General features: G+C 40.8%; 1 protein-coding gene across 3 annotated transcripts; it reads right to left on the reverse strand.

Moving 5' to 3' along the window:
* Window positions 1-6622: 6622 nt before the first annotated feature.
* CHD1L (chromodomain helicase DNA binding protein 1 like) lies at window positions 6623-57519 on the reverse strand. 3 transcript variants are annotated; one of them, XM_022583904.2, is made up of 23 exons: window positions 57342-57510; window positions 50264-50376; window positions 47326-47432; window positions 46651-46765; window positions 45981-46012; window positions 42301-42382; window positions 38424-38586; window positions 36728-36883; window positions 35861-35953; window positions 33538-33634; window positions 31325-31398; window positions 30943-31053; window positions 28026-28140; window positions 27012-27165; window positions 23383-23548; window positions 19184-19332; window positions 18196-18359; window positions 17441-17646; window positions 16271-16369; window positions 9326-9396; window positions 9107-9221; window positions 7914-8022; window positions 6623-6975 (listed from the first exon to the last, which is right to left on the reverse strand). In XM_022583904.2, exons 1-23 carry the CDS (start codon window positions 57466-57468, stop codon window positions 6897-6899), a joined length of 2697 nt encoding a protein of 898 aa, XP_022439612.1. In that variant the 5' UTR covers window positions 57469-57510; the 3' UTR covers window positions 6623-6896. The 3 variants fall into 3 exon arrangements, 1 of the variants encoding a protein (XP_022439612.1); XR_016394176.1 differs by lacking the exons at window positions 6623-6975; window positions 7914-8022; window positions 9107-9221 and adding an exon at window positions 13354-15930 and having other exon boundaries at window positions 57342-57519; XR_016394179.1 differs by lacking the exons at window positions 6623-6975; window positions 7914-8022; window positions 9107-9221 and adding an exon at window positions 13354-14131 and having other exon boundaries at window positions 9328-9396; window positions 57342-57516.
* Between the last annotated feature and the right edge of the window lie 14570 nt (window positions 57520-72089).

Genomic DNA, 72089 nt, shown 5'->3' on the forward strand with positions numbered 1-72089 from the left:
AGGAGGGCTGGACTCTGCAAGTTCTCTCTCGTGGCCACTTCAGCACTCACCTAATTCTTGCTCAACAGTAGCAAGAGGAGTCCAGGAAGTCTCACTGGCTCTGCTTGTTCCACAGTTTGTATGGAGGTATGTCTGTCTGCTACTGGCTGAACTGGTGGGCAGGATTCCCCTTGGATCCCTTGGGGAAAGGTACAAGATCTGGAAACCCTCATAGAGGCGACCTTGTTCATTATGGATGTACAATTTGTTGATTAACGAGGGGGATTAAAAAGGAGGAATATCTTAGGCTGCCACATGCTGATGTCCCTTTCCAACTTATAATCTAAATAAGTAGAGAGTTTCTCTTTAGTAACTGGTGTGGAAGTTTTTCAGTGTTAACCAGTAGTGCTCTTGTACCTTGAATATTAGCTGAGAATCAGCACCTTTGCTCCCACCTGTTATATGCCAGAAATGTCAGATAAACTGATAAAATGTGTAGAAAATTTTGGTGTCTTTGGAAAGATTTACTAAAGATGAGTCACCAAAAAATTGATGTCAAATTACATTTGGACAAGATAATTGTAAAAGGTTGAGGAAAAAATCATTTAAAAATATGTAGGACAATGCACTCAGTTGGCAGATAAGTCTTAAGTTCTTGTACTTGCTAAGTTATGAGAATAGATTTTTAATACTGATCTGTTAAATACAAAGTCAGTTTAACCAAATTAGTTCATACACGTTGCTAGATTTGATTTGTTTTTATGTTATTTAGAATTTTTGTACTTATGTTCATAAGTAAGAATAGCCTATCATTTTCCTTGCTTTTATTGGCTTTGTTTTATTAAGATTATACTGGCCACATGAAATGAATCAGGGATACCACCTCTTTATCTATCTTCTATACAAAAGGGAGTATATACAAAAAGGGAATGACCTTCTGGGTTATTTAGTAGAACTTTTCTGTAAAGTATTTTGGGCCTGGTGTTGCAATATTCATTTGCCTGAAAATATCTATTTTGCTTTAATTCTTAAGTGATATTTTAACCAAGTAAACAATTCTAGGTTATTTCGTTTCAGCAATTTGAAGAAATTAATCTACTATTTTTTTAAACATCTTTATTGGGGTATAATTGCTTTACAATGGTGTGTTAGTTTCTGCTTTATAACAAAGTGAATCAGTTATACATATACATATGTTCCCATATCTCTTCCCTCTTGTGTCTCCCTCCCTCCCACCCTCCCTATCCCACCCCTCCAGGCGGTCACAAAGCACCGAGCTGACCTCCCTGTGCTATGCGGCTGCTTCCCACTAGCTATCTACCTTACGTTTGGTAGTGTATATATGTCCATGCCTCTCTCTCGCTTTGTCACAGCTCACCCTTCCCCCTCCCCATATCCTCAAGTCCGTTCTCTAGTAGGTCTGTGTCTTTATTCCTATCTTACCCCTAGGTTCTTCATGACATTTTTGTTTTCTTAAATTCCAAATATATGTGTTAGCATATGGTATTTTTCTCTTTCTGACTTACTTCACTCTGCATGACAGACTCTAGGTCTATCCACCTCATTACAAATAGCTCAATTTCGTTTCTTTTTATGGCTGAGTAATATTCCATTGTATATATGTGCCACATCTTCTTTATCCATTCATCTGTTGATGGACATTTAGGTTGTTTCCATGTCTTGGTTATTGTGAATAGTGCTCCTATGAACATAGTGGTGCATGTGTCTTTTTAAATTATAGTTTTGTCTGGGTATATGCCCAGGAGTTGGATTCCTGGATCATATGGTAATTTCTATTTTTAGTTTTCTGAGGAACCTCCATACTGTTTTCCATAGTGGCTGCACCAACTTTCATTCCCACCAAAAGTGTAGGAGGGTTCCCTTTTCTCCACACCCTCTCCAGCATTTGTTATTTGTAGACTTTTTAATAATGGTCATTCTGACCAGTGTGAGGTGGTACCTCATTTTAGTTTTGATTTGTATTTCTCTGCTAATTAGTGATGTTGAGCATCTTTTCATGTGCCTATTGGCCATCTGTATTTCTTCTTTGGAGAAATGTCTTTTTAGGTCTTCTGCCCATTTTTCGATTGGGTTTTTTGTTTTTATTGTTGTTGAGTTGTATAAACTGTATATTTTGGAGATTAAGCCCTTGTTGGTTGCATCATTTGCGAATATTTTCTCCCATTCTGTAGTTTGCCTTTTGTTTTGATTGTGGTTTCCTTTGCTGTGTAAAGGCTTGTAAGTTTGATTAGGTCCCATTTGCTTATTTTTATTTATTTATTTATTTTGCGGTACACGGGCCTCTCACTGTTGTGGCCTCTTCTGTTGCGGAGCACAGGCTCCGGATGCGCAGGCTCAGTGGCCATGGCTCACGGGCCTAGCTGCTCCGCGGCATGTGGGATCTTCCCAGACCGGGGCATGAACCCGTGTCCCTTGCATCGGCAGGCGGACTCCCAACCACTGCGCCACCAGGGAAGCCCCCATTTGTTTATTTTTGTTTTTATTTCTATTGCCTTGGGAGACTGAGCTAAGAAAATATTGATACAATTTACGTCAGAGAATGTTTTGCCTATGTTCTTCTAGGAGTTTTATGATGTCACATCTTATAGTTATGTCTTTAAGTCATTTTGAGTTTATTTTTGTGTATGGTGAGAGGGAGTGTTCTAACGTCATTGATTTACATGTGGCTGTCCAACTTTCCAACACTGCTTGCTGAAGAGACTTTTTGCCATTGTATATTCTTGCCTCCTTTGTCAAAGATTAATTGTCCATAGGTGTGTGGGTTTATTTCTGGGCTCTCTATTCTGTTCCATTGATCCATATGTCTGTTTCTGTGCCCAAACCATACTGTTTTGATTACTGTCAGTTTGTAGTATAGTTTGAAGTCTTGGAGGGTTATGCCTCCTGCTTTGTTCTTTTTCTTCAGGATTGTTTTCACAATTCAGTGTCTTTTGTGGTGAGGAACTCCAACATTTAATGGCTGGGTGTTTGGGGCTGAATTGTGTCTTCCAAAATTCATGTGTTGAAGCCTTAATCCCCAGTACCTCTGAATGTGACTATATTTGTAGATAGTGCCTTTAGAGAGGCATTAAGTTAAAGTCAGGCCATTAGGATGGGGCCTAATTCAACCTGACTGGTGTCCTTGTAAGAGGAAATTTGGAAATACAGATACCAGGGTATGCACGCACAGAGGAAACAACTTGTGAGGATACAACAAGAGGGTGGCCATCTGCAAGCCAAGGGGAGGGGTCTCAGAAAAAGCCAACCCTTCTGACATCTTGATTTTGGACTTCAAGCTTCCTGAACTGTGAGAAAATACATTTATTGTTGTCACCCAGTCTGTGGTATTTTGTAATGGCAGCCTTAACAAACTAATACACTAGGTAAAAAGAAGACCATGGGAGAAAACTGTGCAAAGATGATAAAAGATAAGTTCCTGGATTATTGTGTCACAGAAGAGTATCTTGTCGCAGAAGCCAAGGCAATAGTGTTTCAAAAAGAGGGAAGCAGTGAACAGTGTTGAACTCTACTCAGAGGTCAAGATGAGAACTGAAAAATGTTCTTTGGATTTAGCGACTTGGAGGTCATTGGTATTCTTAACACAGACTCTCTTGGTGGAGTGAAAGTGCAGAAAGTCAGAATGGTGTGGGTTAGAGTCAGTGGGAGGTGAAGAAACAAAAGCAGTGTAGGTGGGACAACTCTTTGGAGGTTGGGCTGTGACGGGGGAGGGAATGAGGATTTAGGGAGTTCTTTAAAAAAAATTTTTTTTTATTACGTAAAAAAATTTTTGGCTGCGTCAGGTCTGAGTTGTGGCACATGGGATCTTTTGTTGCGGTGTGCGGGCTTCTCTCTAGCTGTGGCGTGCAGACTTCTCTCTAGCTGTGGTGCGCGGGCTCCAGAGCGCGTGGGATCAGTTGTTGTGGCCTGTGAGCTTAGTTGCCCTGTGGCATGTGGGGTCTTAGTTCCCCGACCAGGGATTGAACCAGCGTTCCCTGCATTGCAAAACGGATTCTTAACCACTGGACTACTAGGGGAGTCCCTAGGGAGTTCTTTTTAATGAGAGTGACTTGACCTTGTTTATAAGTCAATGGAAAGATTCTAATTTAAAGAACAAACTGAATATATAAGAGAAAGTAATTGGTAGAATAACATTCTTGAGAAGGCTGGAGGGGACAGAGTTCACAGCAGACATGGGGGAAGGGGGCAGTTGACCTTTTTGTTAACATAAGGGAAGAAAAGGATAGAAGGATTGTTGTTCATTTTCTGGCTGGTGAAGGTCCTAGGTTTTTAAGCAATCTTTGCTTCCTAAAATAAAATCTCAGTTCAACTTTGCCTTATAACTAGTGTCATTTCCTCTCATGTTCTGGCATTTAGTTGGTTGGTTGTCTTATTTTCAGTGTGGTTGTGAGTCTTCACCTTAATGCCACTGGTGTTTGAGTGAGAAGTTGGGAGAAGCTTCAAAGGCCAGTTGCTAGTCAAGACACCATAAAAATGACAAGTTTGTATATTCTCAAGTTTTACATTTACGTACTTATGCCATCTGGCATTTATGATATATTCAGGAAGTCTAATACTTTTCCCAACTTGCTAGCCAGTTATCCACATACCATTTTAAATTCAGTATTTGAGTACCTATTAATTGATTTGTGTGATAGGGAAAATAAATGAGAAATCACCTTTCTCAAAGGCCTTAGTATTTAGGCAGTAATTAAATAAATATACCAATGAGTATAATATGTCAACAAATTAAGTGCCATAAACCCAATTATCATTTGTAGTTCAACCACAGAGAGGTTAGATTTTTCTGGATTCTTAAAGAATCAGATTTGATAGGGGACAATAGCGGGCTGGAGATACGGGAGGGGATTTAGAGGGTGCAGGGTGTCCAGGGAGGGACCAGAATGAGCAAAGCCTCAAGCAAGAAACTGTAGGATGTCTTTGGGAAATTAGGTTAAATTATGGTGGAAGACAAGTAATGCTCGAGTGAGTTTATTCTTCACTTAGCAGACAGCAAAAGAAAACACATTGGCCTAGAGATGGTTCAGGGCTCTAAAATGGGTGATTCAAGCTATACTTGAAGAGGATTAATTAACTTAGAATGTAGTTTAGATTGATGGGACAAAAAATTAAACAACAGGCATGTTACAAAGTGAAGGAAAGTTTATTAAAAGTCAAGAAAATATGTAAGATTGTACATAATGAAAATTTCAAGTTTAAGTTCCTCACTGTCTCAATAAGCAGGGCTTTTTAAAATTGATGTTTATGGTACAAACTTCTCCACAAAAGCTCATCCGTGAACAAAATCTTATATTGTCCTCTTGGCCCTATCTTGGCCTCCTCAGAGGGGAGGGCCAGATGGCATCAAAGATGCTGTGGAAGAAAGGGGACAGAACCCTTGGGATAAACAAAGTAGGTAGCTTCTCTCATTCTTCCTTCTCAGACAGTGACACCCTTTGATGGGAAGAGTGAAGGGGTTATGAGACAGGAAAGACATACGGAGATAAAGCAGAGCAGCATTTTTGACTAATGAGCTAGGAGAGGTCAGAAAGGAAAACAGGGGGCTGCCACTAACAGGTGACCTCACGTTTAAGGGAGAAAGTGCTACATGAGTTTTCTGATCTCTTTCCGTGTTGTTTTGCCCAGTTTACCAGGGGGCAGACAGTCATGGCCCAGGGCCTTCATCCAGAGAAAAGGCCCATATGGTTGGAGCAAGTGGGACAGAATAGGGTGAAAAGGAGCCCCTTTCTTTTCAAAAAAAATACCTGTGCCCCTAAAAATGTCAGTTATGCTCCCTTTGGGGGTGAGTTCCCCCTTCTGATGCCCCTCTCAGATGTTCAGAAACATCTACAGCTAGCCCTATGCACTCTGATATCCAAAGAAGTACAGCTTTTCAGAAGGGTAGACAGCTTGTGGACGATCAAGTTTTCCTTGCATCTGCTTATACTTCGCCTGTTTGGACTCTGGCTGCTTTTGAAGGGCCGGCAGCTTACTTATGCATTGGCTTAGATTTCTCTACATTCTCCCTTTTCGGAGTTCCAATTCTGCTTCTAAGACTTAAGATGCCAGACAAGAGGTTAAAGTTATTATAATCACCCATGTGTCAAGCGCTGGTGGTTAAGAGTAATAGATAGGAGGCAATAAAAATGAAAGTAAAAAAGAAATTTTAGGAAAAACAAATTAAGGAATCGTGAATTTAGGGTCTAATAGGTCTTCAAAACAGATGCTAAATTGTTGAAGGGTGAAGGAGCCCAGAGGGAGTCAAATAGAACAGTACAACCCAGGTGCCAACAGCACTACTCTCCTTAGTGGGAGGGGGAGTGATCTTCTGGTTTCTCTGAAGTCACATTTGACAGGCCTCTGGGCCAACATGTGTTCTTCTAGCTCTGAATGCTGAGCAGGATGGAGAGAAGGGCAGGAGGGGCTCCACACATCTGGATCAGGAATCTCATTTCTCAGCCTTTCCCCTCGGAGACCTATCTTTCCAAAGCACGAACTGGCTGAAGGTGCTTCCTTCCCCTAGAGCCACCCTGTTCTCCTATTACCTTTCCTTTCTCCTTAATCCACTCACCTTTCTCACTTTAGAGAAATCAGTCTGATGGAGGGGACGAAAACTAGACTGAGGGGAAAGAAAGCAAAGAAACCATTAGAGATAGAAAATGTATTTATTATTATGCAAATAGCTGTGCAAACTGGGGCCCTGGCAAGCTGCCAAAGGATTTTCCCAAATATCTCGTGCATCCCTGTATTACACGCACCACATCAGTACCACACCCAAGAGAACAAAATTCGAATTCAGAAAACAGAGTACCTCAGAGGACCACCAGATCCTGATTCCTTTTTGAAATATTCTATTACAGTAGCTTTGAGCAAACATCTTAGCTGGTTGCTGAAGGCTGGATCTGATGCTGAGCCGATTGTTAAGGCACCGGCTGTCCTAAGGAGGAAGATGAGGCCTGTGGATGAAGGATGGCAGCCTTGCTTCTAGGAAAGTAGTAGCTGATAAGGATGGTCAAGGAATATATATTTCATCACTTTAGAAAACTTTAAAACTTTTTAAAATCAACTTTACTAAAACTACTAGTTCTTTAGTAATTATTGAAATAACCACTCCAGAAGTAGCATGCCTTAAGTTTCTTTTTACCATATCATAAATCTTTCCAATATTGTTAGTACTTATTACTGTAGAATTATTATCTGATATACTAAAACTCTTTTGATACTGCTTGAATTGTGCAAGTGTATAAAACATAACTTCTCTGCTAAGTTTTTACATTGGTTTAAATAAACCACCACTGAGTGAATTCATTTCAGTAAGTATCTAAGTAAAAAGATGAAGTTTCTGTATAATTATAGCACTTGGGGGCCAATTCAGCTTCTTCTAGTAATTCTGGACTCAGTACAGTTCAAACAATGCTAACTTACACAGCAAGCAGGTCATCAGAAGAAAATACTAGTCCAGCAAATCTACATTATATCCTCATGGTCAAAATGAATTTCACACTGCTCCTTAAGAATACATTGAATGGGTTCAGAAATAAAACAGTTCACTTGTTTGTTTGTTTCTTGTTTGTTTATTTTAGTGAACAGAGTGAAGTTCTTAGAATCAGGCCTTGGTCTATGGGCCTGAAGGATCTCCAGAGAACTGATGTGAAAAAGATTCAGTATGTTAGCAAATGGCAATTCTTCAATTAATTCCCCTCTTCGTATATCTTTTAATTTAGCTGTTGGCACCCAGAAACGCTTGGGTATATTTACCTCCTTGGATATATACAAGTTAGAAAATGCTCCTTAGTTTTTTCTCATTGAAGAGGGGTAGACTGAAAAACATGGCAGAAGAAGACTTGGCCTTGGATTAAATAATGACACCAGAAAAATGCAAGACATTTTCCCCTTCTGAGCTGGAAGTGCACACCATCAGGATAACAAAAGGATACATGTAAGTTGGGATGCCTCTTGAGGCCAAGTGTTTCCGAATAAGTCGCTCAGTACCATACCAGTTAAAACCTTCCGTGGCATGTCCAATGCGTGGAAGATGGACACTTGCTGTTAAAAAAAAAAAAAGAATCATGATGTCTTCATTCATCAAATTGATTAATGTGTATAAAATATACATAGGAGATAATAACATATTCTGAGTCACTTTTGTGGTTCCCAATGAACAAAATGTATATAATCTTGGTGTGTCCCACTCAAAGCATATGATTATAATGTCAAAAATATTCTGGGGAGGGGTTGTAATAGGGGAAAATTAAATTAATTCTATTGAACACAAGGACCTACAGGCTCTGGAAATAAGTAGGTACTATGGAAATAAAATACGATCAATGATCAAGATGTAATCAAAATAAGGAAAGATTCTTTAACAAGTCAAGGGGACTTCCCTGGTGGCGCAGTGGTTAAGAATCCGCCTGCCAGTGCAGGGGACGTGGGTTTGATACCTGGTTTGGGAAGATCCCACATGGTGCAGAGCAACTAAGCCTGTGTGCCACAACTACTGAGGCTGCGTTCTAGAGCCCTCGAGCCACAACTACTGAGCCCCCGCGCCTAGAGCCTGTGCTCCGCAACAAGAGAAGCCGCTGCAATGAGACGCCCGTGCACCGCAACGAAGGCGTAGCCCCCACTCGCTGCAACTAGAGAAAGCCCGTGCACAGCAATGAAAACCCAATGCAGCCAAAAATAATAAAATAAATTTATTTAAAAAAAGTCAATCAGTTCAAGAAACTGTGAGACAGCACACTGGGCTTAGAAACAAAATTGAACTCGGGTTTTTGGCAGAGAACTGTCTGCTAATGCAGACTGGGACTCTCCAAGAGGCGTTTCACAACTGCATTATGACCAGTTTACTTCATCTCTGGTCCTTTACTTCCTCATCTGTAAAATGATACAAATACCCAAGTGGATGCAGGCAGTCCACAGAGATAATGGATACAAAAGTGATGCAGAAAGGAAAAGGGCTTTGCAAATACAAGATGCGGAGGTTGTTACTTCTGTGATCTCTCATACTGGGGCTTACCTTTACCATGTATGCTGAATGGGGTCTTGACATTTCTTACCTCCCTTTAAAAATCACATCATATGCTTGGGAGCAGAAATTTATCTATCCCTGAGCACAAGTGGAAGAGCTTACCTTTCTTTTTCTTTGCTGCTAAAAATATCTTCTTCAGGCCCTCGTCTAGGGCTGCCATCTTAATGCCAGACAGGACATTGGCACGATCACGGTGCTGGGCCACAATCAAGGCCAACTAGGAGGAATGATCGTTAGCTGGGTGGGAGCAGGAGTAGTTTCAAGGGGAGGTGATGGGAGTCAAAGTTCAGCTCTGATAAACTGATGTGGTTGTTTACTTACCAAATCTTGCCCTTTGTTTCTTGACTCTTTATCATCAATAGGAAATAAAAGGACACCTCCCAAACACAAATCTGAGGTAAAACAAAAGGGAGCAACAGAAAGAACACAAAGTTCACTACAGAATGAGATCCCTGAGGAAGGACTACTCTGAATCCTCCTTATGTCTTGCCTTTTCCAAATCCACTCAGGTATGGGTAAGAGTGGCACCCCGTCTTGTTCCTGGTATTAGAGGAAAAGCTTTCAATTCTTGTGGAATATAATGTTAGCTGTGGGTTTGCTGTATATGGCCTTTTATATTATACTGAAGTATGTTCCTTCTATACCCAATCTGCAGAGGGTATGTTATCGAAAGGATGTTGTATTTTGTCAAATGATTTCTCTGCATCTATTGAGATGATCACTTGTATCTTTCATTCTATTAACGTGGTGTATAACATTTATTGATTTGTGTATGTGAACCATCCCTACATCCCAGGGAAAATTCCTGCTAGGTCATGGAATGTAATCCTTTTAATGAGTTCCTGAATTACGTTTGCTAATATTTCCCTGAGAATTTTTGCATCAATGTTTACCAGAGATATTGGTCTATAGTGTTGTTTTCTTGTAGTGTCCTTATCTGGCTTTGATATTGGTAATACTGGCCTCACAGAATGAGTTTGGAAGCGTTCCCTCCTCTTCAATTTTCTGGAAGAGTTTGAGAAGGACTGATGTTAATTCTCCTTTGAATGTTTGGTAGAATTTGCCAGTGAAGCCATCTGGTCCTGGAGTTTCCTGTGTTGGGAGGTTTTTAATTACTGAGTCAATCTCTTTACTCATCATTGATTTGCTCAGACTTTCTGGTTCTTACTGGCTCAGTCTTGGTAGGTTGTAGATTCTATGAACTCATCCATTTCTTCTAGGTTATATAATTTGTTGGTGTACAATTATTCATAGTAGTCTCTTATGATTCTATGTATTTCTGTAGGGTCAGTTATAATTTCTTTTCTGGTTTTATTTGAGTCTTTCCTCTTTTTCTTAGTCTTGCTAAAGGTTTATCAATTTTGTTTATCTTTTTGAAAAACTAGCTCTTAGTTTCATTGACCTTTTGTTTTTCTGGTCTCTATTTCATTTATTTCTGCTCTGAATTTTACGTCCTTTATTCTGCTAACTTTGGGCTTAATTTACTCCTCTTTTCTAATTCCTTGAGGGGTAAAGTTAGGTTGACTATTTGTGATCTTTCTAATTTCTTAACATTTGCATTTATTACTGTAAGCTTCCCTCTCAGAACTGTTTTTGCAGCACCCCATAGGTTTTGGTATGTTGCATTTCTATTTTCACTTTTTTGAAATATTCTTTGATTTTCCTGTTGGTTTTTTCTTTGACCCATTGGTTGTTCGGGAGTGTGTTGTTTAGTTTGCACACACTTGCAGATTTTCCAGCTTTCCTCGTTTTATTTCTAGTTTCATACCACTGTGAACACAAAAGATACTTGGTATGATTTCAATTGTCTTATTTTGCTAAGACTTGTTTTTTGCTCTATCATATGATGTCTCCTTGAAAATGTTCCACGTGCACTTAAGAATGTGTATTCTGCTGCTGTTGGATGGAATGTTCTATAGATGCCTGTTAGGTCCACTGGGTCAAATGTTTGGTTCAAGCCCATCATTTCCTTGTTGATTTTGTCTGGATGATTTACGTATCACTGACAGTGGAGTATTGAAGTCCCCTATTATTATTGTATTGTAGTCTATTTCTCCCTTCGTATCTATTAATATTTGCTTAATGTATTTAGGTACACAGGTGTTACGTGCATATATGTTTACAACTGTTATATCTTCTTGATGAATTGATCCCTGTATCATTATATAATGACCCCTTTGTTTATTACCATTTTTGGCTTAGAGTCTATTTCGTGTGATATAAATATAGCTACTTCCACTTTCTTTTAGTTTCCACTTGCATGGAATGTATTTTTCCATCTCTTCACTTTGAGTCTACATGTGTCTTTAAGGCCCAAGTGGGTCTCTTATAGGCAGTATATAGTTGGGTCTTGTTATTTTTATCCATCTAGCCACTCTGTGCCTTTTGATTGATGAATTCAATCCATTTATATTTTATTTATTTATTTTTGGCTGTGCTGGGTCTTCATTGCTGCACATGGGCTTTCTCTAGTTGTGGCTAGTGGGGGCTACTCTTCACTGTGGTGCGTGGGCTTCTCATTGCGGTGGCTTCTCTTGTTGTGAAGCACAGGCTCTAGGCACGCAGGCTCAGTAGTTGTGGCACAGGGGCTTAGTTGCTCCGCAGCATGTGGGATCTTCCCGGACCAGGGCTCGAACCCGTGTCCCCTGAATTGGCAGGCGGATTCTTAACCACTGCGCCACCAGGGAAGTCCCCAATCCATTTACATTTAAAGTAATTATATGTAAGGACTTACTAATGTCATCTTGTGCTTTCCAGTGGTTTTGTATTTCCATTGTTTCTCTTTCCCTCTGTTTTCTGCCTACCTTTGTAAATTGGTTATTTTTTGCGGTGGTATACTCTGGTTCCCCTTTCTCTGCCTTTTGTGGATCTGCTCTGGGTTTTTGCTTTGTGGTTACTATGGCGCTTACATGAAACATCTTATAGACAGAACAGTGTTCAAGTGCCTATAAAAGCTCCACCCTTTTACTCCTCCCTTTTATACTATACATGTAACAATTTACCTCTTTTTATGTTTTTATATTATTCATTAGCAATTTATAGTAGCTATAGTTATTTTTACTACTCTTTTCCTTTAACCTTTACATTACAGTTGAGTGGTTAACACACCATCCTAACACTGAGTTAGTTTTCTAAATCTGACTCTATATATTTTACCTTTACCAGTGTGTTGTGTACTTTCACATGTGTTCATGTCACTGATTAGTGTCTTTTCATTTTGGCTTGAAGAACTCCTTTCAGCATTTCTTGCAAGGCAGGTCTAGTGGTGGTGAATTCCCTCAGCTTTTGTTTGCCTAGGAAAGCCTTTATTTCTCCTTCATACCCAATAGATAACTTTGCTGGTAAAGTATTCTTGGCTGGAAATTTTGATCTTTCGACACTTTGAATATGTCATTCCACTCTCACGACCTGTAGAGTTTCTGCTAGGAAATCTGCTGAGAGCCTAATAGGGGTTCCTTTGTAGGTTACATTCTTGTTTTCCCTGGCTGCTTTTAAGATTCTTTATCATTGATTTTTGACAGTTTCATTATAATGTGTCTTGGAGAACGTCTTTTTTGCATTGAGATTATAGGGTGATCTATTAGCTTCATGGACATGTATGTCCAAGACTTTCCCTGGGTTTGGAAAGTTCTCAGCTATTATTTCTTAAACTCTTTGTCCCCTTCTCCTTCTAGAAGCCCAATTATTCTGATATTTGTGCTTTCTTGTTTCAATCTCATAACTCACATAAGCTTGCTTTGCTCTTTTAAAATTTCTGTTCTTTCATCTCTTCTGTGTTATTTCAAAATTCCTTTCTCCCGAAGTCACTTATTCTTTCTTCCATATGGTCTCCCCTGCTATAGCTGCTCTCTATTGCATTCTTCATCTCATCCACTGACTTCTTCAGCTCTACGATTTGTTTTGTTTTTTAAAATTTCAATCTCTTTGAAAAGAAGTCATTATGTTAACATATTTTATTCCTGATTTTACTGAGTTGCCTGAGTCTTCTTGTAAAATTCATTGAGTTTCTTTATAACTGCTATTCTGAATTCTTTGTCAGTCAGATCATAATATTCTGTGCCTTTGAGCACGGTTGCTAGAGAACTGTCATTTTCTTTTTGTGATGCCATATTTCCTTGATTTTCCATATTCCTGGTACATGCTGGTGCTTTTGAATCTGAAGTAGCGGATACGTCCTAAACTCTGTGCTCATTACCGTCAGCAGATGGGGTATTATGTTCTATGGTTTTGATATTATCTCGGTTTTTCCTATGTGTTTGTGCTCCACTCTTCTTGCTGTGTCTTGTAGCCAAATTTTTAAGCTTTTGTGTCTTCTCTGATTCTTACAATTCACCAGGTTGGCTGCACACCTTTTTTCCCCAGAAGGTGGAAACCAAGTTTGTGGTTTCTTCCCTGCCCATCAACAGGACCTGTTTTGAGTGGGCTCCTGGTCTAGCAGAGCTCGCTCTCATGGACACACTGCGGAGCAAGCACAGGGAGCCAGCATCAGAGTTGGGGGGAGGTGTGGGTTTAACACTTGGTGCATTGGGAGTGCCCACACACCTAGTAGGGAGATCCCCAGCATGGTACCCCCCCCCCCAGGGGTCCCTGAGTGAACTTCCTACTGAGCACGTCTTTGACACCATTTGAAATTCTTATCTGCCTCTTTCCCAATATCCTTCCTTCCCACAGTCGTGGAGCTCCCACCTTAGTACCCCAGATGCTGGCGGAGAGAAACAGGTTTTTCCAGCTGTGTTCCACCTGGTGAGGGTAGCTGGGTGCCTCTGCCAGAAAAATCAGCCCCTCGAAGTGTTTCCTTGCGGGGAGGGTTGATGTTGGGAAAGTCTCTTACCACCTCGGCTGCAAGCAAACTCGTATTTTTCTTTTTCTCCAACGGTGTGCCAGAGTCTCCCTTCGGGAAGGCTGGACTTCTGCAAGTTCTGTGTGTGAGTAACTGCCCAGGGCAGCACTCACCTGATTTTTGCCCTACAGCAGTGAGAGGGGTATAGGCAGTTTTGCTGGCTCTATTGGTTCCTTGCCTATACGGAGGTGTGTCTGTCTCTTACCAGTTGCAGTGGTGGGTGAGTCTTCTCTTGGGTCTCCCAAAAGACCCACCAAAGCACCTTTGTTCATGTTTAGATGTCTAAACTGTCGGTTAAAAAGGGAGATTAAAGAAGGAATGCCTTATGCAACCATGTCACCCCCTTCACGCCTGAATTTTTATGATCTAATTCAGTGCCTCTCAAACGCTGCCTACAAAGTACTCCTGTAGGCACTGGAGAGTGAATGCAAAACCCAGAGGCATCCAGGCTGGGAGGGGGTGGGGCACTATGAACGTAAAATTCCTTCAGAAGAGTCTTACGTTTGTCTTAAACTATTCAAATATTGTATTCTACCATACTTACATATTTGTATTTGTATATTTTCCTACCTCACCCAAATCAAACCAAATTCTCTAGAGAAACGAGCTAATTTAATTCTATGGCTTTGCATACTCCAATTTTTTTTTTTTTTTGGCCTACTCCAGTTTGAACCTTTTGTCCTCTCAATCCATCCTGCATACCCCAATTGTTCAGGTCATTCTAAAATATTTGCTCTGCTATGCCATTCTTCTACTCAAATCTCCCATATCTAGCCACTAGCCATTGGATAGGGTACTGCCTAGAATGGCATCTCCCTGGACAAGTCATGTACGGTCTTCTATAATGTGGCCCAAATCTCTCTTTAAAATCTAACTCTCCTCTATTCCTCAGCCTAAACCCTCTATTCCAGCCTGTCTGACCTACACAACATTCCCCAAAAACATTCACTGTGTAGCTGCAGGGATCATTCAATACCCCATACTGGGAACGGTGGAGTTACAGGGATACCAAAAAGAATGAGACATGGTTATGGACTCTCCTGCCCTTTCTCTCCACCTATTTAAATTCAACCCAACCTACCCTTCCAGGACTAAGAGAACGTTCACCACTTTCCATGAAGCCCTCCCTGATAACTCAAGCCCACTTTTCATCTACCCTGCTCTACCTTATTTCAGTCCTTCTTCAGAAAACAGTGCACACCCCCATCTCTGTTTCCTTACTGACCACTTACGCCTTAACTCTGTGCAACCAGGTTTTACTTTTCACACTCTCTCCAAGTGCTCCAAGGTCATGTGACTGCCCTTGGGGCAAATCCAATGGCCTTTTCCCAATGCTCATCCTCACTTCAGTGTCTGACACTACAGACCGCTTCTTGACATCTCTCTTCCCTTGTACCTCAAAACACTCCATTCTCAAGGTTCTCTTATTTTTCTGACAATTCCTTCTTTCTCCCCTTCTTGCCTCTGCTCCTAAATGGAGGTGTTTTCCATGCTCTATTCTCTGCCCTCCCATTCCTCACTCAAATGGGAACTTCTCAGCCAGCATCTCTAACTCCGACCTCCTCCTGAATTCTCTCCTTTTCCAGCTGCCCAATCAATATCTAGATCTGGGTTAATTATTTCACACGTATTAAGCCCTGTAATATGTAATCTGTTTTAGTAGAAAGAGGATTCACTCTACGTCCTTACATCCCCTTCTACCCTGGAGAAGTGAGCAGAAGAATTAGGAAAAAAACAATCTCTAAGAAATGTGAAGAGCCCTCCTCCACTGGACGAGATCCTTTATTTCCTACGGAACTTGAGAGGCTAATCACAATAATCACTTTACTCCTCTTGCCACTTTGTGATCTCCACACATAACAGGAGGTGCCCTGGCCCCTCCCTATGCCAAGGGGGAATAGTGTTCACCTTCCAAGTTCCCCTGCCCCGCACAGCTCTACTTCTGCCTCCAGGGAGTGTTACTTCATAATACAACCTCCTTCCCTTCAGCACCAAGGTCTTGTTAGCACTTCAGTGGTATGTCTCAGTTCTCTCCCACAGGAGTCTGACACTTTCAGGAGATATTCCCTCAAGAAGATGGAGTCAACTGGGTAAACAATGAAATGATCTTCAAGCCAACACTTTAACATGCTTGCGGGGATTGACATTTATCAAAGTACTTGCACATTCATTCATTATCCTCATTAGAGTCCCATGTGGTGGGTGGAATAAGTATTATTCACAAATTACAAATGAGAAAACAGACATAGGGAGGGGAAGGGATTGCCTCAAAGTCACATATCAACCAGCTGACTGATGACAGAACGCGGCCCCAACTGGCTCGTCCCGCTCCTCATCTAGTGCTTTTTAACGCACCTAATACTTGTCCTAAGCGTCCTCTCCCCTCTTCTCCCATCCCTAGCCCTTCTCTCTGCTTTGCTTCTTACCTTTCATTTTCCCAGCCAGCTCATATATTTTTCTTGGCTCAGCAGATCTTTTTTCCAGAGCTGTGAATAAACCACCTCTGCCCCAGCGGCCGGAGTCATCTGATAGAAGAAACAGAAAGTTTTCTTCTATAGGAGGCAAAATCCAGTCCACAATTTAAAAAAACAAAGGTACACCGAAGAGACCTGTAGAAGAATGATTTTTCAAAGAGCAGAAGAAACTAATCTCCTGCACATATTATACACTGGACTTCTCAAATATGTTTAGGTTTTCTGGAATATACTTGGCCATCATAACAGAAAAGCATCAAAAAAATTAGTGTTCTGAAAGAGCAGAATCTCTGCGGTACTTCTGTAATTCCTGGGAGATGGCTGAGGAAAGATGCAGAGCAGATGTAATACAACAGCACACAACTCCCATTTTACAGGTAAGAAAATGGAAAGGTTAAATGACTTATTCAAGTCGGTACTAACACAGCTAGTTAGTACCTGGTATTTACAGTCATTCATTCATTCAATCATACTATAAATATTTGTTAGTATTACATATCAAGAACTGTTTTAGGCACTAGGGTTACAGCAGTGGACAAAAAGAAATCCCTGCTCCCATGAAGCTATTTTCTAGTTCAATGAAACAAATAAGCAAATACACAGGCAATACGTCAGGTGGTGATGTATCATCAAGTAAAATAAGGTAAGAAAGTGGCTAGAGAAGAATAGAGGGGTGAGGATGGGGTCTGGGCAATCAAGAGAGACCTCTCTGAGATGCAGACATTTGAACAATGCTTGATGTGGCGAAGTGGGGAAAGAGGGCTCCAGACAAAGGAAGTAAAAAGTACAAAGGTCATGAGGGAAGAACATGCTTGGAGTTTGGAGAGGATTCGTTTGTCTTACAGATGCTACCTCCTTGTACTCTCTTAAAAAACCTTGTGCAGAGAACAGGGCAGATCTTATACCATTATACAGATAAGGAAGTTGGGGCCCAGAGAGGCTGGGCTGCTCAACCGGATAAACAAGAGGGACAAGAGTCAAATCCCAGTCTCCTGGTTCTAAAATTCACTCTTTTTGACCACACAAGACTACACTGGGCCCATTAATCACCCCTAAATCAGGGTTCTGCCTCATCTTCCCCAGACCTTGGTACCATAAAGACTCAGGCCCCATTTCTCCTACCTACGCAGTGCACGATGACAGCATCCTCCGCCCCAGCCTGTGGGTGGGTGACATCACCGCTTACATACTTGATGGAGGTCGAGTCCGGGTCCTCACAATCCAGTTGGGCAGAGCGTTCATCTTCCCAGTCCTCCAGGTCCTCTGGTTCGCTCTCGTCGGAAGGCAGGCAGAAGGACTGGTAATCGTTGGACTCCCACCAGGCCATCCTTCAACAGGCCAGAGAGGAAAGGAAATTAACTGGGCTTATCACAGTTTCCCTTGGAGCACAGCTTGTACTGCTATTCACAAACAGTAAGTGCCAAGTGGAGATGCAATTGGAAACTCACCCTGTTTTCTGCCTATTTGTAAATAAACAAGAAGCCTTACTGATTAGCCTAACTGCCTCCTGACTACACTTCAAAAATGAGCAGCCACCGGATGTCACTGTTTTTAAGAACATGTGACTAAAAGGGAATGTTCAAGTAAACTACTCTCCTTAGGCAGCTGAAATAAAATCCTAAAGTTTTCTAGCTTCAACTGAATGCATCTTCTCTGCCTTAGGCACTCAGGGCTGTTCTCTTAAGTAGACTAACTGTTAAGGTTAAAGTTTAACCTTTAAAAATGTATTCTAGTACCAGCAGGAACTACCAGCTTTACAGACATTTTCTGCAATTGTAAAGTGATGTTCAACTGTGGACTCACTATGCAATAGTGATTCCCTTACCAACTGGGACCCTCAGCTTTATTAATAATACAATCGAGTAACACATACATACTTTTTCTTATGTTCTGCTTCTTCCTTTCTCCTCTTCTTCTCCTCTAATAGTTTCTTTCTCTTGGCTGCTGCTTCTTGTCTTTTCTTCCTCCTGTCCTCCAGCTCTTCTGGGCTCAGAATCCGCTTCCTTTTGGTAGACCCCTCCACAAGGCCTGGGATGAGAACCTGTAGGAAGAACAAGCTCCATAACCAGGAAAGTTGGGGGCTACCTGTTCCTTCACGAGTTTCATTCATCCCTAAAACACACTCTGAACAGAAGCAACGTGCTTAATATTTCACAAGACATTGCATCTCCACGTCACCTTGGGTGGTGGGAAGTGGTAGCAAGACACTTCAATTGAGACATTTTATAGGCATGGTAACCAGGATACTGTGCTCTAAACTCAGCCAAAGCACTGCCATGGTTAGTACAGCAATACATCATTTTGATTAATTTCATTAGGAATAAGGTACTTCAGAAAATAACTTTTTTAAAAAATTGAAGGCATACCCTGCAGGACGCTATTTTAGGTTTAACCATGTTTAATGGAAATCTTCCTCAATGTATTATATCATTCTGCCTTAAACAGAATATTTCAACATCATGATTATCTTAATGACAACTAGCATTTAATGAGCACAGATTAAGTGCCAAATACTGTGGACACTACATACAACACTTATGATTGCCATCCTCTCTTAATGACATAGGGTCATGACTGTCAGCAGCAGGGTATGGTATTTTGGTGTAATACAGTGATCCCTTCAGGGGTGGCTTAGACAGACAAGGCTGCTATCACCTGCATTAAACGGTAAAATATACGCTCCTTGTTATTATTTTTATGCCAACTTCTTACATAGTTTTTATACTAGGGTACAATCAATGATACTTGTATTTCAACAAACACTTACACACTTATTTCTTAACCAATCACTCCCAGCATCATTTTTTGTTCTCTTAGGATGAACATCTGAAAGAATTTATCCTTACACAAATTAATAGTTCTTACACTGCCTTTATGTCGGAGTAACCGGCCCTCTTGACTAGTCTTCTCCAAAAGGGTTTTGTGAAGATTCACCAGTTGCTCAAATGATTTTCTGTCTTCTTTACTAGGCTCCTTAGAATAATCTTTACCTTCAAATAAGTACATGTGGTTTTCTAAAAACATAAAACACAAAGAGAAAAATGTTAGATACTAAAGAAAAATACATTGATTCTAGTCAAAGCATAACCAGGGTGGACAAAAGAGCAGCCCGTGTTCTAAATGGGCTAAGACTAGCTTGTGATGAAGGTACTGGATTTCTGGTCTCACTAATGCTGATGGGTTTGGGATCCACATGGGGATCTCGTGTATTTACTTTTCAAAGGAGAGAGCATGGTAAAGCCCTTTTGGTCCATCTCTAGATGGTCTGTGAGTCTCTGCTGGATGCCTCCACCCTGCTGAGTTCCGGAACACTCATCACGCATCCATTCCACACAACTCCCCAGCATAAATCTCACTGACATTAAGATTATCTAATAAAGGTAACCAAGAGCATATTTTTTAAATTCTAAACACACCTTTAACACTCAACTTTTTCCCTCCTTTGCTGTAAAATAAAAAGGAACAAGTAGAAAATCTAGGAGGGAATAAAGAAGCACAAAAACAATCCCTTAGATTTACAATATTCTTTGTAGATCTCATGAAGCATCTTCATGAGCCTCACCACAGTTCTGATATAACTAACTCCACTTAAGAAAGGGAAAACTGAGGCTCAGACAGTGATCAGGAGACTCCCCAGTTCTCATTGCTAATAAGTGAAGAAGGCAGGATTTCCTGACTCTAAGGCCAATGCGCTCTTTTCAGTACATTACTGTTCTCTATAGAAGGATGGAAAGGTAACAGGCCAGCAAATAACAATTACAGTAACAACAATAATGGTGACAGTGTAAACTTGAACAGCATTTTATGCTATGTGTTTTGCAACTGTGTAAAAGAGTAAAGCAGGTACTGATAGCACCGTTTTACAGAGGAGGACCCAAAGGCTCAAAGAGGTTGGGTGATGTGCCAAGATCATGAATCACATGATAAAGAGAAGTCATAACAAGCCAAGACTAGCAACCAGAGAGAGGTGAGACAATGATTCTAAAGTGAAACATATTTAATAGCACATGTTACCAAAAATGTATTTTCACAGCATTATAAAATCAGCTGTAGGTATGCTTTTCCCAGAGAGTTCGAAAGCAAAACATTTTCATTCTCAAGAGATCAACTGCTTCACACTTGTACCCAAATCCAGCCAGCTGTAATTCTAATTGGCATTTGCTAATTAAATCAGCAGGGGGGCTTTCAATGAGGTGCTCTAGCAACAAGTGGAAAAAAAAAATAAAGAGTCGAGAAGTGTAAAATATCAACATATGTATCTTCATGCAATTCTCAACTTACGAAGGTGATTTAAAAAAAAAAAGCCCGGCATTCAAGATAAAGCCACCCTGTTTTCTATTTAATTTTGATAGGGGATGCTGTAATTACTAGTCTTTCATATTTATTTGTATTCTTTTAACCATGCTATCTGTCTTCAGTCTGCAGCCCAGAGAAGTTTAGAGACCACAGGCTTAGACACTTATCTATAGCCTGTCAATGGAATCATCTACCACAGAGTGAACTCTATACTCACTGATCAAAGACAAAATTCAAAATTTTAATACAACTGGGAAATCTTTTCTGGCAGCTGGACTGCCTGAAAAAAAAATATATTTCTCAGTCCAACTGCCAAAAAATTGTAATTATCTTTCTGGAAAACAGTGAAATTTTATTTTATTCTATTAAACGTTAGGAAAATAGGCTGAAATTAATCTAGATGAGTGCAGAAATGGGTGCAAGCTTCAGTACTTAATGTAATCAAAATGCAACTTAAAAATAGGACCACATACATCTATTTCTTCTCCCACCTAAAATAACTACATGGCAGTAAAGGGATTTTAAAAAGATATATGAGACTACAGTGGATGAAAAGGTCAATAACTCTTTAGAAAATAGAAGTGGCTGGAGGGATGATAACAGAGTGAAAAGAACAATGGAAGCAAAACACAGTGCCTAGTCAGGGGGTGATTATAAGAACACAGACCCTTTCAATCCCCCAAAAGCTTAGAACTTACCATGGATGAGGAACTGAGGGGTGGGGGAACTGAGAGAAAATCTGCACACCAAATACAGGAGTGCCCTGAACCCCTTTACTCACGTTGTCTCCTCAATCTGAGCAAACAGGTTATTCCGACCCTTACCCACCTCTTCCAAGAAAGATATTAAAGGATTCGTCTCTGGAGAAACGGAGTTGCCCAGAGAAAAGACTTCGAATACAGACATCTGGGAAGGTCCCCTTCAGTGTGAAAGACAGCTCACCAACCAGTGATGCTGGAATAAGCCCCGGGAGCCCAGATACCTGCTCAGGCCGGAGCTGCCCATCAGCTTTGGCATTTCACCAGCACACGTGAACAGCCAGCCAGAGCACACCAGGTATTTCAGGAAAACTACCAACAAGGACAAGACAAATTTTTTAAAAAGAGGGAGAAGCAATCGGAGAAAAGAGAGACAACACAGCGAGTAGAGGAATACTTTGTTAAAAGATACAATAAATATTCTCCCTGGAATACTTTTTTAAAAGCTATAATAAATGTCTTCAGAGAGGATGTTATATCCCTGGAATGAGAACAAGATACATTTAAAACAACAAGCAGAGAATAAGAAAAAGTTCTTGAAGAATAAAAATGGGATGCTAATATTAAAAAATTTAAAAGCTAAACTACGAGGAAAGTCAAAGAGCACTGTCTTGTAGAATCACGCCAGCTGCTGACGTTCCAATCTCCCCAAACATCCTATAAAAACCATACAGAACAACGATACCAAAACCACCCTGAACCCACGCCTACTTAAAAACTAGGAGGCAGAGAGTACTACAAACTTCAATTTGCAGGTAGGTAGAGAAATGAACATCTCAAACCAGCTGAGTTGGCTCCCAAGCCCACGCTGGAGTAGAGTCAGGCAGACACCGCAAAGAGGCAGCGGGGTTCTAGCAACGTCAGACACAGATCAAATTTATCCCACTCGAGAAGGACACACCCCAAATGTGAAAATAATGAAGAAAGGTCTGAGACCTGGCAGATCAGAGCAGCGGCTACTAAGGAATTGAAAGGAAGGAACTAGAAAGTAGTTGCAGCTTACAATTTGGGAAGGCACTGCTTCTGGGGGAAAGAGACAACTTAGAAGGGGAAGACGTGCTTTGACAGTTTGGTGGCAAAGGTAAAGAAGGAAGCAAGTGATGGAAATTCAGGGTCCTACAGAAACAAATGAGAATCACAAAACCGGAAGTCATGCCAGCCCACTCTCCACCCAATAAAAGGAAGCAGCGTCGGGTAAAGAAACTGCCCTTCTCTGTATGAATGGAATAAGGTACTCCTGAATTAAGAAGCCTAGTAAGACTATCAGACCTCTCACCCCAGTCTGCACTGAATCTCTGTTGCCACTGGTATGGGAAAATAAAGTCATTTCAAAATAACCCTAAGACGACAGGGAACATCCTTACAAAGCTACTATGTGAAAAAAAAAATTTCAAATAAGAAATTAAAATACTATAGAAATAGAAATGGACAAAAGACAAATGTTGACCCAAATCAGAAAGAAAAAGACAAGATCATCTCATGATCATATATACTGCTTCACTAAAAAAATTAAAATTAATGGTACCTCACTTCACAGAGCGGTGAAATGAAAACACAGGTATAAGGCATGTAAGTTCACACTTAATGCTCAACTGGTGTTAACTATAATTTAAAAAATAACTCATTCTACTATTCAGAAAAGGGATCACTATGTGCAGCATCATACTAAGGACTGAAGGATTTACTAATAAACAAAGGAGAAGATGCTTGCAATCAAGGGAGGAAAAAACACAAATTAAAATCCTTGAGATTGATACTACCATAAGCATTAGCATCATCAATTTGGTTCAAAGTTCAGATACAAGGGAACAGCCAGACAATTTCCAATCAGCCTAGGAAGAGTTCTTGAACCATGTTAAGTCTTAAACAGTGTGCCCAGGATGAGAATAGGGCTGGACAGGAAAAGGATGTCCCAGGAGCAGTATCCAGGACTTTCCCTGGGGACCCATCTCACTCATGTTCTAGCCTGGGGTGGCCGTGCCATTGGCTCTGCTCTCACCCCCCACTTACTTCCTTCCTCTTGTTCTCTGCTTCTTTCTTCTGCTGTCGGCAGGGCACCAGAGATCCACTGGCCATCTTTTGTTTCTCCCAGGATAGACTCCAGGTCTATTTCATCCATGGTGCTCCCCTCAGAGGACAGCAGTTTATCCAAACCGAATTTGAGTATCTCACTCAACTTGAATGAAGAAAACAAAAAGTGCAGTTGGCCCTCATGAAAACAAACATTGGATATCAGTGATTTGCAAAGTGGCTTAACGACACCAGGCACACTCCTCCTCTGATGGTCAGCCTTCTTTCTCTCCCCATGACGGATGACACCAATGGGGCTGTTTTGTAGTTGGATGATGGGTAAGCAGAGAGTGATAAATGACAGTCAGAGATGCTGACTTTAACAATTCTCAATAAACAAAAAATCTGAGCCTCTAAGTTTTCTTTTTTTGAATAACAGCCATTTCCTGCATTATCTTAGCACTTCTCATGGAGTCTTTTTCACAGGCAATCCCAGCAGCCACGTGAGAAGTCACAGACCCCGTTAGCTACTCTCCCATCCCTTCCACTGCCAAACTTCTTGGAACGAGAGGGCTACATGGGGTACTTCTTAAGTGACTTCTTTCCTTTGGCAGTTTTGTTCCTGCCGCAGTGCTCTATGGAAACCGCCTTCACAAAGACCAGTAACAACTCCCAACCACTAGACCTGAAAGCCCTTTCTCAATTCTAATGTTCCTGGACATTCCTCTAGCATTGCACTACCCTGCTTCTCTTTCCTTCTCTCTAATGTACCCTCAGCCTATCCCTAGGGCTGCAGGAACCACCTAAAAAGTTCAGATCATCTTTCCTGGCTTTAGCTTCCTACTTCCAACTCTGTACTTCCCTAAGTGATAACTCTGAGACCCTGAACCAAGCTGCATTCACATCTTGGCTCATTTGCATCTTGTCTCTTTAGACTGGGTCAGTTATCTCCAGATGGTGTATTTTGTGAGTAACTTGGAAATCTTAATGTATTCTGTATTAGCTTGAAAAAAATTTAGACAGCTCACCTAAGCATCAAACAAACCTGGATACACTGATCTTTAACCTGGATATATATAACAAGGCGACTGGTACCAAAAATAGAAGAAAGCCAACAATTTATGAAAAGGACTGGTCCGTCCTGGGACACTCCCTTCAGTCTACCTTATATTTATGCTTTCACTTGTGAGGTGTCTCAGTCACCAAGGGACTACATGTGTTTTTAGAGAAGCAATATATTACAGTAATTAACGGCATGTGCTTGGAAGTTAGAGAGTACTTGGATTGTCATCCTAATAAATGAGTGTCCTAGGGCAAATTATTTAAAATAGGAATAAAGAGAGTGCCTACCGCATTCTCTTGTTATTCATATTCACGGAAACAATCGGAGAGAAGCACTTCATATGATACTTAGCACACAGTAAGCGTTCAATAAATGTTCACTACATCTGCATCTGCCTCTCTCTGTTTCTATTACGTTCCTCCTGCAGGATAACAAACCTTCCTTCCTTGAGGACTTCAGGATCCTATACTTCTTAAATTTACTAAACAACAGTTACATCTTTTACTATTGGATTCTTTTTATTTTACAAACAAACCCTGCTTTCTTCTGAGACAAGGGCATTGGGTTGTTACCTTTGCTTTTGGCAACCAAAGAGATAACTTGCAGAGTCTTGGCAGGGAAGAGAGAAATCAGACATTAGAGCCAGAACGTAACCTTCTGATAACCACCTTCCAAGCTAGGCAAGATTCCGACAGAGCCCCTCTCAAATAGCCAGAGGTCTATGTTCCCACTAGTATTTGGCCCACAGCACAGAGGCATGTCTACTCAATCACATGGACATGCCCAGCAGCTCGCATCACAAGGACACCCCGACTGAATCCCCTGAGCCCCTCCTGCACTGGGAGAGAGTTCCAACTTCTCACTGACAACCCCTCCTCCTCCCACACCCAGAATGTGGGCACTCCAAGGCTCTGCCATCTATTCCCACCACCAGACCCAACGCTGAACTTGTCACTCTCAAGGTTCTTTGGGAGAACTCGTGCATGAAGAACTATATTTAAGAGTCTCTGCAGTCTGTCCCTACCTCTCGCTCAAGCTTTCATCTTACATTTGTAATTGCCTTTTGGATAATGTGAAAAAAATACGTACAGCCGGCCCTGCCACCAGCATGGATAAGTGTGCACACATCAATTGGGAACCAAAGGAAGAACAGAGAAAGAAAAAAACACACTTTGCACCTTGAGATAAACAAAAATCAAACAAGTAAATGCATAAAACCCAGGGATACTTTCTAGTTCTAGACCTAAAATAAAAGAAACCTTGAGCCTTTCCTGTAAGTTACCTACTCACTAACAAAACCAATGTGAGCCCTGTCTTTTGCAAAGCTGATGTGTAAAGATATGCACTGGTCTTTGTGGATATGATAGCCATGTGAGAAAATGTTTTTTTAACCAGGCTAACTGTAAACTGGGTAATTCTGCTTATAATAGTGTTTAACTTTTTTTTCCTTTAAATACTTGTTGTATTGATATTTTCTGTTTGATAAACTAGTCCCTTTAAAGCCTACTCTCTTACAAACTTTTGCAAATGAAATTTTTGTCTCTGGGTTTTCCTCTAATAATAGTTTTGTTTATATTTTATTTTTTACTGCAAACTCTGTTGAATAAAGCATAAATTATCTTCCCTTCCTAAAACTCTGCCTACCTTCTATCTTCCTAATTTCTATCCTCATCATCCAGGGTTAAGACCTTACAGACATCTTTGAATTTTCCATCTCCCTAGCTTCCCACCTCTAAGCAGCCGACTCCTGTCATTTCTTCTTTTGTAATGTTGCTCACTCCAGACCCTCCCACTGCTACTGCCCCATCAGAGGTCTATTACTCACTTCACACCTGGATCTTTCCAGTATCCTAGGAGTTGGTCTCTCCACTTCCAGCCCCTCATCCCTGGGTCAAAATGGGAGAACCTGGGATATATCATAATATGGGTTCTAATTTTAACCCAAGGGCTGCTACAGAATATCTCTAAGCCCTCTTCCAGAAGACAGCTTTTTCTAAAGTCTTCCAGGCCAGCACTCGCTTCCTATCCTGCGTCCCCTTCTTCAAGCAATTAACTCTAGTTCTTTCGTCTATTTTTCCTATGGCATAATTTTGAATTCCTGATCTTGTCCACCTTCCTCTGAGTATGAAGAAGGTGATGTAGAGTGCTGATCAAAGGGTCTGGGGTTAAGATGGAGGTATGAGATTAATCATTATTTATTATGCTGAGCTGTTTATCTAATTCTCTGAAGGCCCCCTGAGGTAACTTGTGGTATCCTCACTTTTAGAAAAACAAAGGTTAAGAGATCTGCTCAAAGCCACTCAGCCAATAAGTGGCAAGGCTTGGATTTGAATCCAAGCAGAGGGATCCAAAGCCCATCCTCATTCTGCATTTTTCTGCCTTTATATATCAGATTCATTTTAGCTCCCACAGCAGCTTGCACACAGTAGACACGATGGCCGGTAGGAATTTGGCCAGAGAACAAATGTGTGGTTGGGGAGAGTGGGTGGTTAATTCATTTACTTTCTCATCCACAGGAGCACTGACTAAAACCAGGACATATTCTAAAGTGAAGAATATGTTTTACCTGGAGGTCAGCATGCGCAGCAGGTTTCTGGGCTCCCAGAGTAAAATGGCCCCCTTCTATGATGGTGTTGGTGAGCTGCAGCTTGGAGGCTGCTTTCCTACAGACTATTTCTTCCACAGTGTCTCGGCCAATCAGCCGAATGACTTTAACGGACCTGTACAGAAGTCAAAGGAAAGCAACACGCTAACATAGAAGGGTCTGCAAAGAAGGGCACAAGCATGCAAGGTCAATACACCTAAAAGAAAACAAACCCAAAATGCCATGTTCAGGGTACAACTAAAGGGAAGTGGTTGTATGTGAACCTGAGCATTTGTTAGACAGATCCGGCCTCTAATTCTCACTGAACCTTTCCAAAAAAGTCAAGGGAGGGATGATGAGATGGCCATAACTGGGGTTCCTTATCTGTGGTGGATGAAAACTTTTGGGAGATCTAAATCATCCTCAGGCCAAAGGGTAAGACTTATCTTTTTAGCTTAGCACCATAAAGCCATAACTTCATTTTTTAACTGAATTAGACCTTAACTCAGGAAGGATGAGATAAATAACTTCTAAAGCTTCCTTCTAGTCCTTTCACAATTTGACTTTGCTCTTTTTTTTTTTTTTTTTTTTTTGCGGTACGCGGACCTCTCACTGTTGTGGCCTCTCCCGTTGCGGAGCACAGGCTCCGGACGCGCAGGCTCAGCGGCCATGGCTCACGGGCCCAGCCGCTCCGCGGCATGTGGGATCCTCCCAGGCCGGAGCCCGAACCCATGTCCCCTGCATCGGCAGGCGGACTCTCAACCACTGCGCCACCAGGGAAGCCCGACTTTGCTCTTTTTAACAAAGCAAGTATGGAATGATAACATGCCCATCCCAGTACTACTCGTGAGTGAGCAACAGAGCTGGGCTAAAACCTAGCAGTCTCTCGCCCTCCAGTCTAGGACTGTCACCAGCCCAAACTCTTCACCTTCCTCCCCAACCCAGAACTGCTCAGGAGCCAAGGAAGTGGGACCGTGCTATGCTTAAATCTCTCACTTGTTCTGGCCAATTCGGTGGGCCCTGGCAGCTGCTTGCAAGTCATTCTGCGGATTGAAATCACTATCAACAAAAATCACGGTATCTGCTGCCGTTAAGTTCATGCCAACTCCACCTGAAAACAATGCAGAAAAGAATGTTATCAGTAGCACATGGGCTAGGGACCAGACAATAAAGACGCAGGGCTACAGTGGCCAGATTGATAAATTGAGAGCAGCCAAAACAATTGGCTTCATCCTTCAAACTGACACCCCCATCCCCAACTCCAGACAGAGCCTTGGAGTGGTTAAAAGTCCTACCTGGGCTCCTATCACCTGACTTGGGAAAGTTTAACGACTGAAGGGAACAGAATGAGGGCAGCAGGGGCAAGGAGCAAAAGTGGGTACTTAAGTTCATGCCCTGAAGCCGTCTTAAATCTCTTCTGTTTAAAAATCTTCATTGCAATTTGTTTAGAATCGTCTATAGAAAAGGCCACATGCTCTTTCAGAACCAGTTTTAAGTATGAGTGAGGTCTGCTGTGGGCAACATTAAGAGAAGAGCTCTTAACGTCCACTGCAAGGTACAACTAAGCAGTAAGACCCCCGATACAAGTTAATGAGAAGAGGGGATATGCCATTTATTACACGCCCAAGAGGAGCGGGGAAGCTACCTCCCTCTGACTGGAGAAAACTTCAGTTAAGTCTCTTCTGTACGTGTTTCCACATTAATCAAAGACAAGGTAACAAAACCAACCAAAGGACAAGAACACTCCCTGGGACAACTTTCCGGTCTTTCTTCAGCGCTGTAAGAAAAGGGCTGGGGAGGCTCCTTGGACTACAGGAATTAATTAAGAGAACCATGAAGGCAAATTACAGCCTTCTTTTTGATTAATGTGGAAACAAGTACAAAACTGACTCCCTCTTTGCAGGGTCGTTACAGCTCGTTGCTGAAACAAGCAAGCCTGAAACGGCTTGTTCCAAGAGCCAAAATTAAGGACTAACTTTTGAGACAGGCTACTGTCTCTATGCTGGATCTCAAGACAAGCCAGGCAGGAATATTCTAATTAAACCCTTCATATAAAATTAAAGTTGGAATAAAGAGATAATAAAGACTGATTACTGCGAGATGCTAAATTATACTTAGTAATAATGATGGCTACCCGGGTGCTGTGCTTTACTCCTTGCCAGGCACTGTTTCAATAAGCACTTTACATATATTAACTCCTTTAATCCTCGCAACAATCCTATTAGCAGTTACTGTTATTATGCTCATTTTATAGATGTTGAAATGGAAGCACAGAGAGGTTAAGGGATTTACTGGAAGTTGCACAGCTGGAAAGAGAAAGTACCAGATTCAGTGCCACATGGTCTGGCTCCAGAGCCTATGCTTTTTACCCACTATTCCATAATACCTCCCAGGCACTTCTTTCATTAAAGTGTGCTCCCTAAAAATTTTCTTCTTCTTGGGTTAACGTTGCCTAAGTTCAACTCTTCTTCATGAAGGGGTGATACTTTATAAATAAGTTGTAGCCAGACTTCTTTGGGACATATTCATGAGCTATCACTGCCACCTGGTGGCGATATGACTCAATCAGAAATATTTGAAAGTTGGAGGGAAACTGCTGAATAAATGATAATGATGCAAATCTACAGCTAAAAAGCAAGAGCAAACAGGACAGTGTTTGGAAAAGACTCATGTCCAGAACTGCTTTGGCTTCTAAAAGATCACTGTGTCTCAACTAATTCTGAGTACTCCAAGGAGATTAGCTGAAAAGCAGAGATCTCTTTCTTCCTAATTTTAGACGTTTCAAACAATGCTGCTCTCTGAATATGAAGATGATGAAATCAGTAAAGCATAACTAGGGCTGTTTTCCCAACAGTGATGATGTTTGCCCTGATCCTTTCGGTCTCTCCTAAGTCTACCCCTGAGACAACTAATGACAGGAACAAATGGCTGAGATCCAGGGTGCAGTCGATGATCTTGGAAGTGAGTGGGGTCAAATGAATCTGACCAGATCTTCACAATACAGAGGTGAGACGTACACAGGCAGAACAATCTCCTTGTGGTCAAGGAGTATATCTAACACTTCTTTTTTATACCCTATAGTACTAGGCGCTTAATAAATGCTTACTAAGTAAGCCTGAACTCTCTTCTCATAAAGATATTGATCTCCCTTTATTTATAGAGGACACATATCCCTTCAGAGCTCCTGCATCTATTCCATCAAGATTTAGGTCTACAAAAAATAAAATAATGAAACTTAAGATTCTATGAGTTTAAAACTAACTTAAGGTCTGCTTGTTCCATGACATGAGAATAATTTCATCTCCAAGAGCTGATGTCGTATTATTTAAAGAAATGAAAACATTCTGTAACTGGTAAAACACTATAAATGTCATGTATAATATTTTTAACAAGTTTATACAGACAATGTTATAAATAATTCTAACAAGCTGGCAATTCCATTATCACATTTTTTAATACTAGATTTTTATTAAGCTTTTACAACACTATTCAAGAGCTACTTGTAGGAAGGACAACTAGTAGACAGGTTGCTATCTCATTTCATGGCTGGGAAGGTAAGCTGTCTCTATCAAATGTGACTAAAATTTTGCAGAAAATCATAGGAATCTTTCAGGATAATCCCAGGTCAATAGTCAAAGCAGATTAGAATTACTTTCCAATGACTCCAGGTTTTAGCCTTACTTCCTTGATGAGATGAAAGCTTAGATCGGTTGGATAGAAAAGAACACCACGCTAAATAAAAGTCCAGCACCTGGATAAACTGATGTCGTCTGCCTCAGTTCCCCCTTTTTTACACTCCTCAGTAATAACCTCACCTTTCAGAGAATTAAGGAAAAACATACTAATGGTTAGGATGTAAAGGTACCGTGTCACCCCTTATTTGTCTGCTTTGGTCAGTGTCTATGCGGCCTACCTGCCCTGGTACTCAGGAGAAAAATAAAGATGGGCTGCTGTCCAAAGTTCTTGATGGCCAGGTGTCTCTCTTCTCCTCTCACGGAGCCATCCACACGCTCATAGCTGTAGCCTTCACACAGAGGGAGAAAACAGAGAAACATTAACCATTTCCAAGTATTCTCTGTGGAATTAAACACTGTCAGCTCAAAACCAAATGCTAATTTGTCCCTTCTCATATACAGGCATGCCCCTACTGTAAGCAATCTTCCTTTGGTTCTGAATACTGTTCTTACACTGCTTTCCTCTGTAACAGCCCCACACCCCAGGTAACTCTTCAGGGGCCTATCTGGACTGTTAAAAGTCTAGAAGTCTTGAGCAATGTAGTGGTCAAGGGATGTCACCTCGATAATCCATGTAGTCTTGGAGAATATCCAACATCTGGGTCATTTGAGAGAAAAGTAAAACTCGATGGCCCCTGGCAAGAAAAAGAAAAGGAAAACTGCCAATTCTGATAGTATTTAAGGTGGGTTTCGCTCAGGTGACACTTACCAAAGAATGCAAGTTTATAAACAAATGAAATACTGAAGCAGAAATATAAATGTCATAATCATTTACAGAGACTTCTTCAGTAATGCAAAATGCTTTATGTAAGGATATAACTGCACATGTAGCTGTATCCTTAGAGCAGTTCTCAAACTAGAGTGGGGATATTCCCAGGAGCATGTGTCAATGCACCAGAGGGTGTAGGAAGACTGGATAACCAAGACACCTCTTTCTAGGATGTCAAATACTAAATGGAAAGAAATATACACTTTTAACAGCAAAATAAAAAAGATTTGTGAAGAGAAAAATGCAAAATTCAAATGTACAAAAAACAAAACAAAAATTGATAACCCTAAAGAGCTTGTGGTTGGGAATCTATAGCTCTTCTCTACTTGGGGGTGAAAGTTACTATCCTTTCAATGTATAGCATTATTGGTTAAAAATTCTGAGAAACATCACTTTAGAGAAGCAAGGGGCAGGTGGCATCTCATATCCCATGTGATACATGAGAAAATTTATGTAGGGAGAGGAGAGAGGAAAGGAGGAGGTAAAATGGATTAAGTCAAGAACAAATTCAAGGGAATTCCCTGGCGGTCCAGTGGTTAGGACCCTGTGCTTTCACTGCTGGTTGAGGAGCTAAGATCCCACAAGCTGCGCAGTATGACCAAAACAAACAAACAAAAAACAAAGTCAAGCTTAGAGCCCCATGCTATCAGCCATTATCTGACCATCATAGAGAGTGAAGTAAGTCAAAACGAGAAAAACAAGTATCGTATATTAACAAATATATGTGGAATCTAGAAAAATGGTATAGATGATCTTATTGGCAAAGCAGAAATAGAGACACAGACGTAGAGAACAAACATATGGACACCAAGTGGGGAAAGGGAGGGGTGGGATGAATTGGAAGATTGGGATTGACATATATACACTATTGATACTATGTATAAAGTAGATAACTAATGAAAAAGAAAAAAAGTTTGTGTAAACAAAGAAGCACAGCACTGTCAAAACAACATTCTCATTAGGGAAGCTAATTTAATCTGATTTTGCAATGGGTGTAGATGAACAATTATGAACAACTCCTTCAAGACTCTAGCCCCAGATTGGTAGAAATCGCACTGAACTTAAAATTGAGGACCTCAGTTCTAATCCCATCTCTGTCATTTGCTAGCTGTGGTGGCCTCAGACAAGCCACACAACTTCTCTGGGCCTGTTTCATCACCTGTGAAAGGAAAAGGTTGGAGAGAAGATATTTACAGGTCCTTCTCCAACACTAAGACACTTAGAGTAGATACACCATAGCCAATAAAATATAGTAAGATGTGCAGTTATTTGACTTGCACATTCCTAATGCTGGACAGTTTTGCCAAATCTGAGGTTTTAGGTTGGTTCAGGCCTACTTGGGTCAGTTGTCCCTAAGGGATAACTTTGAAATCCTTGGGAAACTAGGATTTTTCTAGACTCCTCTGTCCCTCTGGGGATCAGAAAGATCAGATACAGGCTGGACACCAGGCCACTGAACACTTAGCAGAACCTGTAGAGGCTCCAGAAGTGACTTGGTCATCCGATGCCCGACCCATGTCTCAGGGAAAGAGTCCCCAAGTTCTCCCTGGGTTCAAACCAAGCCCCACAGTTAACAGAAGTAAATATTTACTAAGCACTGATTATGTGCCAATTCAATGCAAGGTACCAGCAGGAAATGAAACAAGAAATGCTTGATGTTATCTCTGTCCCTGTGGAACGAAACAATATAGCTGGAGTGAGATGGTTAATATACAGCAATTAACCAGACAGCAGATTAAGGCAGCACATTGCCAAGCACTGGATTAGGATCCTAAGTGCTGTATGAAATCAGGAAAGGAAAGGATGATTATGGAGGGGATGGTGTGGGATGGGATGGGATGGAATGGAATGGGGGGGGCGGTTGCAGTTGCAGAGAAGATGGAACCTGAATCAGGGTCTTGAAAAAAGGAGAATTGGGATTAGTCTCAAGAAACCAGTGAGTTGTTCCTTATTCTGGTTTTAACAGTCACCAGCTCAGAGCAGAAAATATGAAACTACCACCTACTTGGAATACAGGAATGCCAGGAGCTTATCCAGAAGGTGAAGTTTTCCACTGGCCTCAATCAGGTGACCTCCAATTTCAAAAGGCTCTGGTTCCACACCTGGAAAAGAAAGAACGCACTCCCCGTAAATGTGTCCCCAGTCAGGGCAGACTGAACAGAAAAGCCAATAGCCGAGGCTACAGAGAGGCCAAGCTCCTTCTAACTGATAAAGGGCCCAAGTCTCATATCTCTTTGAGGCATTTCATAATTATTTTTTACATGATGATCTCAGCACTGCCTAACATCAATCACAGAGCCTGGCACACCCAATATGCCTAAGAAATGTTTACCCAAGGAAGAAACCCACTCTTTAGGAAGCTGATGCTAAAGACCAAAGAGACCCAAAATTGAAATCTTCAGGCTCTCACTCTAGAAAACAAATCAAGAAATAGGCTTAGATGTATAAATGAGTCATTCTCAAGGTGGGGATAGTAGAATAACCTGGAGGGCTTCCTTCAAAATCGACATGTTCCCAATGCACCATCTCTTAAAAAAAAAAAAAAAAAAAAAAAAGCTCTGATATGCACCTAATTAAGATTCTGTGACATTTTAAAACAATTCATACTGCTACTTGGCAAAGACTTCCTTAAGGTGACTTGGCAAACCCTCCACACTGATCCTATCAATAACAGAGCCCTCAGAGCCACAAAAAGTCTGGAATGGTCCCAAAGGCTACCAATCAGAGTGAATTTAAAAAAAAAATTTTTTTTGAATGAACATGAAAACACTACATATCAAAATGTATAGAATGCAACTAAAGTAGCACTTAAGAGGGAAATTTACAGACATCCATAAGATGAAAGGGAAGCAGCAAAGGAGGCTGAGAAGGAGCAGATGTAAGGCAGGTGGAAAAGCGAGAGAAAGTATTGTCCCAGAAGCCAAAGGATAAAGTTGTCTCAAGACGCAATCAATTACGTCAAGGTTTTGAGAGATTAATTAAAATGTGAACTGACAACTATTGGTTGAGCCACTCGGAGACCACTGGTGAACTAGGAATGGTAGTGATAAAAGGCTCAACAAGTGGGTTCAAGACCAAGGGGCATCCAATCATAAAGAAATGATCAGATAATGATTCACTTTGTTATAGAGCAGAAACTAACACAACGCTGTAAAGCAATTATACTCCGATAAAGATGTTAAAAAAAAAAGAAATGATCAGATAAATTCAGATTATGAGACATCCCATAAAACAACCTGCCCTGATTCTTCAAAACTATAAGTGAATTAAATTTTTAAAAAATGACAAAAAGGGCTTCCCTGGTGGCACAGTGGTTGAGAGTCCACCTGCCGATGCAGGGGACACGGGTTTGTGCCCCAGTCCGGGAAGATCCCACATGCCGCGGAGCGGCTGGGCCTGTGAGCCAGGGCCGCTGAGCCCACACATCCGAAGCCTGTGCTCCGCAACAGGAGAGACCACAACAGTGAGAGGCCCGCGTACCGCAAAAAAAAAAAAAAAAAAAAAAAAAAAAAAAGACAAATGCAATGCATGATCTATGACTAGATCTTGAATTTAAAAAAAAGACAGACACGAGACAGATTCACAGGAGAGAAGTACACACATTATTTCCCATAAGTTTTTACATGACACAGGGAGCTCTCCTAAGGAAATGAAGAAAGACCCAGAAAAGTGGCAAAATTTAAACGCTTTTCTATTGTGCTGAACAAAGAGAGGCAATTGTGAAAAAGGAACCACACTATGTGGGAAAGGCTAAGGAGAATGAGAATTGTGTTTAACGAGGCCTATTTGTACAGAATAGAGAATTTGTACAGAGAATGAGAGCATTCTCCAATTTCTGCCCTTGAGTATAACCATGTCACTCTCCTCCCAACAAAGGGAGGAGGTCTTCATGGTGGGAGGGGATGGGGGATGGATATGTTATCCTTTCTGCACCTGCTGTTTTGGGGGTTGGATTGTTTGTTTCATTTTTGCTGTTGTTTCTTTTTTAAGTGTCCGTAGCTCAAAACAATAAAAAAATGTAAATCAGATAATGTCACTCCTCTGATTAAAATTCTCCTGTGTTTTCCCATTGTATCTAAAATAAAAATAAAATTACTTTAAAAAAAGAAAAGAAAAAAGAAAACAAAGTCATAAGGGATGTTTAGGAGACAACTGAAGAAATCTGAATATGAACAATACATAAGATAACATCAACATAAAAAATTAACAGGAGAAAATGGGGGAAAATAGACAGTAAGTATAGGCAAATCTTTTGAAGAATTCTGCTGTGAAGTTGGCCACAGAAATGACAACAAAAAGTAATGTGGGAAAAAAGGGCACTGCCTCACCATCAAATAAATATGGGTGATCCACACACTTTCGAAGCTGGGACAAGACATTCTGAAGTTTAACTTTCTTTGCCATCTCATTTTCAAACGCGTCTGAAATTTTAAAGAGAGAGAGAGAGAGAAATGGACTACTGGAAAACAACAGAAAAAACCCTGTAAGTTTCCACACATAACCTTACTCATTTCAATAATATATCTTTCAAACCTATATTAACTTCCCAAATTTCACTGGATCACATTAAGAATTAATAGCACATCGATATAACGTTTTCTTAACCATCACCTTGTTTCAAGAAAGAAGCCTAACTATAAAACAAACTCGGGGGTACTTTGTTACTCTTTTGCAGAATTCTAAATTTCCTTCTTCAACTGCTATTCTGGAGCCAAGGGACAAAACAGTGCAAATGGAGAGATCTGTCTATCCCTATCTCTCCCTTCCCAGTCCCGATTCCTTCCAGATAGTACTGGGCTGGCCAAAAAGTTCATACGGGTAACGTCTTACAGAAAAACCCAAATGAACTTTCTAGCCAACCCAATATGATTTAACCGAAACGTTTTGCAATGTGTTAAATATGTGTCAGGATAGGAAAATGAAAGGCATGACTGGGACACCTAGAAGAGTTTGCTTAACTAAAGGCAATAAGGAAAACCAGGAGCAGGGGGATGGGGAGGAAATTTCACAAATGCACCAACCAATAAAGTCTGAGTTATATTAGAGATACTCTGCAGCTGACCCGAATATTATTCAGAATACAAAATTCCATCCCATAGTCTTGCTATACAAAGTGAGTGTGATTATAAAATATTTCCTTGCATGCAAATCACATCCTCATTTAGTTTCTAAATGGACAAGTGCCCTCTGATTACCTAGGTCTTTCATCAAAATGGCCTTGTAGTATTTTTTCTGCAGTGCTGACATGCCATGGTATATCACTACTTCCGTCTTCTTGGGAAGCTCTGTGGCTACCTCAGCTTTCACTCGCCTCAGCAGAAATGGCTGCAAGAGTTTGTATAGTTCACTTGCTGTATGAGGGAAACACACACACACACAAGTAGTGTGGGACAAAAGCAAGACCAAGGCAATGAATTACTAGAGAACATACAACAGTTTTTTTTTTTGTTTTTTTTTTCGGTACGCGGGCCTCTCACTGTTGTGGCCTCTCCCATTGCGGAGCACAGGCTCCGGACGCGCAGGCTCAGCGGCCATGGCTCACGGGCCCAGCCGCTCTGCGGCATGTGGGATCTTCCCGGTCCGGGGCACGAACCCGTGTCCCCTGCATCGGCAGGCGGACTCTCAACCACTGCGCCACCAGGGAAGCCCACAACAGTTTATTTTTGTTTCTCATTTTCATGCCAATTCTGGGTTCTAGGCCAGCACGGTAATTTTTCATAGTGTTTCTTCCTTATTGGGTTCTTCTTTCCAGCTCCTTCTGATTCTTACTAATAATTTCATTTGCATAGAGCTAGTCTGTTTCCAGGATACTTTTGCATTTGATCAGCATAACAGCTCAGAAATGTAGGGCAATAGGTAATATTGTCTCTATCTGTATAACTAAGTTAAGTGAAGCTCAGAGGAATTAAACCCCTTATCCAAAGTCACATAGCTGGCTCTAATGTTGTTAGCACTCAAACTTAGTTCTTTGACTTCAACGCCCTTGTTCCTTCCCCAGCTGTCGTGAACTTCGAAAACTAGCCTAAATTGGAATTCCACTGCATGTAGGATTGCCAGATATGGCAAATAAAAATACAAGTGCCCAGTTAAATTTGAATTTGATAAACAAATAATTTTTTTTAATATCAGTATGTCCTGTGTAATATTTGACTGGGTGTCATATATTTTATCTAGCAACCCTAAACATGGGAACAATCAGAGCAGGTTCCCCAGGTAAATTTCAGCCTGTGGTGTGGGGATCTCTGCTGTGAGGAGCCTTTCCAACTCACACTCACCTAGTACATACATACCCACTAGTTGGCATGCCTACCACTTGCTTTGAATAATCATCCTGGGATAATATCACAGAGATAGACAAGACAATCCTATGAGGCAGGGGGGCAAAGGTGCAAGAGGAAGACTACAAATGGTGACTGTACAAACAAGGAAGGCTTCCCCCTGTACTTCCACCACCATCCATCCCAGACTTTTGGTTTTGGTGCAGCGTTAAAAGAAACACCAGTGCTGTGGAAAGCTGAATGACAGTTTCAGACTATAGCACCCACGTACTTTTCTGCCTCAGGGAGTAGCGTGAGAAGTTAACAATGTCCTTATAGAGATTACATGTTGGAAAAAAAAGGTCTGCAAATCAGCAGATATTATTTCTTCTGAAAATGACCCAAATAAGCGCGACTATAGAATCATGTAACAAACGAGTAAGAGAGTCATGAATAGCAGGAGTTGGGAACAGCAGAAGGGCTCTGACATCACCTTACCTTTGTGCGGCTCTGTATCTCCCTGGAAGGTGTCCTCTGTTTATCGATTCTCTTTCTTTTCTGTCTATAACCCTTATGCACTAGGGAAGTCTCTGGGCCAGACCTCTTGGGCATGATTTGTAAGAAGGGAACTTACCTGACTCAGACTCTTTCTCAATATCCTGGTAACGCTGAATGAAATCTTCCACCTGCTCCTTGGAAAAGAGATCAGGCGCCACAAAACTGAGGAGAGAGTAGAGCTCTCGAAGGCTGTTCTGGATGGGAGTTCCGGTCAACAGGAGACTGAAGACGACTGAAAACTCAAATATATAAATAAAGAAAGTGAAAAATCCACAACCCTGGAAAGCAAGACTGAGTTACCCATCACAGCCTTTACAAAGAGGCATGATTTAATGAAATGCCTAAAGGGACATGAAATCAGAAGGCTCAGGTTCAAAATGTATATAACTGTTTGATGTAGGAAATAATACCTCTTCAGTTTCGACTGTAAGAAAGGGTAATAATCCTGTGAAGGAGATACCATTATAAGGTAAGTAAAATCACATTTTGAACGCTAAAGTACTGCATGAGTATTGAATATGGGTACTGTTATTCAATCTATGTGGGAATTCAAACACACAGCATATACCCAAGCAGTTTGAGAAGCCCAAAGCAATAGCAGCAGGACCCACCACTATAAGCAAGAAGCAAAAATATCTCTTTTAAAAGAATGTCCTATTGTAAAACTTTACAGGTGCAGCCAATGCAAGGCATCAAGACTTCTGGACATTTCTGGACCATATAGAGTCCAAAATGGAAAAAAACTCTTTAAATTTTGAGCAAAAGATGGGAACACCAAGAATAATAGACTAATGAAGTAAAAGGTTAGGAAAAACAATAACAACAGATATTAGGTAAAGCAAAGGACAACCTCTGAACTAACATTAACAAGAACTTAGACCACTTGAGTTAAATAATACAGCACAAAGAGAAAGCCATATCCTATGTATACATGTTAAACATCAAAATACATTATGTATGAGTGTATGTATCTATATAGATACACATATACACTGCACTTTGATATTTAAAGTAATATATTTTTATTTTTTAAACAATATATATGCATATTTATGTTTGGGTATACATAGCACTGCAAAGGATGTGGCAGCATATACACCAAATGTTAACACATGCAGTGGAGTAGGATTTTTGGTAGCATTCACTTTTCTTCTTGTGTTTCTATATTTTGATTTGGGAGGGGGTCATAAGAAGATACTGCTTTTGGGAATTCCCCAGCAGTCCAGTGGTTAGGACTCCGTGCTTTCACTGCCAAGGGTGCAGGTTTAATCCCTGGTCAGGGAACTAAGATCCCACAAGCCACACAGTGCGGCCAAAAAATTTAAAAATTAAATTAAATTAAAAAAAGGAGACAATGCTTTTGAAATAAGAAAAGGTGATAAATGAAACGACACAATCAATTAAAATTGATTTCAAAATCTTTTTTGGGGGAGCACTCTCCCTTTTTTCGTTTCTTTTTAAATTGTCTAATCAATGTCCATTCATGCCTGCTCTGCTTGCAGGACAGTGTTTTCATAGTAGTTCAACAATAAAGGTTTCCAATAACCAAATCACATTTTTAAAATATGTGCTCACCAAGCAAAGAACTAAAGTGACTAAAATAATGAGGTCAACAAAGATAATCAAGGTTGTCAGTCACTAAAATCAACTTACACTATCACATGAGTTAACATTTTTATTCAAAGCAGTGTCCATTTTGGCATCAAAACTTATACTCGGGGAAAAAAAAAAAAAGAAGTCCAGAGGTGGGGCTTCCCTGGTGGCATAGTGGTTAAGAATCTGCCTGCCAATGCAGGGGACATGGGTTCAAGCCCTGGTCCAGGAAGATCCCACATGCCTCAGAGCAACTAAGCCCGCGTGCCACAACTACTGAAGCCCACACACCTAGAGCCCTTGCTCCGCAACAAGAGAAGCCACTGCAGTGAGAAGCCCGTGCAATGCAACAAAGAGTAACCCTCCCTTCGCAGCAACTAGAGAAAGCCCGCGCACAGCAACGAAGACCCAACGTAGCCAAATACAAATAAATAAATAAATTTATAAAAAAAAAAAAAAGTCCGGAGACAATTTGTTTGTGTACAATATTTTGTAAACATTTTTGTATAAAATATTTTGCAAATATTTTGCAAATATTTTCTACATTATTAAATATTCTTCTGCATAATTTTTCATGGCAGCCTTACTTTGTAAGTGTACTGTATGCATAAATTGTATAACCAATTCCTTATATTCACATTTAGGTTGCTTCCAACTTTTACAAACAAGCTCAAAACACCATTAGGAAGGAGGAAAAGGCAGTACCCTTCTCCCCACCAATCAATAAATGTGAGTAATCAGATATAGAGAGCAGACTTGTGGTTGCCAAGGGGAAGGGGGGTGGGGGAGGGATAGATTGGGAGTTTGGAATTAGCAGATACAAACTATTACACATAGAATCGATAAACAACAAGTTCCTACTGCATAAAACAGGGAACTCTATTCAATATCCTGTAATAAACCATAATGGAAGAGAAAAAAATTAAAATTATTAAAATGAGTGTTTTTTTCTGACCAACTAGTTGTCTGCAATTCAAACCTCACCTAAAAAGGAATACTTAGATGATGCAGAACAATTTCCTCACTTAGCCCCTCTGAGCCTTAGTTTCCTTATGAGTAAGAAGAAGAGGCTCTGGAACCGGCAACAGACTTTAGCTTCCCCCAGTCCAAGCTCAGGGTCCTTTTACTACACCTGCTTCTCTTCTCCCATAGTAAATCAGTAAACTGGCATGGTAGTTTATGAAGCAGTCTCTTATAAGGTTAGGTGCCAGGATATGACAACCTCTTGGGAAAGAGATACTGTTATGAGTCCCTAAAAAGAACGTAAAGGACACTACAGAGCAGAGGGGCCCCCACTAATGGACAGCAATCTTTGAGACTGTGCTAATAATAGACAGTGGCCATATCTGCATTAACACGAAAAACTGCAACTTTTAGCCAATAAATATACAATTAAAATCTAAGACTTTCTCCAGAAGACCTCTAAATTTATTAATTCATCTATTTTAGGATAGGGACCAAAATTCAGTGACAGTCCCAGACATTCACACGTGGGGGTCTCATGAACGAATAAGCCTTTACTAGGTCAACAAGGAGAAGGGCACTTCATACTCACAAGCTGTTCCACTGGCTCCTCAGAAAAGAGGGCATATCTAGGGCTACAATGACATTTCTCATCTATTTTGCCGGAATGGTGCCAGAGATTAAGAGAATGAAATAAGATCAAGGGTGTCATACTCAAAAGTATGACAAAGACAGGAGAGATTGGAGGGACTATTCAACGGTGTGAAATCAGTCTCTTCACGACTCCGTAAACTGTCAAATTTTTTAAACAGGTAAATGGGGGAGGGGTACAATATGTCAGATATGTTTGTTACTGCAGACAGAAAAACTACAGTAAGATTATTTTTAAAGAAATTGCCTCTTTGAAGAAGATCAAAAAGACAGTTGAGGGCTTCCCTGGTGGCGCAATGGTTGAGAGTCCGCCTGCCGATGCAGAGGACATGGGTTCATGCCCCGGTCTGGGAAGATCCCACATGCTGCAGAGCGGCTGGGCCCGTGAGCCATGGCCGCTGAGCCTGCGCATCCAGAGCCTGTGCTCCGCAACGGGAGAGGCCACAACAGGGAGAGGCCCGCATACCGCAAAAAAAAAAAAAAAGACAAGTTGAAACATTTCCAAAAATACAATATATTTTCCTGGGGTAGACTCTTACTCATTTGATAACCAGATTTTAGTAAACATCACAAGAGGAAGAAGTTAAGCCATATTAAGTACTACTTCTGTCACCATAAATGTTCACTGAGCCCTGCAGAAATCTCACTGAAAAAAAATATTTCAACTGAATTGGCTTTATACAGGACTAAACTAATATTTTTTAAAAGGGAGTTATATAAAAGCTAAGAGTATCCTGGGAGTTTACCTCTGAAAGTGTCTTATGCAGCAAGGAGCTTTGGTTTTTCAACCTGTGAGCTTCATCCACAACAAGAACACTCCAAGGGAAGCTGTGAGGGAAAAATCCAAGCTTTCAGTTTTATGTAACTCAAACATATATCTCACAACCAAAAGTCTTACTACAAAACCGTGACTCTTGCTAGGAAGACTAATAGCAAGTCCATTCTATTAGAAACACACCCAAATTGCCTTCTTATCTGAGAGCTAACCATGTACATAAGACAATCTGGATAAGGTAGTAAAATTAAGGAAATTTATGGGAAAGATCTATGCATTGAAGGCAGAAAGAAAGAAATTGGAGACATAAAGCAAAAGAAAACACTTATGACCACCTACTATGTGCCAGACACTCAGCTTGGGGCTTGAGGTATGTTATTTAAACCAAAAATATAAAGTGAGCAGACATTATTGCGCCCATTTTACCAACACAGAGACTAAAGCTCAGAAAGATAGATGACTTGGTCACGGTCATAAAGCTAGTATGAGGCAGAACTGAGCTTCAGACCCAGAAGAAAAGCCAAGAGACACTGGTGTCACAGTAACTAAAAGAGTATGATTTTAAGATGGGGACGTGACGAACAAGATCAAATGTTACACAGTAGGATACATCATCGTCTCTGTTAATGTGGCAGTCGTTGGTAGCTGTGCCAGAGCACTTCTGCAGCATAATAGTTACGACCACAAACTCTCAAGAGGTTGTAGTCATAAAAGCACATCCTCTGCATATACTCCTGGGAAGCTGTTTTTCCCACCAAAAAAATTCAAAATATGGAAAAATATGTATGTATGAATATGTTCCAAGCTCCATTATTTAAAACAGCAAAAACATTGAAAATAATCATAATAGGTCCAATAATGGGTGACGAAATACAGCATTTTAAATGATAAATATGATTATGTTATAATATACAGGCCTCTATAACTAAAAAAGGTATTATATATCTTTTTCACAAATGTGAAAAACATGCAAAAGATAATAAAGTAGAAGTTAAAAGGTTTTTAACTTTTTATTTCATTTGTAAACATTCTATACTGCCATTACATTATTTTTATACTTAAAAAACTAAATGTATATACAAGTAAAGCAGAATATTGGGAAGACAGTAGGTATGGAAATAAAAATCCCTCAAAGAGGAAGATATTGAGCAGAGGTTGGCCTTACGAGGGGGAAGCCTTCTTCCTCTGAGGCCACAAAGAAAATCCAAAAAACGGGTAAAAATCCAGCAGGAATTGGGATCATTCCTGCTGGGTAGCAAGACCAGGGGCTGCACTGAAGGATAACAAAGAATAAGAGTGCAACTGATGTTGGACACTGGTCACAAGATAAGGTGTGAAAGCAGGTGCAGTACAGTGCCTGGCTCCTGTTTGAATTACCATTCAAAATAAATTAGGTATTAACCTATTAAGATTATTATGCCATTATTAAGGTACTAAGAACTAGATATTCAGGTTTTTACACACCGCAAAGCATCCAATAAAAAGTGTATTCAATGAAACAGACTTCAGGGAGGTGGATCTGGGCTCAGTGAAAGAAGGAGGTCAAGTCACTCATCAAAGGACATGCCAAGGGATGTTCCCTGGAGAGGATGAGGCAGAGGGAATTCCAGCACTGAACAGAAAGTAGGACAAAGTAACTTCTAGTCCCCTTGATCCAAAGATTTTGTAAGTCTGCTGTCAAAAAATTTTCTGATTTTTCATATTGTTACATGCACAGCCTCAGCTCTCTCTGATAAGCCTCTTTAGGGCAAAGATTACATTACACTCCCTGGCTGTTCTCAGAGTGTGCAGTACAGTAATACGAAGTATAACTTTGCCAAATACATGAACCTAGTTGCAGGGCAGGAATAAAGAGGCAGACATAGAGAATGGACTTGAGGACACGGGGTGGGAGGGGGAAGCTGGGGCGAAGTGAGAGTAGCATTGACATAATATACACTACCGAATGTAAAATAGATAGCTAGTGGGAAGCAGCAGCGTATCACAGGGAGATAGAGGGGTGGGATAGAGAGGGTGGGAGGGAGGCTCAAGAGGGAGGGAATATGGGGACATGTGTGTGCATATGGCTGATTCACTTTGGTGTGCAACAGAACCTAACACAGTACTGTGAAACAACTACACTCCCATAAAGATCTATTAAAAAAAAAAAAGAACAAATCCGTGTTCTTAGAGTTCATACTAAGTAAACATTATAGATGTCTCTTTATTATTTAGGTTCTTAAATTCACCTGGAATGGATTGAAGGCAGATGATCTAATATAGAAAGGCTGTATTTCTGCTGAAAATGTGAAACTCCAGTGCACCTAGATACTTTGTAAAGCTCTCTTATAAAGAAGCGCCCCAGCACTGAGTGGTGGGTTTGGGTGTCTGCTTTGCCATTTACTAGCAATGTGCCCTGGGATGGGTCACCTAATCTCTTACCTTTCTCATCTATAAAACAGATGATAATACCCACCTTAGGGTTTTCATGAAGATTAAATAGGATAATTTATGTAAAGTACCCAATAGCATCTATCTCCCAATTTTCTTGTCTTTTGAGACTTCCAATATATTGCCTTGTATTATGGATATCTCTACCCTTCTTACCCCTCTACTGGAGTTTATGTCCTCTTAGCGTCACTCTATGGTTTACTTTCCTGGTATTGCTGATAACTCCCAGAACAGTGTCTTTCCAGGGGACAGATCTTCAATAAATATTAAGTTGGATATTAATAATAAAAAAGAAGTGAGAGGGAATGCATATCCTTTTCCTAAGTAAGGTAATATGCTTACTTAAATGAAACTTAAGTGAAACAAAACACTAGATGGAAGTCATGAAATCTATGACTGAGCCTTTAGTGTTTCAAAATAAGATGAAAATAAAAATCCAACTCAGAAGAACCTGGATAGGAAATAACATTCAAAATATTGATAAAGCACATTGAAAAGTTTCCAAATATTAAAGACGCAAACCCCACCTAACCATGTCATAACTACACATGCTATGGAGAATGAAACTCTGTCAACATAACTTCTTATTCACCTAAAACTAGCTCTTGTTTGATTTACATGGTGACTGTTGTCTTAACCACATACTGCAACACCTCATCCCTATTGCCAGGTAGTACTAAGAGTTACATCTACGTTTCCTGTACTTCACGAGCTGAGGAGAGGCCTGAAAGCCAATTCACTGGAAGGAAGTATACTTAAAAATCCCTTTCTAAAAAGCTAATTTTATAGCACTCACTGCTCTTTTAGGATACTTCCAGGAAAAGGCTCAAATAATTCACCTGCTGTGTTGTAGTAAAATCTCCACACTGCAGTCCTGAAAGGTGTCTGTGCAAGTTGTGATGTAAAGAATCTAGTATCTATTAACCACCCACCACGTATACCTTATCTTATTTAATCCTCACAACAAACATCCAAGGTAAAAATTTCATTATCCCCATTTTACAGATGAAGAAGCTGAGGTTCACAGAGGTTAAGTAATGAACCCACAGATTTACACCTAAAGAGTAGGGGGTTAGACTGTAAGACTCCTGCCACGCCGCACACCAGATAAGACTCATGGATGACACATCAGGAAAAAACACAAAGTGCTAAAATGTGAAGTAAAGAAATGACTTTCACGATACATTTAAGACAATTTCTGAAGTAGTGCAACATACTCACGACTTTAGAAACAATGCATCTTTCAAGCAAATCTGTAAAATTAAGGAAGACACATTACAAAGACTGATATTGATATAACTCTGATATTAATAAGCTAGCTTTTTAGTAACTCTCCTAAACTACAGGATTTAGCTAAGTCTTATCCATTCACTACATAAGAAATTCTGAGCATAACTTCTAAGTAGCACCATCTTACAGACAAACAAAGGGAGGCATGAATGAGTGGAAGGTCTTGCTTACAGTGACCTGGACAGTCTTAGCTTGAAGAACAAGGACTTAAACAGGGACTGGAACTAAGTGTCTGGAACTAAGTGTCCTCCTTTCCCACCCTCCAGTAACAAGAGAAGATGCCTCAGCCCAAAAAACCCTTTCCCCTGCCTGCCTGCCTCCTTCTACTCATCGGCCAAGAGGCAGCTCAAGTAGTACCTATCTGGGAAGCCTTCCCCTTTGATCCACCAGGGCAGAGAGGGAGAAATAGCTAACTAACTTGGAGCACAATGGTCTTCCGCTTCCTTTGCTCACAGCTTCTCTGTGAGAATCTAATAAAAGTAGACCTTCTTCTCAGAACAATATGAATCCTCAAAAAAAAAATTACATATAATTCCAGTAGATTCTACAACTTCTAAGGTCCCAGGTTAAGAGTTCTGGCTGTAGAAAAACAAACAGATACCTCATAAGTAGTTAGCAGCACATGAAAATGTGACTCCTTCCTTAGGTCTTGCTGTAGGTGGGCTCTCTCCTCCTTGTCACCTGAATATGTTACACAGGAAAGACCTGGAGCAAATCTGAATCCAAGAAAAGAGGTAGATGAACACAAACATAGAGCCGTGGAAAAGGGGTGCACGTCTGGAAAATTACTTTTCATGGAAGGATTGCAGATGTGTAGACCCCAGGATGCCCTGCAGTCAGAATGAGTCCTGGGACCCTGAAATCTTACCTACAGTAATGGGTAAACCTAAGGGTAAGTCCCCGTGTGAAGAGGGAGACGTGTCAGATAAACATCTAAAAGGGCCTTGTGTTAACTGTAAAAAGAAAACTATTTTTCCACATTCGTTACTTTCTATGAAGTGTCACTATATCACTATGAAAAAGATGGTTTCTACCTTAGTTCAGCAAAATTTACTAAAAATGAGTACTGACCTTCAAATTGACAAAAGGTAACAATAACATCCATTGGACCCTCCCCCATCAGATCCTCAGTCTCTATCTACACTGCCTCATGTCAGAGTTTTCTGGAAGAAATAAACTCACTGCTTAGGGCAATATGTTGTTTTATCATATTTCACATAGCACCTAGAAAACAAAAATGTGAAAAATAAAATTTCAGCCACATCTTCTCTTGTACCTCTCAATCTCTTCTTTCCAGTTGCTCAAAACAGACAAGGGACAAAGAATCAGAAATGGTCCTTCATCATTTAATCTTCCTGCCAAGTAAATGAAGAGAGCAATAGTCTGGAACACAGAAAAGGAAGACGGTTTTGACCACATTTCCACATGAGAAACAACGATAAAGTTCCCACAACCTTGTAGAGAACACTTACAATCGCATCAAAAATAATAAAACACAAACACAAATTGTTGTAGAAGACTTGCTTTGCAAAAAACAAAAATAATGTACAATCCTCCACACATTAGGAGAGTCACCCATTCCTAGAGTGAAATCAGGTAAGCCTCAGTATGACTGCCAAAGAAATTTATGGTACTCAATTACATCAACAGTCAACAAGCAATGGTACTCAAAATTTATGTAACTGAACCTTTTATACAAAGGAAAACATCAGGAAAGACAATAGAAATCAATGAAAACAATGCAAATGATGCACAAGGTCAGGAATGCTCTAAAAACATAAGGTAAGAAGTATCAAGACTTGACTGCAAAGAGGCCCAACCATGTGGTGGCCTCTTGCTGTTGGCCAGGATCTCCTAAGAGACAATGTTTTCCTTCCCCTCTCCATGTGCATTGATGGTGCACCTTCTATTTACTAGGCACTATTCTGAGCTCTGGTATATAAGAGTGAACAAAACAAACAAAACTCCTAGTTCTCCTGGGGCACACATTCCAGTGAGGAAAACAAACAATAATATAGCCTCATAAACTCAGGTCAGGGTCTAAACTGAAAATCTTTGTAAAGCCCAATAGCCTATTTTAGGATATGGCTATACACACTTTTGACTTTTAAATTTTCTTTAAAAGCTTGCTGTGATATATAGAGAAAATAGCACTCTTTTATAAAACAAAAAGTTTGAGGGCCCACCATCCCCAATGGCTGAACTGTTTCTTAGAAAAATCTATCCTAAGGATATAATCCAAAATCCTAAGAAAGCTATACAAGCCCAAAAATGTTCACATAGAGGTTAATTTAAATATCACAAAAGAGGGGAACTCTCCATTCCTCATCTGTAGAACATTCAAGTAAATTACGATCAATTCTCTTGATGGACCATTATGCAGCCAATAGAAAATAATCACTGAGAAGAATATAAAATATAAAGAATATAAAATGGAAAGTAACAATGACTATTAGATTAATAAAATGCAAACTATATGTGCACTATAATTTCAACCATGTAAAACACATATTGCTATTCATGATTATGGGTAGAGTGCTATGGTTACAGGTTTTAACTGATAATACATTAATTTCATAATGGAAATATTTTTCTTTTTTAACTACCCATGGCTTCCCAGCCCGGTTTGTGCCCGGACAACCACCCAGTAAGTATTTACTGAATTAAAACCATTCTGTTTAGTTTTTGCTGAAGACACTATTTAGAGAAAAATTATCTTTTATTATCTTAAACCAGCTATCTACAAAACAAATTTGGATTCACTACTGGATTCTTCCAAACATTTAAGGAAGAAACAGTAACAACTCTACACAAACTCTTAGATAAATCTGAAAAGGAAGGGATACTTCTCAACTCACTTTATGAAGCCAGATTTACCCCAATACCAAAACCATACAAAGACATTACTCAATGCAAAATTACACAGATACAAAAATTCTAAACAAAATTTTAATAAGATGAATTTGGAGGTGTGATTTTTAGGGCACTTAAAGTAGAGCTATATGAACACCCTGGGAAAGGCAAAGGACAAGTGGAATTTGCTGGCTCTGAATGAAGTCTGGGCGATTCCAATGTCCATGGCACACGAGACTGCAAAGAGGGCTCTGGACCTGAGTACAGGAGTCCGTTAGCCTCCCTCCCAGAAACACTGGGAAACTTACCTTTGTTCCATAGCTCTCAGTTCAGGAATATACTAGAACCAGAATTATTGCCTGAGACACCTGAGGGTAATAAATGAGGTACCTGGGGCTACCATGCTGGGAGGTCATACTGTATCCTGAATAACCCCAAGATTGATGAGGTACACCTGGATTAGATTAAGGTGTCTCCAACACATGGTCAGCCCAGACTCTGAGCAGAACTGCTCCAGCTGGATGTTTACGGATGTGAGGTTAGAGGGGGCAGGTTAAGCTTCTAAAAGGATTAACGAGAACTTTACTCACTCTGTGGGTTCACTGATGAAACCTTTTTGGAATCAAGAAACCTACAGTTCCATGGTTTCTGCCCAAGTCGCCTCTGCTGTGTATCCTGACTGCACTGACTTTCTTTGGTACCTTATAGATGAATAAACCTTGTGTGATGAACCCAAGGAGTATCTGTGTCTGGACTTTTCATCAATCCAAGCCTACCACTGACATCTGTCAACATGAGCTGTATTGGTGATCATCCTACTGGAAGCATCAATGTCAACATGCAACCTGCTAATCAATGCCCAAGGAAGTCACATCTAATTCTCCAGGTGTCTAGACTATATCCTACGATTAGATGGCCAAGGCATTTTGGAAAACATAGAGTATTTCCTCTGTACTTCTGTAGCATGGCAGAGAAATGGGAATTAGCCCCATCACCCACTGAGGAAGGGAGACTAATATGAGAAATGATCCAGTTATCTTAACTACATAAAATATTACTAAGGAGGGCAGCGTCAATTTGATTCCTGGGACAGGTATATTTGCTTTATATAGAGAAAAACCCTGCCCATTAATTGTAATTCTGTATGTCAAGGGATAGATAAAATAAAGGTAGTGACACAGTTCAAAACCATCCCCATGACGAGAAAAGTCAAGTCCAAGGTCATGATCTCTTAACAAAGGTTCAGGCATTTTACCTCTTAGTATAAAAATACATACCAACAGCTGGCAGCTAAAGACAGTAATGAGTCGTGAGGAGGTACTTCAGTAGAGGTGAACAGTACTCACTCCACAGTAACATACCTGGCAGGTCTTACCCAAGCCCATCTCATCTCCCAGTATGCAGCCATTCTGACAATGGAAGCGTTGGGCTAGCCAGTTGACTCCCTCCAGCTGATAAGGGCGTAGATGGATCCCTAGAAATAAAAAAAGCAGCAAGTCCAAAGAGCAGACATTTAAGCGTACACACAGGCTATGCTTAAGACTTCGACTAAAGAACACAGCCTAAATTCCCATACCCCAAACCTTACTGGCCATATCCTTTGCTGAGAAGTTACAGATATGCAAATATTTGCTGACTTCCTAACTACTTTTTGAGCAGACTTAATCACCACTATAATCAAAGCCCTAAAACAGCCTGTCAGTGTTACAGGATCAACTTGACAGTTGAGAGAGAAAGTCAGCCGGGATTGGGCCTCTAGACTGCCTGAGTCTCATGCCTGTGTCCATTCTAGGAAATGAGGTTTTACTGATGTGATATAACAGCAAGCAACACATGGACTGTACATGTGTCTGCCTGCTTAATTGCAACGATGTAAATTTGCCCTCAGGTGCTAAAGGAAAAAAATCAAGACAGGACTAGATTAAATCATGCTTCAATCAAGAAGCAGTGCTGTTAAGAATGGAAACAATGTTACATAGAGGGTGTTTTAACAGTGCACAGGGACAACAGAAAATGTCTGAAATCCACATAGAGCTTCTGGGGCCTCTCTTTTCTCTCTCTCTCTTGATAAAAAAAATCCAATTTCAGAGAACAGTCATATCTTTGGGAGACGGAAGACCCCAAACATACTTTATAGAAAAACTATTAACAAAAGTACAACTCTGGTTTGAACTCATGACATTTAAAAAGAAACTAAACAATATATAATTGTAGAACATTAAAAAGATTGATGAATTATTTTTATTAAGCACTTACTAAATACCACGGTGAGTAGTAAACACTGTACATAAGTTACCCCACTTAATGCTGATAATGATCCCATGCACTAGGTATTATCCACATACTGTATGTTAGAAAATTCAGAAAATCAAAGAAGATTAAAATGTTAAATCTGGAGACTTCTGCTTTGGGGAAGATGGAGATGTTCTTTTCCCCATTCCTCTTGCTAATATAACTAAAAATCCTGAATATTACAAAGAAAATGAACATAATAAGATGACTCTGAAAAGGTGGGGTGAAGAAGGCAGACTGGTTAGTAACCTCGAAACCCAGCAAACAACACAGTGATGAGTTCCCTGGGTTTCTTTTGGCCTCATATATCCAGACTTAGAGGTGAAGAAATTGGCCACCCAGAAATGCCAATGGACATAGAAAGAAAAACAAAAAAAGCCCACAAAAGCCTACTCCCACTAGCCAAAGGAAAGGGACAGCCTAGAGAGACAGAAAATGTAAACTTTTAGACAATAACCACACCAGTTAAGCCAAACACCATAGGGAAAAAAACGTGGCCCACCCACATCAGCAAAGGCCAAGTGGGAGCCTAGACCTCCACCCTCAAGAGGCTGTAATGAAGTTCCCCAACATCCCCAGCAGGAAGGTACCAGAGAGGGCTAGGTAGGGAGCCAGGATTTTCATCCCCACTCACCAATAATGAGGCCATCCCCACTCCATTTCTCCCTCCCATGCAGGTTAATGGAGACCACACAGTGAGCCTGGACTTCTACCCCTACTAGGTCTTATGAGCCCCCTCCCCAACTACCCCTAGAAATGGTGTCAAAGGAGGCCCAGTGGAGACTCAGGACTTTTATCACTGCCTAGAGGTAATGAGACCACTCTTACCAGTGTCAGTGGGGACCAAGTTGGGAGCCAGTACTCTCATTCTCACCCAGAAGTAAGGAGGAACCCCCTCCCTATCACCACATATCAAGAGAAGCTCGGGGGGGGGGAGCCTGACTTCTATTTCCACCTGGTAGTAACAAAGCAGCAACCCCCCTTCCCCTGTCAGAGCAGCATGAAACAGACAATTGAACAGAAGGTTTAAATAAGATCCTGAGTCTCAAAACATAAGACAAAAATTTCCAGGTTTCAATAAAAAAGATCATACATTATACCAAGAACCAGGAAGGTTTCAAACTGAATGAAAAAAGATAATCCACAGATGCCAACATCCAGATGACACAGATGTTACACTTATTTTAAAGCAGCAATGATAAAAATGCTTCAACAAGCAACCATGAACAGGCTTAAAACAACTGAAAAAATAGAAAGCCTCAGTAAAGAAATAGAAAGTCTCAGCAAAGAAAAAGAAGATATTTAAAAATACAATAACCAAAGTAAAGAGCTCAGAGAACTTACTTGATAGAAGAATGGAGAGAAGAAAGAATCAGTGAACTGTAAGACAAGAACCATAGAAATTACTCAACCTGAACAATGGAGAGAAAACAGACTGAAAACAAATGAACAGAGCTTCAGGGAACTGCAAGTCTCTAACAAAAGAACTACATTCATTCATTGGCATCCTAGAAAGAGATGAGAAACAGGACAGGGCTAAAAAAGAGTACTCACAACAATGGGTGAAAACTTCCCACATTTGGCAGAAGACCTACAGATTCAAGGTGAATGAACTTCAAACATAATAAAAGAATAAATCCAAAGAAATATACACCAAGACACATCATAATTAACTTCCTAAAAACTAAAGACAAAGAAAATATCTTGAAAGCAGCCAGAGAAAAATGACATAAGTTACCTAGAGGGGAAAAACCAGGAGGCCATTACCCCAACGGTCAGCTCCAGGACCCTACTGCCTCAGCTGCAATCCATGCCAGCAAAGTGGATGCTCAGTACCCTACCCAACCCCACTGAGGTTAAGAGTCATGGCCAAGAGAAATGTAGAAAATTAAAATCCCTCAGGAACTGCAGCCTTTCTCCCTCACTTTCCTCTTCCAAATCTTCCACAGTCATCTGCTAGGTGGGAGTCAAGTCACATGCACAACACAACTCCAGGCAAGTCTCAGAAATGTAGTCTTTTTCTTTCTAACCTCTAGGAGGCAGCAAGGCATGCTTGGGGGTTGGGGAAGAAATAAATTTGAGGGATTTCCCTGGTGGCACAGTGGATATGCCCCTGTGCTCACACTGCAGGGGGCCCAGGTTCAATCCCTGGTCAGGGCACTAGATCCCACATGCATGCCGCAACTAAAGAGCCTGGCTGCCACAACGAAGGAGCCCACAAGCCACAACAAAGACTCAGTGAGGGACTTCCCTGGTGGCGCAGTGGTCAAGAATCTGCCTGCCAATGCAGGGGACACAGGTTCAAGCCCTGGTCCGGGAAAATCCCATATGCCACAGAGCAGCTAAGCATGTGCGCCACAACTACTGAGCCTGTGCTCTAAAGCCTGCAAGCCACAACTACTGACTCCACATGCCACAACAACTGAAGCCTGTGCACCTAGAGCCTGTGCTCTGCAACAAGAGAAGCCACTGCAACGAGAAGCCTGCGCATTGCAACGAGGTGTAGCCCCTGCTCACCGCAATTAGAGAAAGCCCGCGCGCAGCAACAGAGACCCAGCACAGCCACGAATGAATGAATGAATGAATAAAATAAAATAAACTCCAAATGGATTAAAGACCTAAATGTAAGACCGGACACTACAAAACTCTTAAAGGAAAACATAGGAAGAACACTCTTGGACATGAATCACAGCAATATCTTTTTTGACCCACCTACTATAGTAATGGAAATAAAAACAAAAATAAACAAATGGGACCTAATGAAACTTAAAAGCTTTTGTATAGCAAAGGAAACCATAAACAAAAAATGATAACCCTCAGAATAAGAGAAAACATTTGCAAATGAATCAACAAAGTATTAATCTCCAATATATACAAGCAGCTCATGCAGCTCAATATCGAAAAAACAAATAACCCAATGAAAAAATGAGCTGAAGACCTGAATAGACATTTCTGCAAAGAAGACATACAGATGGCCAAGAGGTACATGAAAACATGCTCAACATCACTAATTATAAGAGAAAAGCAAATCAAAACTACAATGAGGCATCACCTTACACCGGTTAGAATGGGCATCATCAGAAAATCTGCAAACAATAAATGCTGGAGAGGGTGTGGAGAAAAGAGAACCCTGTTGCACTGTTGGTGGGAATGTAAATTGATACAGCCACTATGGAGAACAGTATGGAGGTTCCTTAAAAAACTAACAATAGAATTATCATATGACCCAGCAATCCCACTACTGGGCATATACCCTAAGAAAACGATAATTCAAAAAGACACATGCACCCCAATGTTAATTGCAGCACTATTTACAAGTCATGGAAGCAACCTAGATGCCCATCGACAGATGAATGTATAAAGAAGATGTGGTACATATACACAATGGAATATTATTTAGTCATAAAAAGGAACGAAACTGGTTCATTTGTAGAGATGTGGATGGACCTAGATGCTGTCATACAGAGTAAAGTAAGAAAGAGAAAAACAAATACCGCACATTAATGCATATTTGTGGAATCTAGAAAAATGGTACAGATGAACCGGTATGCAAGGCAGAAATAGAGACACAGATGTAGGGAACAAACGTATGGACACCAAGGAGGGAAAGGGGGGGTTGGATGAATTGGGAGGTTGGGATTAACATATATACACTAATATGTATAAAATAGATAACTAATGAGAACCTGCTGTATAGCACAGGGAATTCCACTTCGCTGTACAGTAGAAACTAACACAACACTGGAAAACTACTATACCCCAATTAAAAAAAAATTCATACCAATAATAAATATTTGATTCCAAGGATATTTTTTAGTATTATTTAAAATAGCAAAAAAAGAACCTAAATACCTAAATAGAGTAGCTGGCTAAATTACAGCACATCCATACACTGAAATAGTCTGTATCTAATAAATATGATACTGACGAAGACTAAATGATAATAAGGAAAAAAATTATGGTTTCCAAAAAGTATGTACATGAAACCCCATTTTTGCACTTCTCCCTCAGTCCCTGCTCCACCCTGGAAAAGAAAGAAAAAAAAATTACATACACACATATGCATGCGCAGACCAAGGACTGGCAAAATAGATAATAAGATGTTAACAGTAATAGGATTATGTATATTACTGTTTTTTCTTTATGCATAAAATATTACCCTAAATGATTTACAGAGAAAATGTACTACTTCTGTCAATCAGAAGGAAAAAAAAAATCAGTAACCATGTTTAACCAACTCACAAAGAATAGTTTCTAAGAATATTAATTTATTCTGGCAAATAGAAATAGGAATTTCAAGTTATAAGATTAAATGGGAGCTTCCCTGGTGGCGCAGGGGTTGAGTGTTCCGCCTGCCAGTGCAGGGGACACGGGTTCGTGCCCTGGTCCGGGAAGATCCCACATGCCGCGGAGCGGCTAGGCCCGTGAGCCATGGCTGCTGAGCCTGCACGTCCAGAGCCTGTGCTCCGCAGCGGGAGAGGCCACAACAGTAAAAGATTAAATGGTTATTCCTCTGAGTATACCTATCTTCTAATTTTTCTTTCCCCCCACTATCCACTTATCCATGCCCACCACCAAGCTTCCATATTTGTCTATTTACTTCTTCATTCACTCACTCTAATTCATCCAGGCAAACTTGCAACCTCTTATCTATCTTCTCAATTTCACTACAGTAACAGCACTGGTCCATGTGTATATTTCTCCAAGTGTATTACCGACAGTCCAGTATCAATGTGCACATTAGAACTAGCCTTCTCTCACACATAATATCATACCCAAAAAACATGCAAGGAAATAGGCAAACACACAAATAATCACGTATAAACTTTGGCTCTATAAACATATAAATTTTACACCAAACTTAAAAGCATCAGTCTGTAAATTCATATTTAAGTTGGATACATACTCCTCACAGACACAGAGATACCATTTTCATAGACTCAGAGCCTCAAGAAGGGAGAGTTCTTTCTCTTCCACGTCTGTATCCTATCCATTTATCTCTTCCCATCCCTCTTCTAAGTTGGACATAGAACTGACCCTTTTGTTTCATTCATAACAAAACCTCACACTTCCTTCGTATTTGGCACACAGTATGAGTTCAATAAATACTTGTTTATATTTTTGAAATCACTCACAGACTCCAGTCTAGAAACTCTAGGAGAGCAGGGCCCACATTTGTATCCTCATCTCTGCACCTAACATCTTGTAGCATGTGGCTCTCAGTAGCACTCAATAAACAATGAGTTAACGACTATATCATTATTACTGATCCAAGAGTAAAACAGTTAAGGCACAGCACTGCGTTCCCCATTTTAAAAATAAAACGAAATGGGAATGGTTAGGTGGTGAGTCAAGAGCAGGCCGGGAAATAGGACCTGGGTCTCTCCATCCTATGACCTCCATCCAGAGATGCGGTCTGCCCCCCTGCCTGCAGACCTCAGGGGGATTCAAGTTTTCGCGCTTCAAAGTTTCTAGGGAAAAGCTACTATAAATCAAATAGCTACATGCAGTAATGAGTTTATGAACTTTGCTTAGCTGCATACTTCAAATTAGAGCTTTGAGGGAGAATTAACCAGTGGAGTATTAGCAAAGAAATGCGCGCGCACGGTAAACGAAGAAGAAAAGTGAAGCTTGGATCAGAGTTCTGATAGTTTTACACAAGCAACTAGTTAAACCTCCCAAGCCAGGCCTCCAAACCCACCGGAACAGAAATTTTAAACCCACACCCTTGGGGCGCCAGGACGCCCTCCGCTTCTTCGGAGAGGACAGTCCTACCTTCCGGACAGGGGCCTCACGAAGTTCCCCCTCCCCAGGGCCAGCGTGCCGGGTGGCGGGGGCCGCGGGCGGGCCTCGCTTCCCTACCGGGAAACACATTCCTCCCGCGTCCGCGGGCCCCGCGCGCTACGCAGGCGGGGTAACGGCTACCTGGCCCCAGGCGGGGTTCCTCTCCGCCCAGCCCCACCGCAGGGGCGAGAAGGGAAGGCCCTGTTGTCCGTAGGTTAAAAACCCACAAGACGGTCCACCCGCGGCGCCGCCGGACCGTTCCTGGCGCCGGGTCCCGGGCCGGGAGAGGAGGGTCCCGGGCCGGGAGAGGAGAGTCCCGAAGAGTCGGGCGGCGTAGCCGGAAGTTCCCCCGTGGCCACTGACCTGTCAGGCCCCACTGCCGCAAGTCCTGCTCCTGCACCCGCGCCGCCTCGACTCGGCTCTCGCTCTGAAGAGTCTGTAGAAAGCCGGGCATGCCGCCCTCGCGGGTCGCAGCGCCCTCACGCTCCATCCAGCCACTGCGAAGCTCCGCCCTACGCCGCCCCGCGCGCTTCCTTCCCGACGTTCGCGGCCTAACCCCCGGGCGCCGCCGCCGCCAGAGGGCGCGTCCGGCGCTGAGGTCTGGGCGCGGAGAGAGCCGGAAGGTATCCTACCCGCTGTTGAGGAGCGCTTGCAGCCGGGTGTGCGTGGGGCCGCTCGATTCTCACAGTTTATGCCCTCTCCAGGCAACTGATGACCTGAAACACCCGTCACTCAGTTATTATTTAATCAACATTGGCTGTCATGTGCCAGGTGCTCTGCTGGGCTCTGGGGTTATAGCATTCAATAAGACATCGTCTCTGCCCCTCAGCAATTCACAGCAAGATTGTAAAGTTCAGTTTACACGAGTAATAAATTGGCTTGGGCCCTGAAATCCTCTTACTTACTCCCTGTTGTCTGTAGGCTGGAACTTCTGAATGGTAGAAAATTAAAATCATGAAAGATGTCCTTGCCACAATGGGTTTCTTAAGTGAATTATGGGGAGCAAATTGAAGCGATGTGTTAGATTGTGAGTCACCATGACTCAACATAAACTTTAAGTGGATTTAAGATGTAGTGATTTATGATTAGTTGTGTACCACTAATACAAATATTATAACAACCAAATACCTGCATTTATTGATGCGTTAGAGTTGCTGTCTCATTTAATCCTCCCGATAATCCTATAAATAGGTACCATAATTGTTCCTACATCACAGTTGAAGAAACTGTGACTTGGAATGGTAATTGACAAAGCTGGAACAGGAACCATGTTATTCTCTGGGTAATGTCATAAGAATACTGAATTCCCATTTAGGTTAATCTTGGTGCTTCCACCTTCAGTAAACACAGATTAAAGTTGCACTCCCCACATCTTCACCCCCTTTAAATAAAGGGGGGAACTTAGCTACAAAGGAGATGTCTTCAGGTTGGTTTATTCATAAAAACTCAAACAAAGCACTGTTTGTGAAGCTAGCTTTGTGTCTTGAGTCATTCTGTAAATACCGATTGAACATCTACTATGTGCCAAGCACTCTTTTGGCACTGGAGATAGAGGCCACTGATCTCATCTGTAGAACACTTAAGTAAATTATACTTATATTAAGTTTATACTTTAAGCTTATATTTCAAAAGGAGGAGACAAGTAATAAGCAAATAAAATCAGGTAGTGATCAACGTTAAGGCGAAAGAGAAAGTCACTTAATGGGGCTACACTGATTTCCTACCTGGGTATTTTCTCAAAACCTTAACATAGACTTGCGCCCTTTGCTGGCTTCTCTGGAGGGGCCTCTGTCCTATGTGGCTGCTCCTGAGTGGCGTTTGCATCCTGGTCTCTGTGTTTGAATTATTTCTTACCCTCTAGGCTCTGTGGGTAGACTTATCCACTAAAGCAGCAATATCAACCACCTGCAGCTCAAACAAAAGGGTGTTCATTATTTTTAACTTAAAGTACATTTGTTTTTGTATAATACCAGAGATAGGATACTAGCTATAAGCTAAGTGTTCTGTTGGTATATTTAGTCTGGCATCTAAAGCACAGCTAAGTAACTGTATAAAGGTAACTGAGAGACTCCAAGTCAGCTAGTTGAGATGATGCCAATAAGTCTACTCTGAATGCTGTATGAAAAGTCTATAGAAGAGAGCAGAGTGGAAGCAGGGAGACCAGTTAGGAGACCGTTGCAGGTGTCTGGGCAAGAGATGATAGTTGTTGGGTCACTGTGGTAGTAGTGGAGTGGTGAGAGGTGGTAACATATTAGATATTTTTAAAAGGTAGAGCCAGGCTTCCCTGGTGGCACAGTGGTTGAGAGTCTGCCTGCCCAGGGGACACGGGTTCGTGCCCCAGTCCGGGAAGATCCCACATGCCATGGAGCGGCTGGGCCCGTGAGCCATGGCCGCTGAGCGTGTGCGTCCGGAGCCTGTGCTCCGCAATGGGAAAGGCCACAACAGTGAGAGGCCTGCATGCCACAAAAAAAAAAAAAAAAAAAAAAAAAAGGTAGAGCCTATAAAATACACTGATTCAGGGACTTCCCTGGTGGCGCCCTGCCAGTGCAGGGGACACAGGTTCGAGCCCTGGTCCAGGAAGATCCCACATGCCAAGGAGCTGCTAAGCCTGCATGCCACAGCTGCTGAGCCTGTGCTCTAGAGCCCGTGAGCCACAACTACTGAGCCTGCGAGCCACAACTACTGAAGCCCAGGTGCCTAGAGCCCGTGCTCTGCAACAAGAGAAGCCACCACAATGAGAAGCCCACGCACCGCAAGGAAGAGTAGACCCCACTCACCGCAACTAGAGAAAGCCTGCACGCAGCAACAAAGACCCAATGCAGCCAAAGATAAATAAATAAATTTTTTTAAGTTTAAAAAAAAGACACTGACAAAGTATCTGAGAGAAGTAGAGGAATAAAGGGTGATTTCAGGGATTTGGCCTAAGAAAATGGTAGAATGGAGTTTCCATTTATGGAGAGGAGAAGACTGAGAATGAGGAGGTTTGAGAAACATGAAGAATTCATTTTTGGACAGAGTAGCATGAAATGGTTACTAGATATTCAAATATAGATTTTGAATAGATAATCAGATTAGTCTGGAATTCAGGGGAGAGATTGGAACTGAATGTATAAATATGGAAGTCCTCATTTTAAGATAGACCTTAAGCCTTGATACTAGATGGATCCCCCTAAGAGATGACTGAAACTATAAAAGAGACTAAGCCTTGGACAACTAATATTTAGAAGTCAAGAAGATGAGGCGGAACCAGCAGAAGAGACTAAGAAGAACAAACAGCCTGTGACATAGTATGAGAACTAAGAACATGGTGTCCCTGAGCCACATGAGGTGCTTTAAGAAGTGAGTGATTGTGTCAAATGCAGCTAAGAGGTGGAATAAAGGTAGGATAGAGAAATAACCACTGGACTGGGCAATATGGTGGTCACTGTTGACCGTGACAAGAATGATTTCTGTATACGGAAGTGGGTTTTAAAAATGGAATAGGTGGAAAGAAAGTGGAGACAAAATGTCTCACGCCTCTTTCAAAGAGTTTTGCTGTAAAAGGGAGCAGAAAACTGGGAACAATAACTGAAAGGGGAAATAGGGTCAAGGGGAGGGTTGTTTTGCAGATGGGTGACATTAGAGCATATTGAAAGCTCAGGGAAAAACAATCGAGAGAAAAACTGATGCTGCAGGAGTGATGTCCTTGAGTGAGAAGAGGTGAGACCCAATGCACGAGTGGAGGGGTTGGTCCAGATAGGAGCATGGACAGTCCACGCATTGGAACACGCAGAGGCACAGTATATGTACAGAAGCGGTGGGGAGAGCACATGGAAGATCTTTTCTGTTTTTGTTGTTTATGTGAAGTAAGAAACAAAGTCATCAGATGAGCTTGAGGAGGGGGAGTGGGGTTAGAGGTTTCAGGAGGGAAAGGTGTGAAATAATTGTCTGGGGAAGTGGGAGAGTGAATTGACTGGAGAAAAGTGCCAAACAGCAGCAAGGGACACTGAGGTTTATGGTTGCGAGACCAGTCCACATTAGTGTGTGCTGGGTGCAAGTGAGGAATAGTTAGAGAACTGGATTCTACCAGGTTGGATACTTCCGGATGAATACAATAAATAGTGGTTATGCTAGCCACATTCCCAGTGTCTGGAATGGAGGTGAACGAGTCAGAAAATGTCCTTGCTCTTACAGAGCTTAGATCCTGTGTTGGAGACAGACAAAATGGTGGTGGCGGTGGGGAGGCAGTGTACAAGTGAGTTATCAGGTAGTATTAGTGCTAATAAGATGGTAAAAAAAAAAAAAAGAAAGGGTAATAGATTCAGAGCAGGACTGGGGAGCAGCTCTGTATTGGATGGGTTGAAGAACATGTCACTAACAAAATGACGTTTGAGCTAAGATCTGAATGATAAGAAGCCAGCTCTGTGAAATCAGGAAGGAGCGTGTTCAAGGCAGAGAGACCACAAGGGTGAAAACACTGAGGCAGGCTTAGCAAGGGAGTAATAGATTCTTTTAAATGGTGAGGGTACACTTGAGAGGACCGATGTAGGGCTGAGGGAAAGAGGAACACTGAGACTGACGCCCAGGGGTTTCTGCCTCAGGCAACTGGATGGATGTTGACGCCACCACTGAGACAGAGAATATAGGAGATAAAAGCTGGGTTGAGGAAGAGAAGATAATTTCACTTTTAGATATGTTGAAAATTCAACTGTACCTAGAAGATTACCTGGCACATAATAAATATTGCTGAATGTTTGAATGAGGTATCTGTAGAACAATTCTAAAATCCAGGACCTATGATTGTGATAACCTTGAGGTACAGAGAGGATATTTCACAAATGGGTAAACAAAGGAGCAGTGAGTTTAGGCAACTTGTCCAATGTTTTCCAGTGAATCACTGTTAACTTCCAGAATAAAGTATAACCCCAAGTCCTGTTTCATTCATTGCTCAGGTTATATAAGCATGATGTTCATATTAATTCTTTGATTACACCACAGAGAAGGTACACCCTCTGCCAACGGCAACCTGATAAGATTAATAGTATCCAAACCATGTCAGTGATGGGCTTTGGCATATGCCAACCCTACCAAAACATGCATGATCGAGCACAGGTTAGTGGACAAGTTGTGTTTGCTGTCCGTTATGTCCCTGCTCTGTTGGGTCACAGCAGGACACTAGCTGGAAGCATCTAGTGAGTCAGATATGGAGCTTGAGTAAAAGTTGTGCCCATGGGTGAAAATTTGTACAGACTTCTTCTTGAGTACATGGACTTAGACTTTTGGGCTCATGTTAGGATTATGTCAGTGTCCTAGGATAGAAAATCACTGCACTAGGATGAAAGAGGCTACAATCTTAAGAGTTCTCCCAACTCCATCCCCCCAAACTGCTCAAAATTGTCATGCACAATTAATACCCATAATCAAAGAGTTTTAACAATAAGAGAGTGCTTCTGGAAGGCCTATGATACACAATAATTTATACTGAGGATAAAATAGCTATCCTATAATGGTGTTGTTAAAATTAAATGAAATAATTTTTTACAACGAAATAAACAAAATTGGAAAGTCCAGGGTATTGTGAAGGAACAAAACAGTTAAGTTGGGAATGAGCCTGGTGATCACCTAAGTATCTACATCTTTCCAGTGGAGACACAAGAAATCAGGAATTATCTCTCATTGTTGAGGTCCCATTGTAACCTCATTTGCTCGGGGAATCCACAGGCAAATGTTCCATAGTGTTTTTCTCATATGTGTGGCCCATAGATACGGATTCTGAAGGTAAATAGAAAACACACACTCACACATAGAGTGTGGGATGTCTACTCAATGGTGGGGTCGTGGGGTCGTGGATGGCCAGTTTTGGTAGATGTTATTACTGTTCCCAACTATTCACTTTCTCCCCTGTAAGATGATTGTACATCCAGCCCTTAACTAATGACTTCAGTGCCTCCCAATAGGCCGGGTCCATATGATTTGCTTTGGTCAGTGGAATGCAAGTGGATGTGATGTACGCAATGTGAGCTAAAGCTTTAACTGTGCTTGCTTAGATTGTCCCTACCCTTTGCCAAGAGAGCTACAGAAACCAAACAGGGGCTGTGCTGGTTAAACTCTTTGCTAATCTTTCCATGTCAGTACAATAAATTCACCTCATTCAAAATAAATTTTAAAAAATATACATATATATATATATATATATATATATATATAGGTCTATAGTATGGTGTCCCGTAATAGAGTCCTTCCCCATCTTGATGAACATTTATGAAGTTATTTCAAATTTTTCACTATTAATGCCACCTGATAACTTGAACTAATTGTGCCAGGCCATGTGCTGAGCACTTTACACGTATTATTTTCTTTGTTCCTCACAACAATGTACAGGGTAGGTAATATTCTATTCCTCATTTTACAGATGAGAAAACTGAGCCACAAAAATATGAAGTTGCCTGAGGTCAGAAAAGTAGTTGAGGGTAGAGTCCACATAGTCCAGCTCCAGCACCTAAGCTATACCCCAAACAATGCTACAATAAACATCTTTGTTTATACACATGTGTAACTATTTCTGTAGGAAATCCTGGAAGGGAATTGGTGGTAAAAGGAACTCACAGTTTTGATAAACTTGTTCCACATGAACGCTTAATCAATTTATCTTCCACCCACAGTAGATGAGCATGCCCACTTCCATCACTTTTCCAATTCTGAATATGACCAATCTTTTTGTTTTGTTTTCCAATCTGATGAGGAAAATAGATATAATATTACCTAAAGTTTCTTTGGTTACATGTCTGATTGAAGATCATTTTATAAACGAATTGGCCATTTTTAGTTCCTTCTATTTGAATGGACTGTTCATATCATTTGCTTATTTTTCTATTGTCTTTTTTTAATAGCTGTGTGAAGCTCTTCACACATTTTGAATTTTAATGTTTTGTTGAATTCCTTATTTTGTATTATTTATATACAGAAGTTTTGAATTTGCATGTGTAAGACTTCTCCTTCACTGTTCTTGGATTTTAGACTCTTACTTATTATAAATGCCTTCCTTTTCTCCAAGACTATACAAATATTTTCTTATATTTTCTCCTAGTAGTTCTCTAGTTTTGTTTTTTATATCTATCTCTGGAATTTGATACAATACAGAGTCAGGACTTAACTTTACCTTTTTCCCCAAATAGATAACAAACATTATTTATTGATAATTCATCCTTTTTTACAATGATTAAAAAGTAGCATCTTTATTACAAACTAAATTCCTTTATGTACACGAGGCTATCTTTTTACACAACTATACCACACTTTCAATCACTATACTGCTACTTTGTTTTTAAATATTTCTTTTCAATGTTTGTCTTTCTTTTAATTTTTTAAACACATTTTCTTTTCCAGTATTCAATACAAATTTGAGAAACAACTCATCAAGGTCCATAAAAATTCAACTGAAATTTTGATTGGATTGCCTTGACATTACCAATTAATGTTGGGAGACTGTCAAACTTAATAATTTGTACAATACTAAGATTCCCTATCTGGGAACAAGATATTTATTGAAGTCATATTCTATGTCTTTTAGTCAGGTTTTATTGTTTTCTTCAAATAGGTCTTGCATATTACTTTTTTGTTTATTCTTAGGAAGTGTTTAGTTTTTCCTGCTATTGTTTTTCTGGTGTTTTTGTTTGTTTGTTTGTTTGTATAATTTTTATTTGAGCTGCTACTTTTTCCATTGCACCTGCAAAGATAGGGGCTCATTTTTTTTTTCTTTTTTGGCTGTACTGCATGGCTTCTGGGATTTTAGTTCCCCAGCCAGGGATCAAACCCAGGCCCTCAGCAGTGAGAGTGTGGAGTCATAACCACTGGACCACCAGGGAATTCCAGGGACTCGTTTTTTTTTTTTTTTCTGGCTGTGTTGGGTCTTCATTGCTGCACACAGGCTTTATCTAGTTGCAGCGAGCGGGGGCTACTCTTCGTTGTGGTGCGCAGGCTTCTCATTGTGGTGGCTTCCCTTTTTGCAGAGCATGGGCTCTAGGCACACGGGCTTCAGTAGTTGTGGCATGCGGGCTCAGTAGTTGTGGCTCAAAGGGTCTAGAGCACAGGCTCAGTAGTTGTGGCACACAGGCTTAGCTGCTCCGAAGCACGTGGGATCTTCCTGGACCAGGGCTCGAACCCGTGTCCCCTGCATTGGCAGGCGGATTCTTAACCACTGTGCCACAAGGGAAGCCCCCTTTCCTGCTATTGTTAATGGGATCTTTTATTCTCTTACTTTTTTATTGATATATAGGAAAAAACGTCAATTTGTGTATGTTGATCTTATATTCTGCCCCTTCATTGAACTGTCTTTTTAGTACAAATAGTTACTCAGTTGATTCTTCTAGATTTTAAAAATTTCCACTTATAAAAAATATTACTGCATGTTACTGTGACCTTTAGTAAATGGCTTAAAAGGTAAAATGAATGTGTTTCCAGAGTAAGAATGAGTCAGTAATGCCTAACAGAACCATAGATAACCATTAAAATATACTGGCATATATGGGGCCAGGGAGCATAAATAGCAACTATCTTATTTTACTGCACTACCAGCCATAAAATTGTAGGCTATGCGGACTTTCAGTTTGACCCAAGATGATGAGTCTAAACTCTCATGTTACCGAACCCACGTCCGACTGCTCACCGTTCAAAAGCCAATTCTCGAGAGACAAGTGTTGGTAGGAAAGGAAAGGTTGCTTTATTTCAGAGCCCGGCAACCAGGGGAGAGGGTGGGCTCCTGTCGGAGAACCAACTCCCGACTGCTGCTCAGGGGAAGGGGCTTTTAAAGGGGAGTTTCAGGGCTGTATAGGCAGAGGGAGGGAGCAGAACAGCACAGCCAGCTCTGACAGTCATCTTGAAACCGGTAATGTGGTGGTCTGATCAGTGTCACCTTGGTTGTTTTAAGTACAGTTAATCTTTAGTTCCAGAGTTTGCTCCCACTTCTTTGAGGCCAGTTCTCGGAACTGTGGCAGCTTATGTCATGGCTTCAATTTGGTCATCGTGTAGTCATCCTCCTCCACCTGGTGGAGGCTTTGGTATCTGCAAAACAGCTCACAGGACATGGCTCAGAATATTGTCTATAGCCCTTAAGGAGGAACTAAAGGTCCTTGACTGTGCTTAATGATTAAACTATTATTATTTGGTCTCCTTTGACTGTTTTCCTTGGTTTCTGCATTTCCTCACTTCTCTGATCAAACCTATTCTTTGGCTAAAGATTTTCCACAGACAAAAGGCAGGCTGAGGACAGGGGGTGGGGCAAGGACCATAAGATCCTGCTCTGTTTCACTAATATAGCTCAACTTATTTATCTATTAAGTATTTTAAAGTTTACACACAGCAAATTCACTCTTTTTCTTTTTTTTTGGTTTACTGCTTTATGAGTTTTAATAATGCAGAGATCCTTATAACCACCACCACAAGAAAGAAAGAGAACAATTCTAACACTCCTTAATCAGTCTCTCAACCCACCCCTAATCCCCAGAAACCATTGATCTGTTTGCCATTACTACAGTTTTATCTTTTCCCGAATGTCATATAAATGGAAATATACATTATGTTACATTTTGAGACTGGCTTCTTCCACTTAGCATAATGTATTTCAGATTCATCCATGTTGTTTGTGTATTAATAGCTTACTCCTTTTTACCGATGAGTAGCACTCTGTTGTATGAATACACCACGGTTGTCTATCTATTCATCTGTTGAAGGTCATTTTGGGTTGTTTTCAGTTTTTGACAGTTACAAATAGTACTGCTATGAACCTTTATGTACAAGTTTTTGTGTGGACATGTGTTTTCATTTCTCTAGACTAAATACATAAAAGTAGGATTGCTGGGTCGCATAGGTATTTGTTTAACTTTATTAGAAACTATCAACATGTTTTCCAGGATGATTATTCCATTTTGCATTCTTACAAGCAATGTAGGAGAGTTCCAGTTGCTATAGATCCTTACCAGCACTGGGTATTGTCATTATTTTTTATTTTAGCCATTCTAATAGGTGTGCAAGAGTTTCCCATTTGGTTTTCATTTTCATTTCCATAATGACTAATGGGTTCATCATGTGTTTTTTGCCATCCATATATCTCCTCTGGTGAAGTGTCTGTTCAAATCTTTTGCCCACTTTTTTTTTTTTTTTTTTTTTTTGCGGTATGTGGGCCTCTCACTGTTGTGGCCTCTCCCGTTGCAGAGCGCAGGCTCCGGATGCACAGGCTCAGCGACCATGGCTCACGGGCCCATCCGCTCCACGGCATGTGGGATCTTCCCGGACCGGGTCACGAACCCATGTCCCCTGCATCGGCAGGCGGACTCTCAACCACTGCGCCACCAGGGAAGCCCATTGCCCACTTTTTTTAAATTGTATTTTTTTTCAAGCTTTAAGAGTTCTTTATATATTCTAGGTAAACGTTCTTTGTCAGCTGTATGATTAGTAAACTTTTCTCCCAGCCCATGGCTTATCTTTTCATTCTCTTAATGTCTTTTTTTTTTTTTTTTTTTGCGGTATGTGAGCCTCTCACTGTTGTGGCCTCTCCCGTTGCGGAGCACAGGCTCCGGACGCGCAGGCTCAGCGGCCATGGCTCACGGGCCAGGCCACTCCACGGAATGTGGGATCTTCCCAGACCGGGGCACGAACCCGTGTCCCCTGCATTGGCAGGCGGACTCTCAACCACTGCACCACCAGGGAAACCTTCTCTTAATGTCTTTTGAGGAGAAAAAGTTTTAAGTTTCAACAAAGTCTAATTTATAAATTTGCTCTTCTATGGATTATGCTTTGGGTTTTGTATTAAGAAATTTTTGCCCCACCCAAAGTCATGAAAATTTTCTCCTATAATTTCTTCCAAGAGTTTTATAGTTTTACATTTTACACTTAGGTCTATTGTCATTTTAAATTCATTTTCTATGTGGTGTGAGATACAGGTCAAGGTTCACTTTTTTTTTGCATACGGATGTCTATTTTTTCCAGGATCATTTGTGCAAAAGACTGTCCTTTCTCCATTGAATTGCTTCTGTACCATCATTAAAAATCAATAGACTGAATTTGTGAAGGTCTATTTCTGGAGTCTATTCTGTTCTACTGATCTATGTATCTATCCTTTCACCAATACCACCATCTTCTTTACTGTAGCTTTATGATATATCTTAATGTGTAATGTGTCTTCCAACTGTGTTCTTGTTTTTCAAAATTGTTTTAGATACTTCAGTTTCTTCACATTTCCATATGAACTTTAGAATTATCTTTTCTATATTTGCAAAGAATTCTGCTGGGATTTTAATAGGGATTACATTAAATCTTTATATCAACTTAGGGAGAATTGACATCTTAACTATATTGAATTTTTCAATCAATGAAAAGGGTATGTCTCACCATTCATTTAGGTCTTCTCTGCTTTATTTCATCAACATTTTTTGATTTTCAAAATAAAGATCCTGCATGTCCTATTATAATTATACCTAGTGCTTCATTTATGAAGATCTATTGGTACCGTTTTTAACTTTTGGATTCCAATTGTTTATTACAAATAAATAGAAATGCAAGTTGATTTTTGTATGTTGACCTTTTTTATACTGTGACCTCGCTAATCACTTGTAAGTTCTAGTAGCTTTTTGTGTAGATTCCTTGGAATCCTCTACATGGACAAATGTGTTCTCTGCAAGTAGGGACATTTCTTCCTTTCAGTTTAAATACCTCTCATTCTTTTTCTTTTAAAAAAAAATTATTTATTTATTTATTTATCTATCTATCTATTTATTTATTTGGCTGTTCCGGGTCTCAGCCGTGGCACACGGGATCCTTGTTGCAGCATGAGGGATCTTCAGTTGCAGCATGCGGGATCTTCGTTGCCACATGTGGGATCTTTAGTTGAGGCACGCGGGATCCAGTACCCTGACCAGGGATCGAACCCGGGCCCCCTGCATTGGGAGCACAGAGCCACAAACACTGGACCACCAGGAAGTCCCAGTTCTTTTTCTTATTATACCATCTAAGATTTCTAGTACATTTATGTCTATAAATTGGAATTAGTATTTTGTAGAATATGAAGTAAGAATCAAGCTTTGTGGGTTTTTTTCCACCCAGCACCATTTATTGATAAGCTATTTTTCCAAGTGCTTTGCAGTGACAGCTTCATCATAAGTCAAATGTCTTTGTGTGCATGAACCAGTTTCTGGATTCTCTGTGGTGCCTTATTTCACCTACTTGACTATTCTTACACCAACACAACACAGTTGTAGCTTAGTACAGCAAGTCTTCCACCTTGTTTTTTTTTAAAAAAGAGAATTATTGAAAAAAATTTTTTTGATTCCATTTTTTTAGACTTTTTTTTTTATTTCAGAGCAGCTTTAGCTTCAAAGTTAAATTGATGGGAGGTACAGAGACTTCCCATGTACTCCCAGCCCCACACAGGCATAGCCTACCACATCATCAGCATCCCCCACCAGAGTGTTACATTTCTTACAATCAAAGAACCTACACTGACACATCATTATCTCCCAAAGTCCATACTTTACATTAGGGCTCACTCTTGGTGTTGTATATTCTATGGGCTTGAACAAATATAATATAATAACATAAATCCACCATTATATTATCATACAGAGTATTTTCACTGCCCTAAAAATCCTCTTTGCTTCACCGATTCATCCCTCCCTCCCCTCAAATCCCTGGCAACCAGTGATCATTTTACTGTCTTCATAGTTTTGCCTTTCCCAGAATGTTATATAATCAGAATCATATACTTTGTAGCTGTATTAGTCAGGGTTCCCCAGAGAAACAGAACTAATAGGATATATATATACACATAGATAGATAGGTAGGTAGGTAGGTAGGTAGATAGATAGTAAGAGACTTATTATGAGGGATTTGTTCACTGATTATGGAATCTGAGAAATCTCCTGATCTGCCATATGCAAGCTGGAGCACAGGAAAGCCAGTGGTGTAGTTCCAATCCCAGTTTGAAAGCCTGAGAACCAGGGAAGCCAATGGTTTAAGTCATAGTCCAGTCCAAAAGCCCAAGAACCAGGAGCGACCATATGTGAGGGCAAGAGAAGATGGATGTCCTAGCTCAAGTAGAGAGAAAATTTGTCCTTCCCTCCCCTTTTCGTTTTATTCAGGACGTTAACGGATTGGGTAATGCCCACCCACAAGGGTAAAGAGTGATCTTCTTTACTCAGTCTGCCAATCCAAATGCTAATCTCGTCTAGAAACACCCTCGAAGACACACTCAGAAATAATGTTTTACCAGCTATCTGGGCATACCTTAGCCCAGTCAAGTTGACACTTAAAATTAACCATCACAGGTGCAGGTCCCCTCCCTATTCTTTTGTCTCTGTTTTTTCTTTTTTCTTTTGCCCTACCCAGGTACGTGGAGAGTTTCTTGCCTTTTGGGAGGTCTGAGGTCTTCTGCCAGTGTTCAGTGGGTGTTCTATAGGAGCAGTTCCACGTGTAGATGTATTTCTGATGTATCTGTGGGGAGGAAGGTGATCTCCACGTCTTACTCTTCCGCCATGTTCCTCTAAGTGTCCATCATCGGATGAATGGATAAAGAAGATGTGGCACATATATACAATGGAATATTACTCATCCATAAAAAGAAATGAAATTGAGTTATTTGTAGTGAGGTGGATGGACCTAGAGTCTGTCATACAGAATGAAGTTAAGTCAGAAAGAGAAAAACAAATACTGTATGCTAACACATATATATGGAATTTAAGGGGAAAAAAAAGTCATGAAGATCCTAGGGGTAAGACGGGAATAAAGACACAGACCTACTAGAGAATGGACTTGAGGATATGGGGAGGGGGAAGGGTAAGCTGTGACAAAGTGAGAGAGTGGCATGGACATATATACACTACCAAATGTAAAATAGATAGCTAGTGGGAAGCAGCCGCATAGCACAGGGAGATCAGCTCGGTGCTTTGTGACCATCTAGAGGGGTGGGATAGGGAGGGTGGGAGGGAGGGAGACGCAAGAGGGAAGAGATATGGCAACATATGTATATGTATAACTGATTCACTATGTTATAAAGCAGAAACTAACACACCATTGTAAAGCAATTATACTCCAATAAAGATGTAAAAAAAAATTAACCATCACAGTAGCCTTTTCATTTTAGTTTCTTTCGCTTAGTAACATGCATTTAAGTTTCCTCCATGTCTTTTTATGGCTTGGTAGTTCATTTCTTCTTAACACTGAATAATATTCTGCTGTCCAGATGTACCACAGTTTATTTATCCATTTGCCTACTGAAAGACATCCAAGTTGCTTCCAAGTTTTGGCAATTGCAAATAAAGCTGCTATAGAGACTTCCCTGGTGGCCCAGTGGTTAAGACTCCATGCTCCCAAGGCAGGGGGCCAGGGTTTGATCCTTGGTCAAGGAACTAAGGTCCCACATACTGCAACAAAGCCCACGCACCACAACTACTGAGCCTGCACACTCTAGAACCTGCATGCCGCAACTACAGAAGCCCACATGCCGCAACAAAGAGCCCACGTGCTGCAACGAAGACAGCGCAGCCAAAATAAATAAATAAATAATTTAAAAATGAAAAACAAACAAATAAAGCTGCTATAAACATCTGTATCAACAAAAGACTCCAAAGAGCCAAAACAACCTTGAGAAAAAAGAACAAAGCTGGAGGCATTACACGTCCTGATTTCAAACTACATTAAAAACCTATACTAATCAAAGCTGTACGATACAAGCATAAAAAACAGACACATAGACCAATGGAAGAGAGTGGACAGTCCAGAAATAAATGCAAACATAAACAGTTAGCTATTCTTTGGCATGGGTGCAAGAATATAAAATGGGAAAAGGATAGTATCTTCAATAAATGGTGTTGGGAAAACTAGATATCCACATTGTAAAAGAATGAAATTAGGCCCCTATTATACCACTCACAAAACTAACTTGAAATGGATTCAAGACTGAAATGTAAGACCAGAAACTATAAAACTCTTTGAAAAAAACATAGGGAAAATCTCCTTGACATTGGTGTTGGCAATGATTTTTTTAGATCATCCAAAATCGCAAGCAACAAAAGCAAAAATAAACAACTGGGACTACATCAAACCAAAAAGCTTCTGTACAGCAAAGGAAACAATCAAGGAAAT

Source organism: Delphinapterus leucas, chromosome 1 (genome assembly GCF_059928025.1).
Source record: "Delphinapterus leucas isolate spDelLeu-1000000601 "Yukka" chromosome 1, BTC_Dleu_Yukka2, whole genome shotgun sequence".
NCBI lineage: Eukaryota > Metazoa > Chordata > Mammalia > Artiodactyla > Monodontidae > Delphinapterus > Delphinapterus leucas.

Excerpts from the sequence above, each read along its gene's own strand:
- CHD1L (XM_022583904.2), bottom strand. The coding sequence starts at position 57,468 with ATGGAGCGTGAGGGCGCTGCGACCCGCGAGGGCGGCATGCCCGGCTTT. Across the intron at positions 36,884-38,423 it reads TGAGAAAGAGTCTGAGTCAG|CAAGTGAACTATACAAACTC; the intron begins GTAAGTTCCCTT and ends TCCCTCATACAG. Across the intron at positions 33,635-35,860 it reads TCACCCATATTTATTTGATG|GTGTGGAACCAGAGCCTTTT; the intron begins GTGAGGCAGTGC and ends TTTCTTTTCCAG.